Raw genomic sequence first — 56124 nt, 5'->3', positions numbered from 1 at the left:
AAACAGAAAAGAAAGAATGAAAGAAGAATACAAACACACTCAGGATAACCCTAACGCCGGGTTGCTTGAACTTAAGAGTATGAATCATTTCCGACCAGTATCGCTGGCAACAAAAATGTCAAGTTTTCTTCCTATTTGCAGTTCAACCCAAATTTCCCTTTTTAGAAAGGATGGTATGTACGATTACTATAGGCGCATTTTGCTTTTCTCTACAACAGAGTGTAAAGTTTGTACCTATGACTAGATACCTATACATAGTGAGGGCAAATCCTTTTGAGGGGGAATGACATAATTTAAAAATAGAAGTTTTTGTCGGGTTTAGCTTTGATGTTACTCCATACAGAGAATGCAAATTTACATTTGTAAAGTGGGACACACTTTCTGTCTCTTTGAAAATATCTACTTAACATTTCATGAAACTTTACATTTCCAGTGTTTTGAAGTTTAAGCCTATACACTCTAAAAAAGACCTGGTGAAAATTTCCAGTTTAATAAATTTGTTAACACTATCCTGGTTATTGTCTACGTTAGTTTACATAATATTGGTTACGCTCCATCCGTTCTGGTATAATCACATCGGGGTAAACCTCATCTAAACATAACTCTGGTGAATTAACTAAAATAGATTATTTGCATATTGCAATCCTCGCCTCTGATTGGCTCGTTTGTCGCGATTCAAGACGTTCGACTATAAGCGTTCGATATCTGGCGGCTTCCTATACGAACGACAATTGCAAGCAGGCGAAACTGTCAAATACAACGAAGAAATCTGCAAATAACCTTCTAATTATGGCACATGACGAAGTCAAATTCTTGCTAGATCAATGGGATATAAGTTAACCTTAAATCAGTGTTAAAAGGTAAAGGTGAAATACCTGGATCATGTCGATTTTGTCATTTCTGTGATACAGTCAGTATGAACGATATTGATTTCCTGGTTATTTCTAGTACCAGGATTTTGTTAACATATCATTCACCAGGAAACCTGATGCAAACAACCAGGATATGGAGGTCGGCATATAAACGCAGCTCCTGGGAAAATTTCCTTAGGTTGTTTTTAGAGTGTATATACCTATAGTGAGGGCAAAGGTTTTGAGAGGAAAAAACCGAGTTTAGCTTTGATTTTAATCTATATAGAGAATGTAAATTATATTTGTAAAGTGGGACACACATTCTGTCTCTTTGAAACTACCGTATCTTATAACTAACAATTTTTTTTAAATTTACATTTCCATTGTGTTGAAGTTAAAGCCATTTCAAAAAAAAAAAAAAAATCAATTCTCTAGCACACGAAACACTAGCCTAACATGATTTTTATTTTATTTTCACAAGCTTTTTCTAGATTCATTTTAATTCGCTCTAGTGGCTTTAATCCTGCATGCAGCGACATTTTATTAATCTGAGGTGTCTTTTTTCATCTTCTATCTCCATGTCATAAATATCCCCATACACAACAAACCTTTCTATATAGCAAAAACTTAATTTTGCGATGTTATATAGATCGATAAATAACGTTGCTATCAAATCACTTTGCTTTTTGTTTTACCTCTCTTCCCCACCCCCCCGACCCCCCCCCGTTGGTTTCTTTCTTCTCTCCATCCCTTGTCTACTAATCCTCTTACATCTTTCTCTTTTGTGTTTACCCTGCTCATTAACCTGTCTGTATTCTGTGCGTGTTTTTGTCCCTTCTGTTACTGTAACTTGTCATTCAGCCTCTGAAGAAGATCATGCTAGGATCGAAACGTCAGGCCCTCTTATACTTTTACACACTTTTTAAATTGTGAGAAATAACCCTTTAGGTATCCGAGGCTAATCTATCAGAGTGACTGGACTGTCTAGTCTAATACAGGGATCATTAGGTCGGTACACAGACCCCAATATAGGTTTTGTATAGCCTCAAATTTCACTGCGGCTTGACACACACAGTTACTAAGTATTGATAGAAAACATTGATATTAACATTAACATTTGGGCCTGCAATGAGGAGGAGTCGACGTCATCATTAATTTACACCTTAAAGGAGCATTCCGGTATTATAATGGGTATAGTCCAATGTCTTGAAAACTGGAACAGCAAGTGAAAACATTCAGACAACCAGTAATCTTTTTTTCCTGGTTTATTCTTTGGTCTGCTTTTCTTGGACTTTGACAAATCGAGACAATTCATCTGATTAAATTCACTCTCTGATATGGACCAAATTTCACTTTAAAACAAACAACAGCAATAATTCTTTTGTAACTTCTCTTGTATACGGGTATTTGCATTGCTATGTAAAACATTTATTATGTTACAAAAGTGAATATGGTCATAAAAACCGAATGAAGGTTGCTATCTAATCAATCGCGAAATTTGTGTATAGTCATCAATTGGATGAGGATATCTCATTAGATTTTTCTGATAATTTCATCGACTGCAATTTATATTTTGGACAGTGTTGCGCATTGACTGTCAAGTGTACAAACTCCTATACATCATTACATTCAATATGTTATAATGTTTCGGTACAATTATAAGTATATAGGTCTTTCCTAGCACTAAACATTCATGTAAATTGCTCTTATCTTATCCCAATGCATGAGGTTATTCAGAGTGATTTTGTGTGTAATCTATGCAGGCGTCAGGTATAAGGGACAACCGAACTCGACGTGCATATATTTATACATCAATTGCAGAGTGTTGCGGCGTAACATCATACCGGCTTTCACCCACTATACGGTACTGATCAAATTCAATAGCAACTAAAAAAAAAAACTTGCATATATAGCAAATGAGGAACTGTTTGCTACTTCATCTTCATATTCCGGCGAATTCTGTGTCTTCTGCATTTTTCTAGTTTTTATTGGACTAGAAATAACCCTACTCAGTATATCGGAATACCTTGACTCTTCCCAGTACGTAGGAACCTGCCTCAATTTATTGTGCGCATACCTTTACACGAAACGACTTTAAGCAAGTTTAATAGAGCTATTCACAACGTTCCGCTTCCTAACATCCTAGTTTTGATAAGGAGACCACTTCCTGTTTTCATCAAATCTCATAGGTCAACTGTAGAGGGAAAGTAGATTCTGAAGTGGATGTTTACCCAAAGTTCTTGTCACGAACGGGTTTTTGAAGAGGCAATCAATTAAAAGTGGAATAGGTTCACTATAATATATCACAAGAAAATTAACAGGTGGTGTTGGATAGGATGATTAGTGACAAACGGTAAACCTGTTATAACTTTAAAATGACGTAAGTTTTCATAATAGCTCAGTGGACATTAAATCTGAATGACTAGTTATAATGTCCCATTAATTCTATATATATAAGTGCATAGGGAATCGACCGACATACATACATGCCGCATGTAGTTTTAATTTCGTGCAGGCAAAACCTTTGAACATAAATTACTACTACATAGCAAAATAAAATAAAGACCAATTTTGCAACTAAGGACTTTTAATCATATAAGATGTTCTCAAAGGCTTTCCTGGGCCACATCACTGCGGCCACTAGAGGATCTCAAAGGGATGGAAATGAATATTTGTGTCCCTAAGCAAAACTGTTGTGCATGTTGAAATAAGTACGGTAATGAATATATGCTGGAGGTATCGAATATTACACATACATGTTTAGACTTGTTCTTTCCTTGCACTATTGTGGGATTGGTCCCAGATTTTTTTTTTTTACCCCATTCAAGGTTAATTGAAACTATAAAATATCATTTACCAAGGCTATATAGTGGTGTATCCCGTCCATTAACACATGATTATTTAAATTATATATCAGATCACGATCGCCGCGGATTCATACCTTTAATTTCAAAATATGGATCACAGCAGACTAAAAAAAGGTTTGTTTAACCGCAAATCCCACTCGGTGGTTAAAGACAGACAGGACCAAAAGTTCTTTCACCCTAAGTCAGTGCCTCGAAGCTTCGGCCAGTTATATATGTCAAAGTACACGAACTATACACTTTTTTATTTTTTGCTAGCAAAACTTCAGTAATTTCATTTCTGTGAAATTGAATGATTTTGAATTTCAAACCGTGTTATTATGCGACTAAAAGTAGCCCTTATATAGACGACGAGGAACAGTTAAGCAATACGAATAATTTACTATATTTTGAATAACAGTATAGCCTTTATATACGACGAGAAACAGTGAAGCAAATACGAATAATTTACTATTTTGACTAACAGTAATAGACTTTATATAAACGACGAGGATCAGTTAAGCAAATATGAATAATTTACTATAATGACTAAAAGTAGTCTTTATATAATCGACGAGAAACAGTTAAGCACATAAGAATAACGTGGTTTTTGCCTATCCTATATGGCTAATTTCTAATTTATTGAGTTGGAATTATTTATAGCTATATATAATTCGTATATTTTATTATCGATACGTTCCGAATGATATTAAATAATTTATTAGTGAAATGTAAGCAATAATTGCCTGGCCGTACATATAAGCCTAACGTCAGGTTTTCATTTTAAATAATCAATGAAGAAAACGCATAGAAATATATCAGATTGTAGATTTAGTTTCTTTGCACAGGATTACCGCACAAATGGAAATGTGAAAGGGTGAATAAAAGAAATTCCAAAATCGAATTGAAGCATAAATTAATAACACAAGCTAAATAAACCTCACTTGGTCAGTGAAGTAAAAATGAAATGTTTATACATGCGAGGTAAGTCTGTTAGTTTTGATCAACTGCGAGCTTGATTTAAAGTTATCTTTCTCGATATAGATTTGGTAGTATGGCCGGCCAATCACACGTATAGTTGTGTATATAGCCTACATGTGATAAGTTATAAAATCTCATTATTAAACTAATACTCTCTTAATTTCAATTAAGTGAGAGTGCACTTTTTGTTAAGAGTGTCCAGTATATGATCCCTCTTCATATATAAAGGAGAGAAAATCACTCTTATCTAAGTGTTTAAAATTTTAGCTCTAAAAAGAGTGAGTGTTATTCACTCTAACATAATCAAATTTATAATAGAATTCACTCTGGGGCTGAAGACTGGGTGGTCACCTCAACTTGGTAATACCCCTCGAAAAAAGATTGAATAATCACTCTTTGGAATTAAGAGTGAAGCCGTGATTTCAAAGAGGCTCGGGTCCTAGAATGTCGAGTGGGTCTGCATACGCACACACATACACACACACCCAGACCAAGAAAAGTAATGCACAACCTTTCTTGTGTACTTAATGTATTATCAGAATTCACATTTTAACGTATTCAATTTAAAGGGAACCGCCTTCACACAACCAAGACACCTCCCCCCTCTCCTCCCTTTTTTTTCATTTTAAATGGACGGTATTATAATCATGATATATATATTAATCAGCCACAACCAGATGTGAAATAAATCCAATCAAGTTTTGAGCTTTAATTCTTCATAAATTCAATTTCACGCTGATCCATATATCTTAAAAGTGTATTAAGTCTCAGCATAACTGCAAATTATTCTCAGTTCTCCTTTTATTATCAGCTACGTTTTCTTAGCTCTTTGTTAGACTTGAACCAAGAAGCTTCTTGGACTTATCCTAGAACTGCAGCAGTTTTCTTCGTCGTTCTTACAGTGTCTTCGACTCGGGATCATCCAGATGGACGGTTGTGTCGATCGAAAACTAGATCGGACCCGGGTGATAATTATCTCCTAATTTGAGGTGTTATATAGGTACATTATGAAAATGGCAGTACATTATTATTTATCCCATGTTCCTCCGGACCGAACTCAGGAATTGTAACCCCTCCCACAACCATATGTCCATCTTCTCATGTCTGGCTTCAACAGCAATCTGTCATTGGGAATGAAATCAGCTCATGTAAATGTCCAATTAAAACGGAGTATAATTCAAACTGTCCTCATGCTAAGACCAACACCATGCAACTATATCGTAACCCCCAACCACAAATTAACCCTCAACTCGCAACTTTCAACCATCAAGGACAACCATAGGCGTAGGAGGCGGGGGGGGGGGGCTGGGGGCTGCAGCCCCCCAACCAAAATTTTTGTGAAAATTCGGGCAATGTGCTGAGAATTTTTCGGGCACCTACTGAAAGAAAAATAATTTGCAATGTGTTTTTCAATGGTTAACCTGATATTATTATGATCATCATTATTGTAACGACTTCCCCAATAATTCTAACCAATATGGAAGGGTTATTACACGGCAAATGATTGTAAGTTATTGGCATGCGATGTAGTAACCGATGCATACCTATATGATATGCACATTAAGATGTTGAACGCGAGCGGAGCGGGCGAAAAATTTTGGTTATATTTTTCGGGCAAGTCGTTACAGCCCCCCAAATCAAACTAGGCTCCTACGTCTATGAGGACAACCCTCATCCTATAACTTTCACCCAAGCCTCTGTACCCTCAGCCTTCAACTCACACTCCAACCATCAACTTCAGCCCTCAACCCCAACCCTCAACCCCAACCCTTAACCCCAACCCTTAACCCCTACCCCCAACCTCAACCTCAACCCTTCACCCCAATCCTCAACCCTCAACCCCAGCCCTCAACCCAACCCTCAACCCCAATCCTCAACCCTCAACCCTTCACCCCAACCCTCAACCCCAACTCTAAACCACAAATCCATCCCCTATAAAGTAACCTCTCAACCCTCATAACCCGCCTGCCCCCAAAGAATATGCTGAATGATGAAAATTTTAAAACAAATCTCTCAAATTTTGGTTCATATGTCTAAATTTGTAAATGACATAGGCCTATCTGAAATTATATAGTCAGATATTTCGAATTGTATTTAATAAAGACTATATTATATTTTCTAATGCAGATATCAATTTTCTTGCATACATTTAACATGTCTAAATTCTAAATTTTAATACTCTTTTTCCTTCCGTATTTACAAGACATTCAAGTATGTTTTTCAGACACACCGGATTTTCACTTAGTACATTGGCCCCTTTCCGCCACAAAGCACGCACCCCATCAGCCAGTGTGTAACGAGAATAGAGAGACCGCACACACCCCTGCTGCACAGCAGTGCGCCACCGCTCTAGTCCATCGCATTATGTCACATTTAGTCATAGGTTGTCTGCTAAGAGAATGTCACCATGCAGAGAGATACAGCCGTTTATTTCCTATATGCGACATGCTTGTCTGGCCGCCCCGTAGCGTCAGAGGTCACTTGTACTTTTCGGAAGGCTATCTCGCGTTCTGGTAAAACCACGACCTGGGATTTTTCATCCTCCGCATCTCAGTTCGTGAGTGTAGTTGAGACGCAGGGCTATTTTTTCCACCTTCAAAATGATTGATTCATATTTTTCTACGAAGTCCAAATACCGTTCATAATTGCATCAGAGAATGGGTTGGCTTGTACTTTCGCTGATGTAGAGTGAACGACCATGCCCGATGTAGGTTATAATGATTAATACTATTTCCCCAAGAAACGATACTTGAATAACTGGACAAAACTTAAACTAAATAAGTGAATAAATAAATGCATTCGACTGAAATATTTAGTGTCCCATAGGGGATCGAGAAAATGTCACCTTTCCACAGCTACATTAAGCTTCTCTTTTTTTTTTGTCATTTTCTTTTAAAAACTAAAATCAAATTCCCTGTCCAGTACATATAGACACAGGATACCCACCGCGAAGAACAGTTCTTTCATTTCTTTGGTAAAGGCGCAATAAGCACAAACTCGGAGAGCGAAAAAACTGCGGTGTACCAGGTACAGTATGGTATGGGTGTAGTGCGTGGCGACTATAAGTGGGGTTGGGTATAGGAGACCAAACATCTGGAATGGAATGGGGTTAGCAAGTCTTAGAAACAGGGCTTGCCACAAGATAGCTAATTGAATAAATATGGGTGATTTCGTAAGGAATGTGTTTTGTTAAGTCTTAAAGGAGGGTTTCTCGTAAATAGTTCAACTAAATTAACTTTTACTGATCGCCCCATTTGTTTTATTGACTGCTAACCTAGACTTGATTTTGTTGTTGTTATGTTTAACTACTATCATTTATGAATTAAGGATATCATTACGGTAACAATTCATATACGCTAGACAAACTTTTCAGCCTCATTTAAGATGTCTACCCACCCTCATAATATTGGCAATAAATAACCTTGCTGAAAACATGGATCAAGTTGACTCTTCCGCGTGAAATGTTGTAAGATATCATGAAAAAGTTTTGTAACTTTTCCCCCGGAAATGGACTGATTTCAACAGTTGTTAGCCCTATAGGGTGTATACGAACCGCCCCTAATGTTAGTCACCGAATAATTTCCGATATTGTCGTATTCTGGGAAGTCATTTCCTTCAACGTGGAAACACTGTCACGAACATATTATTTACAAAAAGATCGTTGTACTTATTACTAGGGATAAACTATGCCGCCACATTTCAAAAACAAAGAAACAACGGTATATGCACTTTGTAGTTTTCATTCATGCAATAATAGAAAAAAAAAAACGTATAATAAAAAAGTCTTCATCCGCTGAAATGTTGTGGATATAACGTTTGATTTGTGATGACCCAAAATTGCTCACGAAAATTACACTCATACAATAATATAAATACCTCGAACTTCTTTACAATCGACGTACCACAGAGAAATTTCGTTATAGATCTGAAATTAGAGTCGGCTCCATCATTATATGGTAACTCTCACATGTCGTATTCCACACACAAGCTGTTAAAACTGCAAATCTGCCAAGTAGTCTTTCTACAGAGAATGACATTGAACTAGATAGGAAGCCTGAATAACAATTCCATATTTGAGTTGATCAGGTCTCTCTCGGGTGGAATTATTTCCCAAAAATGACGGGAAATTAAGGTGGAAGACATTTTGCTATATACTCACACCAAAAAACACACTGGTCATGAATACTAAAAAAGTTGAAAAACAAAGTGTTATGTCAATTTATATAACCTGTGACCTATATTTCATCATCACTGAAAACTTTACAGAAGGCCCTGTTTTGGGTCCCTCACATGACGACAATAATATTTTTCCTGAACAACTTTAGTTCACCACCATCCAAACGTTATATATCCACAACATTTCAGCAGATTTTGACCAATGCTCTAGGAGGAGTATCATTTTTCACATTTTCAGAAAATGACCTCAAATGACCTTCAAATTGATAAAATATGATCGCATGTATGTAAACTCGACTCACACAAACGACTGACGAAATTTCAACCAAATCTAATGAACATTAACGAAATGGCAGTCATTCAAACACGGTGGAATCGGCAGAATCGCACGTTCGCTACCTGCAGCTCAGCAGCAAGCTTTCGGCTAAGCTAGAAGCTAGAATATGATCGTCCTCCTTTAACGCGATAAATTGATTAATACAGGTCATGTCATGTGTCTACCATTTTGTTATTATGTGGGTGTCCTGATGCCGGGCAGAAACCACGGGAGGGGGGTGTCCTGTTGCCATGGCAGTAACCACGGGAGGGGGTGGCATGGGGGCTCGTGCCTTCAATTTTTTCAGACTTTTCCCAAATGGTTTACATTTAATATCACAGTCACGTCAAACACAACATAAATGGAAGATTGTTCGACAGAAATACTATAGAAGCACCGTGATGTCGTGTTGTTATTGACATATGAATATACGCGTAACTGCAACAACAAGCTGTGTGCTTAAAACACTTTGAACATAGGCTATATACATGAAATGGTCTACACTACTCATGATTTACGCGTGTGTCAAGCGGTGTGAGTTTAATTAACACTGGATCGCGAAGTATCCCGTCACACACCAGTATATAATACAAGCTAATCGACAGCTGTGTATTTATTTGTATAACATATTTTGATTCACTCATTGAAGTGACAACGATTAACACTATTGACGTAGCTGTATTATCCGGGGGAAGTTATACATTTTCTATATTAGAAAGATTTTCCCATCCATAAAACTAATCACCACCAATCGAAAAGCTTTAAAGCTATAGAACATCCATCAATTCCTGGAAATGTTCGAGTGGTCGGATTGTCTCCCTGAATGAACTTCCATGACGCCTACAATGTTACCCGGAGGGAGCACGCCAGAAATATCGATACACCACAGAGAAAAATGTCACCTGAATTCCAAAAAGAGAAAAGAATGAGAACAATAAAGAAGAGAAGACAGAGAGAGTTGGGGGGGGGTGGGGGAGGAGGTGGGGAGAGGTGTGGAGAGAGAGAAAGAAAGAAAAATGCCTGTCTTTTGCTTTTATAGCTTTTCCAAGAAAATCAGTCCTGCATAGAAACAGATGTCTAGAGAATAAATTAAAAATGAATCGAAAAGGGCTAAAAGATGATGGATTTTTTTTTTTTATATCTTCTTCTTCTTATTCTTCTTCTTCTTCCTCTGTTTTCCTTAAACCATTTGGTTGAGTAAGCCGTCTAGATAATGAAAGAGGCCCATTAGTTCTTATTAGAGCGGAGAAATACATTGTCAATCAAGGCACCCGCAGGCTCAAGATTTGACTTGTGCAATACGATCCCTGAGCGAATGAATGGTTATATATTTATAGCATGACATTGCCATCACAATTTTAAAATTCTAAGAAATTATAGAGGGAATAAAACTTCTTTACAAGAATTCACAGCTGATTGAGACTACTATTCGCCTAGGCGACGACGACTATACGGGAGGCACCTTTCTCACGCGACCATTCTATTAAGTAATTAAAAGGACTCGTCTTTTTCATGGAAAAGTTATTAAGTCTATATGTATGCTAGTCGTGAAAAAGATGACTGTACTTTTAATGCGCGTAACTGCACATGGTATTCTTGAGCAGGAATTATCGCATTCACCAAAGACTGTGCGGAACGCTGAAATGATGAACTTGAGATTTGAAATAATTAAAATGATTTGACAGCGCCATCTTGAATATTCAATGTGAGCAAGTTTAAGCGTAAGAAGAAGAAGAAAAAAGAAAGAAAAAAAGTCTGAAATGTCATGCCATGTTTTCAACACATTACAAAATTTGTCAAGGCCAAATAGTGTTGGATATCATCCAAGGGTTCTCAGTTGTTTATATATGAAGTTAAACGAACATGTGTTGGTTGAGTTGTTAGAAGGTTTAACGGGATGGATTAACCTTAACATTCAAACGGCCTTCACCCCAGGAGTTGACGTCACCATCAATTTAGCCTTAAAGGAGCATGCAAAAGATATATCTTGAAAATTTCAATAACTTTATATTAATATCCACTAAACATTTTTTTTTTACTTATCAAGACTAAATATTTTGCCAATAAAATCATCAGAAGGACCTAGCAAGTCAATACGAAGACTAAAACACTGTTATAATGACCTAAAATAACACATTAAAATGTAGGCTAAATATTTGACAATGACAAATGGACAAATTATTAGAATCTTTGGTACTCTGTCATTGAATATCAAGTTAAAAGGACATTTAATATCATCATTAAAACAATGTATGAAGTTAACTATAAGACATGCGACGAGGTGACGAAGGTCATAAGGTCATCGGTAAAGTTGGAATTAAAGGGACATTCAAGACATTTAATACGATACTATTTTAAAATTGATTTGAAAGAAAAGAACATTCGTTATCTACACTTATCCATAATTTTTGGGGACTGAATGATGGAGATTTAACTTGTCTCTATTATGGCATTGCTATAAAAAAAAATTCCCCCCGGAAAACCCCTAACACCCCCACCCCCCCCCCCCCCCATTGCACCACCGCTTCATAATTTCACATAAATACTGAGAGAGAAACCGAGTAGTTCCTCTCTCTGAGATGCATTTATGGATTACAACTGCAGGGGACCCTCGCAGTAAGCGAACCCCTGCATTCCCAAACAGTGTACCCCCCCCACACACACACCACCACCACCACCAAGCAGACATACCCTCCTACGCCAGATAAGCAAGGGTCACCTTGCAGTAGTAGAGATGTATAACTATAGTACTGGTCAAATTTTGGTGGCGATTAAGCCACTCTCTCATATGTCCTAATGAACTGTGTCCCATTGCGTCCCACCGTGCTCACCCATTTAACAACCCCCCGTTCAGCCTAATACTTTCATCATCTCAAAAAATTGTTACATCAATCAGGGATCGGAGCTGCTATTCAGAAGAGAGGAAAAACAACCCAAACCCAGCTCCATGCACCATTGCACCGAACGTTCCTACCGGTAATGAAATGGGGTTGTTGCTTTTGCGGAATGCAGTTGCCTTACAGTATGAATACATAAACGCATGATTGCAGCCTTCTTATTGGATATTAAACGCATGAAAATGGGTATAAGATCTTTACTCCAAACGCTACCAAGTCACACACTCCCTCCCACATCCTGCCGCCCCCACAGTCACCTGTCCATCGTGGGAAACTTCAGTTGTGTTGTAATCAGAAAATATGTTTTTGTCTGCGCTTCTGATTTTGACTCACTGTCCGTCGTTACGACATCGTCATCTGCCCATTATTACATTCCTCGTTATACCTCTGCTCTGTTCTTACTTACTGTAATTTACAGAGGGAGGTGCGATACCCTAAAGAACAGCGGCACGTTCATAGGGTAGAAAGATCGTAAAAAAAAATATAGGAATTTTATTTGTATCGGGATGTTCCTTTTTTTTCTTTCAGTAAAAATAAATAGATGGCGATGTTTCTATTCATGGTTACCGTGTCAAACAGTGTGCAATTCATGCATGGCATTATCACATCATCACTTTTTTCAATGTTAAGAAACTGAAGCTGAAAATTGGCGGGGTATGGGAAATGGGGGTAAGGTTGCCCCGGGAGTAACCTATATATAACTATAAATACTTCTAGCCTCCACCGGGATTCGATCCCGGGCCACTCGATTCATATACGGACACCCTAACCACTAGGCTATGAACGCTGATTATATGTCTAGAGGTTCGAAACCGGATTTATATATACATAATTATATATATAGATTGAAAATAGTATTATATCATGTTCCATTGTACGTTACATGTTGAAATATAGGCTATAGTCAAGTGCACAACTGTGACGCAACTACGTATAGGCCTATATATACTTCTGGGGGAGGGGGGGGGAGAGGGGCTTGCTCAGCCCCCATTGGCAGACAGAATATGATACAAAACATGCTACTTTACTTTATGTATGTACGTTACAACGTTAACAGTCGAAAATTCTTCAACATTGTTTCAATAGTTGCAAAATATAGCAAAATTTTGCATCTGGCATCTTGCAAGTTTCCTCATTTTTGCCACATATTCTCCCATATGAGAGGCTCTGCCTCTCCCCTTGACCCCTCGAAGACATAACATATTAGCCACCCCCCTCCACCACCCCCACCACCTCACCCCGTACAAAGGATCAGATTGGTTGGTATAGTAATTTCATACGGTACGTCTCAGTTAATCCAGACTGTTCGTTATAAAAGGAGAGTCAAAGCTAATTATACAAATATGATATTATATGATCATATGAAACTGTTAAGAAAATATTTGTTTTGCTTTGGATATATTTGTGGTTTAATGGTATTTTTTTTTATATATGCAAAAATCTTCGCATGTGTGTATTTGGAGTAGGGATAGGGAAAAGGAGATGTCACTTTGACGCAAACGAATGCCCTCGGGTGTTGGAGAAGATATTTTGCTTTAAGTCTCTTTCCAACATCCGGAACATGCAAATTCGAAATGGGAACGTGAGGATTCTAACGACAAATGTTTTCTTCAATGGAATAAGCTCGATAAAGATACGGGTAGGTAAGTAATCACGTTTAGGCCTATTTAGTGCTGGTAATGAGACGCATACTGAAAACAAAGAGACTATGAATGCAAACATGATCATTAACCTACTTATAACATACTCTAGATACAGCCGGCAAGTCATTGACGCAACTCAACTTTTGTTTTTTTCCCCTCCCGTTTAGGATATCATGTATTAACCTCGTGGTTCCCTCTTGCAACAGAACGGCGACTTTGAGCAAGTTCAAAAATTGTAGCATCATTATTACTTCAGTCCATGAATGTTCTTTCCTTTAAACATTTTTAAAACAATTATTAAGTATATTCTTTTACGAAACTGATATGAACAAATGTAATGAAAGAAATTCAAGTTGGTACCTATACATATTTTTTATTTTATTTAAAGATGATCCCAGGCGTAGAACATCAGTTTAATATTTTGTAGACAATTAAACAATATTGCTATTTAGTTCAGGTTGTATTCATAAAAAAGAGCTTCTAATTTTTGCGAAATGACCTTTTAAAGAAGCTGAGGTTCGCCAACTAAAGTGACTGGACTAAATAGTCTAATAAGCAGATCTGTCCGTCATGGATGGATTATCAGAACGCTGTCATTGTTATCAACAAAAAGGTGTATAAGAAATGGTATTGGAACATATCATGTCTAACGACCATAGTCGAGCCTATACAAATGTGAGGCGACAGGGGTGAATACATGTCGGTGTTACCTTAACGCCTCAATGACCCCCCCCCCCATGTCTTAAAGGCATTGCAGACTCGCCCCAAACCGCGTGCCGCGCTCTGAAAAAAAAGTTAACTTTCCGTTACTTGCAAGTGAAGTTTTCTTCTTGTCGCTACAAAATGCAGACAGTAATGAAACGTGATACCTTGTTATCTTTTATCTAGACCTGAGATGTCCATCGCTGCTATGTACACTGTGGCGTGGGTATTGACCGCAGCTGTATGTACAGTGTGTACACTAGTGTCTAATTACCGACGGTAGCAAGCTGTGTGTATACTTTCTGGGATCGATGGTGGTGTCTAACACTTCTGTTACACCTCATTCGAAACTAGGTCAGATTACCGGCATGAGACGTTTCTTTGTGCGCGAGTCTTCACACCCTTTAAATTGGGCATAATGGAACACGAAATTGTTGAAAGTTCACGCATCATATACAATACTGTCTGTTTTTAATTTCAGTACAAGTTTGAACAATGAACAATGGTATAGTTGGTGTCTGTCACTATATGCCTTGTTAATGTATAGGCCTATATAGTTACCTAACTTGTTCGTCGTTTTCTGGAGCATGTACATGTTTGACTATATACGTGCTGCAGTTACATTATTATTCGTCATGTTGGCCTCGGTCTTGTTTACTACTCTGACGATACCCGCAACATGTCAAATGAGTTCGAGTTTGAGTTTGTGTTACTAAAAATGACACAGGGATGCCCGCACGATGGCAATCCGAGGACATATTTGAATGATAATTAGCCTACTTAGACTAATCTTCAAGTTACATCAAGTAACATCTCTCTCTCTCTCCACCACTCTACTCTTTTCTCTCTTCTGGTAATGTCTCTATAAGTTTTCCGGTTTGCAAGACGTTCACCTTTAAACTATAGGTTATCTCTGGAGACTTCCCTTAATAGTTTACATGAGGATGTATTCGTATGTATTCGTAAACTATACATCAAATGGTGGGTTGCAACTATACGTCTGAAATGGTGCGTTGTAACATTGCTCGAGTTGGTGGGTTCTAACTATATTTGAAATGGTGGGTTGCAACTATAGCCTAGTTGTCACTATACTTGATATGGTGGGGTTTTCAACTATACTTGAAATGGTGGGTTGTAACTATACTTGAAATGGTGAGTTGTCACTATACTCAAGTTGAAATGGTGAGTTGTCACTATACTTGAAATGGTGGGTTGCAACTTTACGTCTAATATGGTGGGTTGTAACAATGCTTCAGTTGGTGGGTTGTAACTATATTAGAAATGGTGGGTTGTAACTATACTTAAAATGGTGGGTTGCAACTATACGTCTGGAATGGTGGGTTGTAACAATGCTTGAGTTGGTGGGTTCCCATGGTACTTGACATGGTGGGTTTAACTATACTTGAAATGATGGGTTGTAACTATATATGAAATGGTGGGTTGTGACTATATATAAATATATATATATATATATATATATCAATCAAGGTCTATAGGTCTATTTTAATTGTTGAAATTAAGAACTCATTACAGAATTCACCCTAATATACCATTGACAAACACATGGTTTATATATTGCAATGTGATATATTAATAAACTATATGTGATACTGAAAATGGGAAAGCTATGTCAAGTGTTAATCTTGACCTAATTCATTGGCAGTCGTCTTTCATATCTACAAGGCAATCACACTGTTTTTAAACAGAGGGGTAATCAACGTTTAATATCACACTTATTAAGAGGGACTATTTTGTCAATATTGGATGATGTATTTAGGTCCGTAGAGATATTTATACCATTGCCTTCGCCTACACACTGGGTATATTACGTTTATTTACTATTATACATATAAATATGGAGATTGTGAGGTTTTAGCTAGCGTAATCTCATCTTTATATCACTTCCAATAATTAAATGTAAATATTTTCTCTTGCTCTGTATGCTCTGGGATCTTGGCCTACATCTCGCCTACATCTTAGCCTACATCTCGCCTACATCTTAGCCTACATCTTAGCCTACATCTCGCCTACATCTTAGCCTACATCTCGCCTACATCTTAGCCTGAATGTCGCCTACATCTTAGCCTACATATCGCCTACATCTTAGCCTACATATCGCCTACATCTTAGCCTATATCTCGCCTACATCTTAGCCAACATCTCGCCTACATCTTAGCCTACATCTTAGCCTGTATGTCGCCTACATCTTAGCCTACATATCGCCTACATCTTAGCCTACATATCGCCTACATCTTAGCCTATATCTCGCCTACATCTTAGCCTACATCTCGCCTACATCGTAGCCTACATATCGCCTACATCTTAGCCTACATCTTCATTGCAGTTGACGCTGGCTCAAACATCGCTCGGATTGTTCCTGAACTTTATATGCAAATAATTTTCTGAAAATGCAAATTTGACAATTTTCGTCTGTCCAACCCCCCCCCCCTTCCCTCCACCTCCACCTCCCCTCCCTGAAGCAAAGAAAGACAGAAAAATGACAATTTGGATAAGCGAATTGCAATATCATTTTCTCACGTTAGGTCAAGTTGACAACACGCGTCTTTCAAAATATCAGTGCTTTAAAAATTGTTATAAGTAATTACGTTGTTATAGAATCTCATTTTCACTTTTTTGTTTGGTTAAAAAACATATTAAACAGATAGTTTGGACACATAATAAGACATTCTTTAGACACACAAAGGAAACATAAAAGAAAATAACAAAACATAAAACAGAAAGATAACACGAAAAAAAGAAACCGCTGGTAGGAAATCAAATTTAAAGGGGGAGTGAGGTTTGCAACGCGTGATGAACCGGGGTAGAGGAGCAGTTATGCATACGTTTCATACTGAAGTATTGTTATTGAAGCCCAGTTCAGAGTGAGGGCGAAATAGGTGGAGAGAAAGGGGGGGGGGAGAGAAGGGGGAGGGGTAGGGGTGGAGGGTGGAGACAACAGATACATGGTCATATTCGCCAAAACAAGCAAATAGTTAGGAAAATGTGAATTAAAAAAAAAAGCAACAAACCGATAAACCGATATGATTGTATATTATTGGCGTCGTACTAATGAAGAAACAACACATCACATTTAAGGTATGCCATGTTATCGAGTACCGTATTTATTCTTGTGTTTTTTCTTCTTGTTTTCAGTTTCAATAGTGTGTTCCTTTAAAACCAGGAAGGAAGAAGGCGTCATCATTCACTTGAAATATACCTCGGTAATAAAATCAAGTTCATGTCAAAAATGAAAAATACGAACCCTCAAGGTGATCTTCACTATCTTGACGTTATGCACGTGAAGTGAATTTTTTAAATTTTTATTTTTTTATTTTCTTGTTGGTATATATTATTAATGGTACTCAAAGAACGCTGCCAGTACTTGCGTATAGTGTTTGAAGATCCGATTCCTCCCTTCTTCAACAGCTGAGTTTGTAACCATGGTAACAGACTATCAACAATCCACTTCTCAGTGAAGAAGATACAGAAACGGGAAAAGGATAGAATCGGCGCTCCTTAGAGAGACTCACAAGACGTTGTCAAGGGGAGGAGGTGGCGTATTGGTAGTGGTATAGGTGTGTGTGGTGGTGATGTTTGCACATACAGGTCAGTGACTAAGACAAGCCAATTTAGAGCAGCAAATTGGGCAAAAATGAGGCGCGTTTGTGTGTGAGACGGGGGGGGGGGGGTGTTAAAAGGGAAGGACACGGTAACCCAGTCTGAGAAGGTTATACACAAAATGATATATAAGGGCCGTACAAGGAAAATTATGGTGGGGTATAGGGTAAAACGTGTGCGCCGACCGTCATGAAGGCTATACACCATTGCATATTTTGAATGGTATACCAAATCCCCGTATGGACCCAAAGGATAGAGGGCGTGCAATCGTGGATTAAAAGGGTAAAATGTAATGGGACCTGAGATACGATAGGTCGGTGAATAGGCAGGGTTTGGTATATAGGACAGGATACGTATGCAGTGAGAAACCGTATGAGTAATGTTCATTTTCCGGTGTGGTCAGTCTAAATTTCTTATTGTGTGCCTTGTCTGGATTTCAAAGATGGATTGACACGCATCCTGTTATCTAATAATGACATAATCTTTGTGTTATGAAATATTCATATTTCTCCTTCTCTTTCATTCACTATGGACAAAGAAATAAATGAAAGCGATGTATAGCCCGACGTAACACAATACACCGATACCAAATATATAACGTAACCAAATATGATCTGAATAACTTAACATAATATTATAAAGTTATAACAGACTTATAGTTTGGACAGCCATGCATGATTCCATGCACGATTCCATAAAGTCAGAGATTTTAACAACTTGTAGAAAAACATCCTTATCATAAGACATAGACTAAGGCAATTATATAGGCCTAACACCATATGGCTGCAGTAGCCAGGATTCCATAAACTAATAAATGTTTTCAGAAAGTCTCCACTCAATACGTTAACAACTTTTAGAAACTATAAAAAAAAAACTAAGGCAATGCCATACGGTTGTAGCCACGATTCCATAAACTAATAAATGTTTTAAGAATGTTTCCACTCCATACGTAACAACTTTTAAAAAACATACAAAACTAAGTCAATAATATTATACCATACGGTTGAACTTTGAAGCCACGATATACCATAAACTTATGAAATGTTTGCAGGAAGTATCCACGTAATAGGTATAAACAACTGTTATTAAACATGCAAAAACTAAGGCAATTACATCTCACCATACGGTCGTATAGCATCTTCACATATATAGTGAAGGATTTACAATAGTAGCCAAGTAAGTTTGTCACACACTCAAATCAAATATTAGCTACGCCGTATAATTGCATTGCATTGTGGCACGTCATAGGCGGCCATTAAAATAATGTATATATAGCACTGTAAGAAAGCATGTATTCATTAATTGCTTCAACGTCTTGCTATAGACAATGAAATATGTACCATAGTGCCGTTCATGTTATAGCAAACGAGGTTACAATATCCAGTACACTGCTTTAATATACCCCGTAATATAAATTCAACATTGTGTGATCAAATCTTACAGGTAGTTTGTAGTACAGAGCCTTATTTAAATTATGTTGCCATATGGAAGTACGCATTTTGACATATATAGTTTTGTATAACTCCATTATAAGACATAAACCGTGTGAAATTCATTTCCCTTCATGAACTAAGAACTATGTTACATTGCTTTAAAAATCTATGATGTGTATACACTTTACTCATTGTGACATTACATTACGTACGGGTGACAAGAACTCCATTTAAAGTTACATGCATTATGCTGCTTACGTTCCTGATGCATAGTATTATGTTTCACAATCATTACGTCATAGCCCGCTATCTTCCACAAGGTATTAGCCTACATCAATTTAACGTCAAGATAAATAGGCCTATATATACTGTAAAGTACTGTAATATTTCAAATTTCTACAAATGTGTGCATTTAATGAGCATGTAACATCTTCGTATTTCAAGCAACACATCGCCGGTGATTCCCTCGTTGTATTGTATTGCATTCATTTTTTTAGAAAGCGAACGTAACTAAATCCAACCCTCAACTCCTCACCCCACCCAACTCGTGTAAAGAAAGAAAGAAAAACATAAATAATGGTCTTGAATTTTAATCATCGCATAAAAAAATATAAAAAACTCCTATGCATATTTTATGATATATACCTGCCATACATGTAAATCACTTAACGTAATATTAGAAATTTAAAAAGATATACAACTTCTCTCCGTGCATTCCTAGTTTCTTTAATAACTACTTACAATTCGTTTTATTTTAGAAAGAATGTTTTTTTTTTCTTCTTCCCAGGGCAAGATGTCTACGCCTTAATCTCTCAGTCATAAACAGCATTAATGTCCACATCTGAGAGGCAGGAGATCGTTGGGGAAAATCCCGATTCTTTTACATCTAGTTGAATATTTCATTGTGTACGGTTGGCTGACTAGCATCATGTTTCATATTCTTAACGCAACGTGACAACTCGAAATTACAAAGTTTCTTTGCATGATTATAGAACTAGTGCATTTTATTTTTAATAATTTTTTTTTTAAATTGTATATTCATTATTCAACGATGATCAGTTTTTAATGTATCTACATTCATTATATCATACATAGACACCCGATTTAGAACAACGACGTAAGTCAAGAGATACAGTAGGCAAGAAAGAGGGAAGGACAGAGAGAAAATCACATCTAATTGAATCCAAATATAAGAACAGTCATGTCACAGAGCATAAAGGTATTGTATGGGATAGGCAGTATCTTGATACAGACAGTTGTGATATATGAGGGGGGTGGGAGGGTGGAGGGGGAGGCGAGGGAGGGATGAGAGGGGAGGCGAGGGAGGGAGGGAGGGATGAGAGGGGAGGCGAGGGAGGGAGGGATGAGAGGGGATGGATTATTGTAAAGTAGTGGGAGCCGTCCATTAATGAAGAGACAAAACAATAAGATACAACAAACATCGTGAGTTAAAAGCTACAAGCGGATGGATGCGCGCGCCGGAGCCCTTTCACCTCACCTGTATAGCGCCACCAGTTACGCTTGAAACTGTATATGGATTATAACCAGGCTGTAGAGTTGCGTAAGCCTACCATATGAGTCAGCACCAACACCACACAGTTTACGGAAAACACCAAGCTCATTAACGTGTTGCCGTCGATCACGAATCACGTCTGTTTCGGACGTGCAACAGGGAACACCCATAGTCCTGGACACTGATTGGTCAAATTGAGCAACATTTGGCGTGAACTAGTTGGCGAAGTTTTCGGCTCATACTACTGTGGATTAAACCATGGAGCATGCGCAGTTTAAGACATCCATTATTAATAAGCTTAATCGTGCAATATATATATGAATAATTCATATTCTTCCCTCTCTGTACACCAAGCCGTCAAAGTTGTTTTCATCTCCTCAAGACAAGTTTTAATGTGGCAAGTGTCATTGCCTCAAAAAGTACGGTATTGCATGATACTTATACATGTGATGCAGTATTTCTCGGGTTAGGTCATAGTTAATCCCCTACCCTAACCCTAGGGTTTTCCCGGTCCACAAGATATGTCATTCATTGGGCTGTATCATGCAAGATGACATTGCTCGACATATTCAACTGTGTACAAAACGGTTTTCTGGAGAATTACTGTCGTGAGAATTTGCCTGCTCTGTATTACGAACAAAATTTACAGTCCGCGTATACAGGTTGAGGTTAAAGGCATCGAAGACTCGCCCCAAACCGCTTGCCGCCCTCTAAAAAGTTAACTTACCGTTGCTTGCAAGTGACGTTTTTTCTTGTCGCTACAAAATGCAGACAGTAATGAAACGTGATACCTTGTTATCTTTATCTGGAACTGAGATGTCCATCGCTGTTATGTACGCTGTATTGTGGGTATTGAATGTAGTTGCCATGTATTGACTGTACATTAGTGTCTTTATTACCGACTGTATCAAGCTGTGTGTGTATTTTCTGGGATCGATGGTAGTGTCTAACACCTCTGTTACATGCACCTCATTCGAAACTAGGTCAGATTACCGGCATCAGACGTTTCTTTGTGCGCGAGTCTTCACTCCCTTTTATGGGGGAAGCTGGAATTTCATATAAGCTACAAGTTTTCGTTTCAACCCTTTGCCTGTCACATCAAAATAACTCATTTTCATATTGAATTTGGGCCTATATCCTACAGAATTATTGTAACCCTGAAATATAAGTCTATATACGCTCTATTTTTTGTGAGTGTTTACGGAAATGAGACTAGACACTGTTGTCGAGCTATTTGCCAAGAATCTCCTACTCGTTATCCAGGTCGTTCGATTTAACACTCTTCAATTACCATTTTCGCTATGTTTTGATTTGAAATTCAATGCCAATCATTCGTTTCTTTCCGGTTGGATTTTGGATTTTTCTTAAAGCCCTTGTTATTGTTATTCATTACAGAATGTACCCTGTTGGAGATTCCTGTCTATTCGTATAACTTTTACATTCTTTTACCAAGAACAGATGAAGAAAAGAAGATCCATTTTCATAACCGTTTTACTATTCTCCCTAATTCCTTCTTTCTATATCTTATCTATATAACGACAGCAGTGACCTCGCCAACAAACGGAAAATTTCTCAGTATTGGATGCTACAATAGAAGACATTAAAACTATGGTTGTAATTGATCAGTGTTTGATACGGTTCACATTACCCAACCAGGGGTGAATTGGCCCACCGCCATCATACAGACTCACTCAGGGATCGGTGTGCTGCTGGATTCTAGGGGCCAAAGGTCCCGACAGCTTTCGGGTGCCGTAAATTGAAGGCGCCCAGTACCTCTGGTTGGAGAACGGTGTTATAGTTCCGTTCGAAACGACAAACGTGGCGCTATAGTTAGCTCACATTACTGTCAGAGTTGGTTCATAATTTGAACACCTTTGCAAATGTATATACTTAGCGTGTATATGTCAGCAACCAATGTCAGTTTCTTTTTTTAGAACCGTGACAATGGTTAATTTATAACTATATAATGCAGGGATTTTCCGCAATGTTTTCTAGTTGGGGCTTGACCTGGGTGTAATGGGGTTTAAGTTGCTACAGTATACCCGGTCAGTGATTCAACCGGCGCCGGTTGGGACCTGAAAAAAAGGTATCGTATATCTGACGAAACTAGCACATTTCGCCACGAAGAGGAAATCTGCTATACCTCAAGTTGGCGGGACCTTTCACTACACCAGCGGTGCACCAGTTCTGAGCCGGTAAACCAATCCACACCCTATAGCCTTTGAACCGATGTAATTAACTTACGGACGGTCCTAAAGGAATGGACGATGGCCGGGGTGGGGGTGGGGGGTAGTTGGAGGGGAGGAATTATGGAAGCGCGCTTATGACAATGTCTGTACTATTTGTCACTGAATGTGTCAGAAAACACAAACTGGGAAGCCCTTTTGCAAATTTAGCTTAGATTAGGGAAAATCGCAATTTAAATTTCAACTTTAGGAAAAATACACTTATTTGGTGAGTTCGGGCAGATCATTTATCATTTTATGTTATAATTAGCTGCCTATAGACAGAATCATGTCCACAAAGCACAACTAAACTTCACTACCAATAACAAAATTAAGCTTGTACAGGCATAATTTCAGACAAACATAGGTTGCTAAAAAGTATAAAGGGATACTTTGTTTCAATGATAATTAATTTCGTTAACTTAATTTATTTCCTTGTTCCCTTAATGGATGAGTTTTTGTATTGCATTCCAATTAGTTTGACATTTGAATTGGCATTCAAGATTGCGTCCAAACCCTCTAAATAAGCTATTTCTGATATCACTTGTCAACGTGTTTTGTTGATTTTGGCAATAAATAGAATAACGTATATAAGCTATCAATAAGGGTGCTAATGACTTCTCAATTAGGATGATGAAATGTCAAATGGTCCCCGATCAAAGTAAACAACGCTATTTATCGAGGAGTTATTGCAATTGAGTTGTGACGTGTAAGTTATGACGCGGAAATCAGAGGTTTGTTAGAGCAATTATTGGCTGGGATTCCCAATGCAGAGGGCAGCCACGTAAAGGCAATTGTACATAGTTAATATAAACTATAAACAAATTGGGGGGAGGGGGAGGGGTGTTGGTAATGTAGTCATGTTAAATTCTCATTCTTTCTATTGGAGATGGATTCTTCCATGCACCAGACATAAAGCATAAGAAATAAACCATACTATCATTGTCTCAAGAATTATTACAACAGTATATAGGCTTCTAAGTAGTTGTATTTGTATGCGTGTGTGTGTTTATGAATGTGTCTATGAGGGAACATTTGCGTCGCAATCGAAGCAAGCTTTGCAGATTCTTAAACATACCCTGCTGGGAAAATGAGCAAGCTGAATAGTAAGACTATTACCCATACCCTCTCCACTCCCCTCCCCCTCCCCTCCCCCTCCCCTCCCCACCCCTCCCTCCCCACCCCTCCCCTCCGCGTCTCCTTCCCTTTTACCGCCTTCATTTAGTCTGGTCTCTCTGCATGCTTCATGCTCATCGTCAAATCGGTTACTCGCTCCATCCATTCCCTGGCTGCTCAAAGTCACCTCCCCCTCCTCCTCCGCCCGTCCCTCGTATACATCCCTTAGTCTCCGCTTTCTTGCACAACTATACAACAAAATCCATATAAGAGAAGTGTTTAAAATGATACCTCTGAGATCGGGATCCAGTTTTCAAATAATTTGTTTGTGTTTATCGAATTATTTTTTAAAGGCATCATATAGAAATACATGCATATGAGCCTGTATGCTTTTATTCATACAATTATTATTTCATCTTTTTACTCTCCTATCAGTATACGGACTCCGCTCTGCCCTCCATAAATTATTCGACTCTATATTATTTGCGTGCTCGGCATTAGCCCCTGGGGTATAATACAAGGTTGTCTCTCAACAAGCTTGACAGAGCCGAGAAGTCGCGCCACTTATAAATGCGCCCTGGCGGGGCGTGAGTAACCGGATTTGAAGTACCGTATGGAATCTTCCGACCCCGTCCAACGGTTTTTCGGTGAGAGTCGAACCATGGAGCTATTTCGTTAATAGCTCCATGGTCGCGCTGACACGTGAAGCATGACGCATGACTCACCCATATGTAGGTTTTGGGAACTCCTCCCTTATTCTTTATTCAATAATAAAGAATATATATATATGTTTATATCACATATGACTAAGTAGCATGTTACGGACCCTGGATATAAATTTAGATGATCTAAACTTCAATCAGATAAGGCGAAAAGCGATATAGTTGTATTAGACTATATATACTTGAAGGCAATTGATATGTAAAATTAATCAAGACCGTAGCAATTAACTAACTTAACACGTAAGCAGTTTGGACATAAGCCATTTAAAGAGAGGTCGCCTACGTAAGCTTCAGGGTTTGCCGTACGTAGACATGATAAGAATGACGTGCGTATGATTAGATATTGCATCAGACGAAATGTCATTTAAAACTCCGCAAAGTTTAAATCGAATCTGGAAGAGTATTTTATTATTATATCAACTGTATCAGTTATTAAACACAGATATTAGGATTGATATCTGATATCAATAAAGGATAATAAGAGGGAAATGTTTTCAGAAAACCGAGAGAGGGAGAAAGAGAGACAAGACACTAAAAAAAAAAGCAGAAAAGAAAAGAATGAAGCCTGTTAAATAATGTAATATTTCTAGGTTGGATAATCAGTTAATGAAGTGACATTTTCCCCTTTTCTTTCGACTGTTACATCAGTCAGGGGGTAGTAGCCGGGGGGGGGGGGGCACGTGCCCCCACACTTTTTTCCAAAATAGCAAATGTGTCCTACTGGCAAATAAAATGTGCCCTTTGATGAAGAACTGTCTTTCGGATATCTTAAGCCTTTGTTAATGTAATACTTAACTGTAATTATTTATTTTTAGTCTGCACATGCTATTTTTAAAATGGCACCCCATATCATTTTGTAGCACGGTTAACAATAAACAATCTCAATAAAAAAAATAATAATGTTGCAGCGCACCATAATAGTAGCCTATTGATAGCATACATAAGACATCATATATATTTAAGCGATATGGCCGGTGTGTATCGGTTTATAGTATAAGAGTGGTGTTTATGGAATGAGAAAGTGCCCCTCTGGTGTTCTGCCCCCCCCCCCACACTTTTTGGAAGCTTCTTACTCCCCTGTACACATTTACTGTGCAGAGAGTGCTACTTTAGTTCGTACACGGCCCAGCATTACCACTGGTTCCACTGGTTTGATATAGCCACAACACAACTTATATATTGATACACATAATTTGGGGCAGATCCATGATTTTATAAAGCAAAGGTGAGGCCCTGGGATAATTGAAGCCGATACCCAGGTAGTGGGGGGGGGGGCTGGATGCATCTTGTTCCAGTAAACCAAATAAAAGATCCAAATGTAAACTGGAGCATTCTTTGGCATATTAAGAACATAAATTAGGAATGTATAGTTATATAGGTCAAAGGGCAAGGTTGTGCTTATAACTATCCTTATGAAATATTGTGTGAGTTTGAAAGGAAGGAGAACGGAGGTGGGGTGGAGTGGGGGGGGGGTAGGGGTGTTGAGGCCGGGTGTGTACACCGTGGATACGTGCCGAAGGCCTATATGTCTTACTGGGGTAGAGACAGATTTATCAAAAATGATGAGAAAAATAGAATATGTTGCTACAATTTCGCTATGCAAATTTGATTAATGTTTACGATAATCTGGCTAATATTACTTTCTTGATCCGACGTTCTAAAATGAAATCAAGCAAAGACACGTATATGCCACTCACTATACACCTGTTCACGTACACCCTTCCGCAAACCTCAGTAATCGTGGCTTAAGTTCTCTCCGGTGACTTTTCTCTCTCTGACATCGACATGGAAACAGTTTGTTTGCTCATTAGATTGTATCCAGACTATAGTTATGTAGATTATTGTGAAAATCTACCAAGATTGCATTTAATGAAAAAATGGAGTTGCAGAAAGACCATCCCCTTCATAATTTATCCATACAAGGTACCCGTCCCATACACAACGGTTTTAATATATTACCCCCCCCCCCCCCCAAAAAAAAAAAAAAAAAAAAAAAAAACTGTTTAGTAACACATCGTTAAAGATTTGCTCTTTTCTACTTGTCATTGGCATGTCACTTTTCCTTGCTGAAAGGAGGACTCCCGTTGAGTGTTGTCCATTGCTGTTAATGGACTCTATATGATATGCCGCCAGAGGCCAAAATGTGGTGGAGCTATACATGAATGTTGAGTAATCGTTGTGTGTGGAACGGTCGGGCTCATTTCGTGTGTTGAGTTATATAGGTGAAACTGTTGTGCAATTGTGCGGAGTGCATGTCGCTGTTCCAATGCGGTATAGAATCAGATTCAATATAAGTTGACTGATTCTCCTTATAGTAATAAATAAAGGGCCGTATAGCTTTCGCGAAATTTTGACTGATACAGATATTAAGAATGGAACATTTTGTGATAACATTGAAATTAAATTCATTTGTGTGTTTGGTTTCATCCATGCATGCATTGGTGAAACAATTTACAAAGAGAAATTAGTCTAAAGTATTGAGGGGAGGGGGATCATTTTAAGAGATGCAGGAAGAATTTAACCTCCATGTTTGAACATATTCAAATAGACTATGTGGTATTCAGGCCATGGATTTAAAAAGGAGTGGATGTGGCCCCGGCGGGGTCGTTGAAACCGACTGCCATATTGTGAGGGTATTTGGTGGTCCTTTTCACATTAAAGGCAAATAGAAATTTGGACGTGAAATGCATTGGCTATAAATTAGGTATACATGACGTGTACAAACAAGATAATTATAATACCTATGTTTTTATTTCAATGGGGTTGGAAAGAGAGGAAGGTGTGGGGTGGGGTGGGGGGGGGGGGACGATGAACGCCGGTCCCAGATCCGTGCCTGGTAAATCCAGGAGGAAGAATTCAATTCAAGGACACCGTAGGCTGCGAAAATGAACTCACGTGACTTTCCAATTCACAACATTATTAATGAGTTATTCACAATGAGGAGTTTAAAGAAACGTCTGCACTGTATTCTGCACAATGAACCTTAAAACTATAACTTGTGTTGAGCAACGCCGTGCGAAATGTCATTGAAGTCATAGCAGTGAATTGTTATGGAACAACTCCCTGGTCATAGTCAAGTTAGTGGTACACATCATAGCAGTAAAGACCCATCATATCTAAGTTGTGCAGCCTAACTCTATAGGCTAGACCAGGGAGCTCGATAACAGCAGTAATCCCTAGCTAGATCGTGCCGATACCCACTGCGCATGTGCAGTCCGTATATATCTGTACGGTCATCAACTCTTCATTGCAGCCTATAACACTGAGCCTATAGGGATTTCAAGATATATTTATATTAATATAGTTTTATGCATGCATGGGCAGTGATACCTGAAGTTTACAATGATACATAATCCCAGGTTCTAATATTGAAATGACATAACCTGAAAGAGAAGAAGATGAAGAAGCTGAAGAAATGAAAAAAAAAAAAAAACTCAAAAAGTCCCGAAATAAACCCCCTGACGTCTGAGCATTCTCTGCGGCTCACCACAAAATTGTGCCCATGGCGACGTGACGTAACGACTTTGAACGACTGCCCTGGAGTCACGCAAGTTGATCGCGATTTATAGGTTTTCTGTTTCTTCATGAATATTGAACTTTACAACTTCTCTGTGGGATTTTCTTTTTGTTTCTTTGAGTTTTGTTAAACAAGACTATACACCCCTTGAAAAACACAAAAGTCTTTATTCTTTGAGAGTTGTGAATATAATTAGTTAAATACGCTATAATCTGCTACACGGGGTAACTGTATATGGTAACCTTTATGTGTGAAATCTAAAACCTGTTGTAACATACTTGGACTTCATCTGACAGGGAAAATACAAAAGAGTTAACATCATCGTATTACATAATTTAATTTAAATTATATTTTGATACTTTTATTCGTCGAGAGTACAACATTGCAAGACAAGACAAGACAAGACTTTACTTCAATTTCCAAGTTTTCAAATTCTGAAATGAATTGACGCCATATGTATATGGTAAATGTGCCCAATCTCTTACAGTTCTACCCATGTATGAGTCTGGGTGTGATAACATTTATCCACAGGTTAAGGATAAGTGACATATCAATATTGGATATAGGCTTACAGCATTTTAGGTACCTGATTTTATAAAGCTGTAGGTTTATTCAAAAGAGGTTTGTAAATTGAATGATATTTATAAAACATTTCTAAATATTGCATGCGCACTGTGAGAGAACAGGACAATTCTCCATTTATACACCTGGGGAAGAGAGGCAATGGAGATAAAATGCCTTGCCCAACGACACAACGCAATGATCTGGCCAGGACTCGAACCTGCAGTACTCGAACCTAACAGTAATTTGTACCACAGAAATAGCTAAATATAAGTAAAACCTTCATCAAGATGGCTATTTTGATATTTGCGAAAGTTGATGCACTACATTTTTACGATAAAGTGTTAGAAATCTAAAGTAACATAAATTTACAAATAATTATCCGGCATAAGATAATGGTTAACGCATTAAAAACACAATTGCTGTTTCATGATTGGTTCTTTTCTATGTTTACGTCATATCACAATACATACTACGTTCGGTGCATCCTTGAAGCGGAATATACGCAGCATTTATTGTCACGTGATACCATGAAACACAAAAGAGAACTTAATATACTATAAACCATGAGAAACAAGTCAAATTCAACTAATGCAAGGGTATATACACGTTATACATTTGGGGCAAAGGTTACAATTGTAATAACGTTCATTCACAAATCAGACAGTCTGTAGGCATCGAGCTACTTTTGCCCTTCTTAGAGCTGCATCATATACAGGGGCGTATCCAGGATTTTCTAACCCGGGGGGCGCGAATTACTATCTAAGCGGAGCGCCACCATCGGTTGGCGTGCAGCGTACAAGAAATTTTCTGGTTTTGATACCACCCAGATCACCGGAAATGGCACTTCTCGGGCTTGAAAATGACCAACCAGATGTACACTTTTTGCCTGAGAACCAAGAATTTCCCAATAGTTTTTTTTTCCATCCATAACCTTTTTGAAGTTTGTTACCAGTCACACATCATGTTCAACCTCATCGCATGTCCTGTGGATCATTGCTTTTGTAGGTGATTCTACGTCGCGGCCCACAATATCCGTCAGCCCCACTTTTCAAGGTTTTAAGCCCATTATTTGTTCAGAATTTGAAAATTTACGTTTCTCGTGATTAAACTCAATTCAAAAAATACCCATAATGTTGCACAAAATTTCATCTACGGACAACCAATATAGAAAAACTCAAGGGCGGCGGAAGCACTTTTAATCTGGGGGGCACCGACATCAAAGGGCACTTTGCAGATATTCGATTAGACTGATGCAGCCTTATATTTAGTACCCTTTATAAATCTTATTGTATTTATCTTATTTGCGTATACACATCATCCCATCAACGCCCCTCCCCCCCCCCCCCCTCAAGGAAAATATGCATACTAGCACTGCAATATCCAATGTGCAAATTAGGAAACATGGAACAAGTTTTCTTTTGAGACAAAATGAGGTGAAATCATGCTAGTTGCTAATGTAGGAATCTTCCGAATTAGAATTTATTTCTTGTTAATATCTTACGATTTTTTTCCATTCGAAATAGCTTTGAGTTTGACCCACAGAAATTCATTAGAAAGTCAGCGGCGTAGCCAGGATTTGCAAAGTTGTATGCACGACTATCTGAGCGGAGCGCCACCATCGGTTGGCGCGGAACGTGCAAGAAATTTTTTGGTTTTACAAACACCTCAGATGTCCGGAAACGGCCCTTCCCGAGTGTTCATTCTGGTTCCCTGGCCTCTTGCTAACTTGAGACACATACATTTTTATGTAGAAAAAGGGCACATTTTTAACCTGAGGAAAAGTGGGGGGGGGGGCACGTGCCCCCTGTGCCCCCCGGTTCCTCCGCCCTTGGAAAAACCTCCTTGAACCCCTAACAGACCGGTCAATATTGCACGAGTAGAGGGACGTGTGATGAAGAATGTGGGTCAGAAATTTTCAAAAATTCAGACACAGTTAGTTTCTTGGTGTAGAAATATTAAAACCTCTTATAACGGCTATTATAAAACTTGGTTGAAGGAAATGAAAATATAGCAGATATTTCCGAAGTCGAAAAATACACATATAGGCGTAGGAGGCGGGGGGTGGGGGCTGCAGCCCCTAATTCGCCATTACTAATGTAAAAGAGAGTTTTAACATAATTGGACTTCCATGATTTTTCTCCATCTACATAAGACATTTCGTTGTTTACATTAGCATCCCGCGGTATACTGTGCCACTTTGACGGACCGTACGGTACACGATGGCATCTGATGTAATTACCGATGCTTGCTTATATGATATTGACATTAACATGTTGGACGCGCGCGGGGCGCGCGAAAATTTTTGGTTATTTTTTTCGGGCAAGTCGGACAATTTTGAGGCTGTTCATCCTGGAACGCCATTTTCATGCTCACTGATATGATGTCATATCTGCTGTTTGCTTTACAAATTCGAACAGGCGCGTAGCGAGGAATTTGCCAAGGAAAGGGCGAAGCCTGTAGGCAAATCATCTAAGCGTAGCGCCCCCATTAGTTGGCGCGAAGCGTACAAGCAAATTTTGGCCGAAAATGCCTCCCAGATCGCTGGAAATGACACTTCCCATGCCTTGTAAGTTGCATCAAGCACTTTCTATTTTGAAATTACTAGCGATATCATTAAATAATATGCTGAAGGGGGGGGATCGGTCGCCCCCTTCCCGAAATTTGTCATGTTCCCCGACGACACGGTCGAGTTCGAGACCAGCCACAGTTGGTTTCATAGCACCGTTCTACAATTGATTAAGGCGTATATACACACACACGCGTTATGATATACCATATATAGTATATATATAGATCATGAGTAAGAGAAGAAAAAAGGAAACGTCAAAAATTCAGTTGTCGGTGTAAGGGGTAGGGTGAGGCACACGCCTCTTCCGAAATCCTTGATCCGTCACTGGCTACCCTGTGTATATAATAGGGATCAGCGCTGTAATAATGTCACTGTTCCTCTTTCTCTTCCCGGTGTCTTGGCGTTTTTCTTTAACTCCCTCCTTTCCTCCTTTTTCTCTCTTTCTTCTTTTTCTTTTCCCTTCCTTCCTCTCCTCCTCCTCTTTCCCCCCTCTTTTTTTCCTTTTTTTTTCTCTTTTTTTTCTCTCCTCTTTTTCTTACCCGGGGGGCGCGCGCCCCCAACGCCCCCCCCCCTGGATACGCACCTGATATAGTAACCTGATTGGTTGATTCATACGTGCGTTGATATGACAGAAATGTATAACTAAGCAAAATCATTTACTAGGGCATTATCATATAGAAAACTACGTGGGCGCTTGATTCAAGCTGCCTGTATAATTATATAGCTCCTGTACTTTTAGTTGTTTTATTGTTTTTGCAGATGTGTATATTTGTAATTTTAGTGACATGCAGTAGACCGCTGTTGTTATACCCATGCAGTATACTTGATAGAGTTAGACAACTCCCGACAATACGGATCCAAATGAATACCAAATTCCAGCATTTCAATGCTTTCTCAACACAAAGCATTCAAGAATGAAATAACCTCTGGCACTATTCAATAGGTACGGTATGTGTGTGCTAACTGGCACTAACGTTAGTCCTGCCAAGTCTTAAAGGCTACTCATGGCAGGATTGATGAATCACGCCTTCCATAAACTACCTTACTAAACATACCTTTCTCAGATTAAATTAAAATGGTAAAGGATTGAGGGGTGCACGGGTTAATGTACAAAGAATATATTGATTTCCTTTTATGTTGTTGTTAAAGACTATACAACTGTTATAAAAATGTACTTAAAAATGTTCTAAAACTACACTGCTTATAATAGGAGAAACTGTTAAGTACAATAATCCAAGTACCATCACAAATACCAAACGGGGAAGTGTGCCAAACCAGAGTATTGAGATAACTCCCTATAATTGAGACAACACACTTGGTGGAGTGAAACAACTCCCGACAATACGGATCTACAATACCAGCATTTCAATGCTTTCTGAAGACAAAGTATTAGACAATTAAGTAACCTCTGACACTATTCAAGAGGTGTGTGTGCTAGCTGGCAGTAAAGTTAGGCCAACCAACTTAAGCCCCTCATGGCAGCACCCCCGCCTCCCCCTCCCAACGCTTTCTTCAAGCTGGCACATCACATTGCACCTTGTACTTGTTGAAAAGGATTTAACCACAACAGTATAGTACCTATCTCTTTCTATATCGTGTTGATACTGTGACAAATATTGTTAAATAAATATTGGCGGGACGTAGCTGGCCCCGTTCGGCTACCCCCTCCACACGAAATACTGTCCTGCCTGTAAAGTGGCCTCCTAAAGGAAATCAAAATGTGTATCCCGGGGGTGGGGGTGTCTCCCGGATGAGCGGTCTTATTCTTCACCGGCTGAATGCAAAAACACCCGACGGAAACATTTCCTCCGACTGAAGCATTTACCCCGACTGACGACTGAAGGTAGTGGGGTATTATCTTCGAAAGAAAAGGAAAAGTATAACACGATCGCTTAATTGGACGAACTTTTTAATTGTTTAAATAGACGGTCTGAAATACCTCTTTACCATCGTATTTCAAAACTTCAATAGACCCCATCAGACAATAATTATAAACGGCACAACCCCGCAAAAAGACAAAGTAGAACAATCGAAAAAAGTAAAAGAATCTTGCACTGGCCGGGAATCGAACCCGGGCCTCCCGCGTGGCAGGCGAGAATTCTACCACTGAACCACCAGTGCTGTACTGAACTTATGTCGCGTTTATAAATATTTAAACTACATTTCAGCAAACTCATTGTTTCTCAAAAACGACTTTGCACAAGTGTAGCTGCTGTCCGCTAAATTTGACTTCACCTGACGTTTGGGTTGAACAACGTACAGTACTCGTGATTTTGGTAACTTAATTCGTCCAAACGTATGATTTATCGAATTTTAAATGTACGACATTTATTTAGCAAGGAAGATTTAAAACAATGTATGGGACAACTAGATCTTTTGAACGAATGTCTAGCTCGAACTAGTCTAATTCTAGGTTAGGCCTACAGGCCACAGCTAGGCTAGTTCTAACTACTATTACTATTACTATTAGTATTACACTAAACTACGTACTGTAGTCTAAGCAAGGCCTTACTGTCTAACATGACTGCTGTTACTAATACTAGTGTTACTCCTATAGGCCTAGTTAGTGTAGATTAGGCCTACTGTAATGAACTATCAGAAGTGGACTTCCATGACAATCAGCCTACCCTGCCTGTGCTGTGTGAGTAAAGACTCAAGTATTTAGTACTGTCTGTATGTACATTGGTCTGAGTGGAGGCTGCAGGTTACTAGTGTTTACACGGGTCCAAAAATCGGGAACCGGGTACCCGAGGGCCGTTACCCGTCGGGTATCCGGGTACCCGGAAAAAATTTGTTTACCCTCGTGTATCACGATTTTAAAGAAATTACATATTGGATGCTGTAATAAATGCATTATATTCTCTACTGACAATGTTTTCATGTTCAAATACCTAGGTGTAAGATAAGGTATAAAACCTCCCTCAATAATTTTTATTTGCTTCTGTTTCTTTCATTAACTTGTTAATAAATTAATTATTTAATTATAATTAGCATTACTACTAACATCACACTGCCGCCGCTGCTTATGCTAGCTCGTGCACGTCTATTGGATCAAACCATATAAATATCCAATTTAGCTCTTAAACAGTTTTTAATACTACTACTATCTATTATGCAGGCCCAGGGTTTGCATTAGCCGCGAGATTGCGCGATTCGGGCAATTTGATCGCATTTGGAATAAACGATTAGTAAAAAGCCACTTGCGATTACTATTTTTTAGTTATCCCGTCTATAATCCATAAACATCGCGTAAACTTCCAGCCTTTCCTTCTTTGAAATAAACGAATGAATAAATAATAATTTCTTCCACATGGTAGCCTAACACCACACTAAGTCAATGAGAAATCTAGCTAAGCCTAACCATCTGTTTATTTGCTGGAGTTGTGACGCAGTTACAAGATATCCATGGAATACTTTCGTTATTGCTGTTACGTTCGACCACATGGTTGCCTAACACCACACTAAGTCAATGGGGATAGTATAGCCTAGCCATCTGTTTATTAGCTGAAATTGTGACGCAGTTATAAGATATCTATGGAAAGCTTTCGTTATTGCTGTTATCTTCGAACACATGGTAGCCTAACAACACATTAAGTCAATGGGAAATCAGCCTAACCATCGGTTTGCCATTTTTTTTTAAACAATCACACTTTGCACATGATTCGGGTAATAAATTAGGAACCGGGTAGTATCGCGAATAGCGGGCCCCTTCGTTATTGCCGTTATCTTCAACCACATTGTAGCCTAACACCACACTAAGTCAATGGGAAATCTGCCTAACCGTCGGCTTGCCAATTTTTTTTTAGATCACACTTTGCTTAGGATTCGGGTAATAAATTAGGAACCGGGTAGTATCGGGTCGGGCGGGTACCCGGGTACCCGGATAACCCATGCAAACACTACAGGTTACCATTACTTTTTTCCGCCACAGTGTGTTTCCACCATCCCGCAGAAAAACACAATTTTCAACTGTAGGGCCTACTGTGCAAAGGTATGTAGGCTAGTACTTTAAAACTACAGCATGCAAAACTATTGTCAGGCCAGTCTGGGAGCCCCATCACCAGTGTGATGTGGATAAAGTAGAAGCAATTCAAAGAAGACCAACCAGATTTGTATGGCAGTCTACACTTGTAAATCCAGTGTGACAAATATGCTTGAGCTATAGCCTAGATTGGCCCCTGCTATAAACAAGAAGAAAGCACACACGTCTACAAATGCTTAATAATATCAATAACAATCTTGTATCAATTGATAAAGACAATCTAATCAGAACAAAATATAAATAATTTCTTCTTCCCCCAGACCATAAAAGATTGGATTGCTTTGCCATCAGACATTGTGCATGCACGTAGTCTAGACTGTTTCATAGATAAGCTTACTAACTCTTGTTTTGTTAATTGTTATCTAATAACTTATACTCTTACTCATACTTTGTAGCACACAGTTGGCGTTTATGTCCTCTAGTTGGATTTTTGCCGACTTAACCCATTCAGATTCAGATACTAGTTAGTGGTAGTGGCGAGTAAGTTAGGGCATGCCTAATCAGACTATAAGTTTGCCTTCTACTGTAGGCCTATTCTAACTTTGTTGGAATAGCTTAACCATAACAAAGTTGTAGAAAGCTTGCACAAGTTTCCAATTAACTTTCAGTGATAAGTTTTTAATATTTTGACATCAGTACAGTAGGCTTGGCCTATGCCAGATCAAACATTATTAATATTATTAATGTAGGCTAATTCAGCTAAGCTAGACTGTAGTTTGATGAATTTGAATTTAGGGTTACTGTAGCTACCTAGTTCGCTCAGATTTGAGGGGCCTTTTTGTACATTAATTATCATATGAAGCCATTCCTACAACAACAACAACATAAAAATGACGAAAATATTTATGCCTTGTGAAAGCTCTTGAATCAGGTCTAGCCTATTCAGAAAAAAAGTTCCTTTGTGATGACATCCCAACATTGCATCCTGATGAAAATGGTTCTGAGTCTGGGAACATCATGTTACCAACTTCATTGAGTTTTTAAATGCTGAAGGGTTGATATGAACAGAACATCCATAATTTCTTATAGTTTCAAGAAAATGCCAAACTATTATATAAATTGTGTTGTTGATGCCTCTCATTAAACCTATGCTGACAATAATACTGTACTGGTACTGTAACATTATTTGTGCTTTACAAACTATGTAACCATAGGTAGAAAATAATGCTGACGTAGAACATTGTTTTGTCTGTGTATTACATCTCCCCATCAGTTCTCTCATGGTTGCTATAGCTTTGCCAAGGGCGGTATGTATAAACATGCTCCCTCCGACCACTCCCCCTCCCCCGCCCCTCCACTTGGTGTCTACCCTTGCCAAATAAAATTTGCCATATCGTCATACAGAAAAGAAGAAATAATGGCTGTAACTTTTTGACTTCTACAGAACATAATTATATTGTAAGTTTCATAATTCATAACTATAATATATATGCATATACCTCAAAAATTCTGCTGATTTGAAGATCATACCCTGAAGGCTGGACCCCACACTGAGATCGCTTTTCAATGGTGCTGGCACCTGAGCCGCCAGTTTGCATTGCACACATTGTATGTCCCCACCCCCTTGACCTATTTATTTCTAGTGACTCTATCATTCTATACTGCAGACTTAGTAACTCATCAAGGACACCATATTATTTTCTCAGATATCATGATCTAATGGTACAGTAGTTTGCAAGAGATCGATTTGTAGATCGTCACCAGGAAAGATTGACAGGTTTCCCCTACTGTAGTTTCAAAGACTCAATGGATTTGCATGACAATGAAGTCCATTGCATCAGTGAAGATGACAAATTTGTTTTAAAAGGTAAGTAGTTTTCTTTTTAAAAATTCAAACACTTAGAAGTGTCTTTTGTTCAATTGGAATGTTAATTTCTATCATGCTTTGCATTTCTCTTTCATGTGAAGTGCTTTTCCAATGATAAGTTATAGGTACCATACTGTACTGTAAAATGAAATGAAAGTGAGACAATTTGAGAGCTGAATATAACTAAAATTAATCTGGTGGATGAAGATGATTGCTATAAAGCAAATATACTGAAATTTTTCTGTAATTTTTGATAAAAACCACATCCTCATAGCAATAAGTCTTGTGAAGATATGAATTGTTCAAATTTTATGATATTTTGTAAATTTATACATTTGGCAACAGCAGAATGGCTGATGTCACCAGGAAACTTCAGCTGAAAAATGATTTATTTTTCTTTATAATTTGTCAATCATTAATCCACAGAGGAAAAGAACATTTCTTCAAAAAAAGGGATACATTTTGATGAAATTTTAAGTATGTACAGAGGGCTTTGACAGCTAAACCAAAAATCCACACGTACAGGTTTCAAGGATAAATCAGCAAGAAAAAAATAATAGCCTAAGTAAGGCTTTGAACCAAAGCATTGTATAGAAGATAAACGTGTGTACACAGGAGGCAAATTATTTTATTTTTAAAGACAAGTGTACACATGAACCAAGTATTTTATGAAAGACAAAAGTGCATCATACTGTATTCTAAACGGCTGTACAAAATCTGAACAGTTATTTTTACATATTCCTTAAATATAAAACTAGACTATTTCGTACTCAGTAAGTATTTAGCAGTAGAATTAGAATTGCCTTTGCGCATAATATGCAATAATACTAGTCTTTAGTTGAACTGAACACAGGTATCTGAGTGTCATAAAGTGTTAAGGAACTGTACGTACAAACCAATACCCATTTGTGGAAACATACAGTACAGGCCTGTAGTGTGGGTTTGCTATCATTACTGCGGAGTATATATACAGTACAGTACTTCACTGTGAACTATAGTCAATGCATACAGAGATGAAACACTATGTTCTGGTTTTTTCTCAAAGTGTTAATCAACCCCGGTGTCCTACTGTAGCTTGCAATAATTGCAAGCATGTGGTATTAATATCGATATGTACATTTTATTGTGATTATTTACATTTTTTAATAATAAATTTCATACACTGATATTGATGCCACATGTGATTGATATTATTGCAAGTGTGCATCAGGGTCGATAAACAATATTTAAATACAGGTACTGTAAGGAATACATTGCACAGTGTGTTAGGTCAGTAACCTTCCAAATTCCATGACTTCATTAATAAATATATATACGCAGTGTATGTAATGTGTATGGCTGTACAATCCAGTATAACATTATAACCATGAGATGATATGCTGGAGCAAAATCATGAAGAGAATATAGCGTCATAAATCTAGCATATTTATTCTCATCCATAAAATTGATCCTTTTCAGATGTGGTAGCCTATGTGGAAGTCAGGACAAAGACAGAGAACAGGTCAAGAGGAGTACAATACCAGCTAGAACAGCTGGGAGCAAACGTAAGTTTGGCAGAGTTGGTGAGTGGGTGGGGAGTGGGGGGGGGGCAGAGCTTGAGGTACACTGAAAACTGTGAAGCATAGTCTGGACAGGTTAAAATCAGCCATATCTACTAAGCTGAATATTATTTAATATTATTATATATTATTTAATTTGTTCCATATCAGTGAGAAATCAGTTGTAAAAGTCTGTAAGTAAGATTTAAACCACAGCAGGATTTTCTTTTTGCAAGCTCTGTACAGTATGCACACTGTAGTACACACAACTAAATTACAGAGATTTGCCTATCGCTAGGACAGTATCTTAGCTTTTACTTGACATATTTTGAGCATGACTTTTGTCTATGGATTACATAAATGCAACTATACAGTAGATCTGTTTAATGCAGAATTTCTTGATCCTTACTTTCATGTTCTCTTCTCATTTAGGTTGTTTCTAAACTGAGCAACAATGTGACCCATCTTATCTGGAAAGATGGAAAGAAACCAACCTTAGAGAGGGCAAGAAAAAGAGGAATTCATGTGGTCTCGGTACTCTGGGTGGAGAGGTACTGTACAGTATGGTGTTCATTAAGGGGAAAAAAAACCTCTCTGTAAACCGAACCCTATTTTATCAAAAACGGCACACTGTAACGTTATGGGGAGAAGAGAGGAGAGTGCTTGAAACAAACTGATGGTCACCTTGGCAACCTTAGGGCAGTTGATGGGGAATAATGGTTCTAGCATAACATGGGAATGTGACATGCAAAATGCACAAATTTATGCAGCTCAGGTGGTATCAGCAGGGTTTGTACTCAGATATGGATAGAGCTTGGAAGTATGTTACAATTTCTTTGAATATAAAACAATATAAACTATACATACTGTAGCTTATAACGGCTGACCAATTTCAAGAGAACATTATTGCCCGGATTGAGATGTAATGATGCAACCTTGGATAACCATTGCAGAGGTCTGTGAGGTTAAGGGCACATGCATTATTTCACATGTATATTTATAAAGCAAAGAACTTTATGCAACTTCAATATCGCAACTATCATTTTTTTTACTAGAGGCAAGTTTTATTTGGTTAAAGTTTGAAAACTTTGAAGAAAATTTTCAAAGTAAATAAAAAAAAAATTCCCATTTATATTCACTAAGATACACTTTAGATATGTTCATGTACAGTTATGATAGTTCTATGATTTGCAAGAAAAACAATTCCAGAACCATTCTTGAACATGGTTCCCTTGCGATCTGGAAGCGAAACAGCAGGGAAAATAGAAAACCTCTTCTGGGTCTCAAAAGTCCTTGAATTTTTAATTTAGTCCTCAAAATGGAGGACAATCCACACTTGAACAGCTCTTATGTTTATGACTACTTATATACTGGTTTCTGTTTTGGTCAAAAAGAGTATTTTCTGTCTGGAGTGTGCAAGTTTGGATGTACTGTACTCTCCTGTGGATTTTAAATTTCCTTTAATCTTTGTAAGTTAACGATAGGTGTTAGCATATGTTTTGCAATCTGAGTTACAATTATTGTTAGACCTACCATCGATAGCCTGACATTACTGTATATCCCTCATTACTGTGCAGGTTTCATAGTAGACCATAGAGATGATTTGGTCTTGAAAAAAAATCTTGATTTTTGGGAAATAGTTTGGAAAAGTGTCGGAACCAAGCTTGAATCATAAATTGATTGGTAGTAAATGTTTGATCAAATGAAATCTTCTTTATGTGTTTATATTCAGAAGGTGGAATTTCAAACTCTTTTGATAATTCCTGCATATTTCTGTTCCCGAACAGTTGTAAACAAAACCAGGAACATGTTGCAGAAAAGATGTTTCCTGTCGTTGGTAAAGAGGAAGGAAGTCCATTGTTCGTCCCCAGAACTAGGGTAAGAAAATTGTGACTTGCCTGAAGCAGGTACTTGGTAACAGAACGTGACATGACACAATATAACATGACGTAACTTAAGGTGACATAGCACAACACCTGTGCTGTGGTAGAGTGGATAAAGGCAACAACGTTAAAGCGATGAACTATGTAACAAATCATAGCATAACATAATATAACATCACATCACACAAAACAACACCTGTGCTATGATGGTAGAGTGGATAAAGGCAATTTAGCATGAAAAGCAATGAACAATGTAACGTATCATAGCATACCATAATATAACATCACATCACATCACACAAAACAACACAACACAACACCTGTGCTATGATGGTAGAGTGGATAAACGCAACAGCTTTAATAGCAATGAACAATGTAACATCATAGCATACCATAATATAACATCACATCACATCACTTCACACAACACATCACAACACCAGTGCTATGGTAGAGTGGATAAAGGCATTGACATTAGAAGCAATGAAGTCTATTATATGTGAGGTCATATGTTTGATCCCTGGCCGGCCAAAGTACAGTAAGGTGGGTTTTTTTCATCCAGGAGAAATCCATGGTTTCCCCATCTGAAATGGCCTTCCAATGTTAAATAATCCAAAGTGGGCTAAAACTGTAAATTTGATAGCCACCGACAAGTGTAAGTAATAATCCATTCATCTCTATCACATGCACATGTGACTGCTGAGTGTCATAAAACAGCTGCCTCCCAGGCCAATAACACAACACAACATAACATCCTAAGGAAGGGTTCAACTAGCCAGTAATTATTCATCTGTTCAAGTCAATAAAAGTAACATCTTTCCCAATTGTACCATGCAGACAAGGAATTTTACATGGTATTAGGCAAGGTTTACCACATGTTATAAACGAGGTAAGCCCTAGAGTGCTTTTGGCCACTTGTGCTCGTGGAAGATGTTGTTTTGAACAAAATGATCAGCGGTTCAATCAGACATTGGAATATGTAAATAACTAAAGTTACAATTTTTTTATGTTTTTCTTTTTAATTTTTTTTTTTCCAGGCAAGAGATATTATATTGTCAGCACAGCCTTCTGCTTCAAAGCAGTAGTTACAAATTGCTTGGTTTCATGTTCAATTTGGAATGATGTGATTGTTTTATGAATGTTGAAAATAAGCCTTTCATTTTAATTTTCAAGTTAATTGTGAGCTAATTTAGTGAAGATATATCCACTTCCTGGCTTCTTAGATGTCTATATGTATTACATTTATACTATCCAACCAGTGATGTGTATGGGATGCAAAGGTTGAGAGAGAAGGTGGGGAGAGGGGGGAGAGGGGGCGGGGTAGGGGAGAATGCAAATTATAAATTTCCCCATCTGATTTAGGGAGGGGGGCATGAAACTTCATGGAAAGACTAGGAGCAGTGGTCTACTTCAATCCGACTAAATGTAAGAAATTTATCCGAGCGGAATTATTTCCTTTGACTAACAATGGCCGCTACAACCCCGTCCCCTTTTCTTTGCACATACCACTGTGTCTAACTTTTGTTTTTTTCATCAGTATTCTCGTCATATTGCTCCTCTGTCCTTGTGAATAGATGGTAGAAACTTGTTTAAAGATGTTATTTTCTGACATAGCAGGTGCCAGAACGGTGGGCGATGAATAGACCATTGGATTATTGGCTTATTTTCCTCCCCATTTCACCTGAAGTGATTTTATGATTAAGTTAAAAGTGTTTCTGAACTGCTGGAAAGCCAATGGCCAGACCATGTAGCAATTCATTCATTAAATTATTCAAGATGTAAATTTTGAAGTTCTTGTGATGATAAGTTTTGTTCAAAGGTCTTTGTGACAAACTGTATTCACCCTCGCCTCCTCCCCTTCCCCCTTCGCAGATGTCGGGAGCAAAATTTAGAGCATCGTCACACGAATCTTGCCTGAAATATGTGTGAACCTGTAGTTATTCTCTTCTTTGCAGAGAAGAAAATTCATGGAACCTAAAGATTTAGAAGAAGATCTCCAAGACAGCAGGGAGAGATTAGCCAAGAGAAGGAAAAGAGATGTCCCATCGCCAAGTAAATTTTATCGCACATTTCTGAAATTAAATACTCCTGATCAAAAAAAAAAAAAAAAAAAAAAAAAAAAAAGGTTGCTAGTATCATACTTCCCTGGGAAGTTCCAAACATCTCATAGAATTTCTGTAACTTGATAAACATCTCTCTCAGGGGGCCTAGAAAACTAAACCTAGAAAACCTACAAAATACCGTGGCGAGAGTTAAAGAAAAAGATAAATAAATTAAACGATACTCTAGGGGTACTGAGATGGAAACAGACTGAAATAATGATAAAAATTGAGTAACAATATACACCTTAACATTTGCTCACAAGCAGTCGATTTTAAAGGTCTTTTCCCAATCTGAAATTAGCATTGTCTGCTACACATGATATCTTCATGGGTTTTCCTAGCGATAGTAACTTGTTCCTTTAAAGTGTTATGGAGTATTTTCTCGTGCTCAAACATGGTTCAGTTGTAACGTTAAGAGCTGCAGCACAGAGTTTGATGCGTAATTTATGACAGATCCTAGAACATCGGCCATAAATGCGTTAGGAGCTTAGGCTTAAACATTTGTTTTTAAAAACTTATTGCAGGTATTAATGCATTTCTATTTAGAAAAACCAAACCAAGAAAGCAGACCAAAGTTAACAGTTTGATTTCTGGCCATCAAAATACAGAGACATAATTTGGATGAGCTTTTCTTATTTTTTTCAAAAACGATGAAGCCCTCAGTGTGGATCTCATATATTTATAATTATAGACTGATATATGTATAAGTATAGACTGGTATATGTTTAGACATATACATATCAATCTATACTTATAGGTCTAAACTTATACTGGTATATCAGTCTATACTTAAATACATTTATAAGTATAGACTGATTTATATAAGTATAGTTGTATAAGTGTAGACATATGTATAACTATAGACTTAACATATATATTGGTGTCTTTTGCTTCTGTTAGATGGTTAGTTGGATTAAATATGTAGCTCAGACTGGTCATCACAGGACATTATTGTAGTATGTTTGTGTAACACATTATTGATGATATCAATCCAATAGTATCAGCTTTGGCATCCTACTATGGAAATTCTGAGGTTAGTGCAAAATTTTGTGGAAATATTTCTAACAAAATGCAAATAATTCAAAAATAAAAATATATAAAAGATAAGTATAATTGGAAATGAGGTTATTAAGACTTTAGTAATATACAAATTTTACAACAAAATGGAGTGATGTTTTATGGCTCTGTACTGTCCCACAAAGTTGGGGTACCCTAATGAGAATATTAACGATGTATGGGACATTTATAATCCTATTTTGATTTTATTTCTTGTGCTGCCTTTACCAAGAATCATGAATTTGACACATGTACATTTCTAAAGGTATGCAAAATTTTTGTCATTTTTTTCTTCCGTTTTGTTTTCCACAGTTTCAATACCTGGACGAGTCTTGGTTAAAGATACACCTTATCGTCAGAGCCCAGCCTGGGTAAGTAGCATTAGTCCTGAAGATTGTCAGATTAGGTAACCTGGGTAAGCAGCATTAGTCCTGAAGATTGTCAGATTAGGTAACCTGGGTAAGCAGCATTAGTCCTGAAGATTGTCAGAGTAGGTAACCTGGGTAAGCAGTGGATTAGTCCTGAAGATTGTCAGAGTAGGTAACCTGGGTAAGTAGCATTAGTCCTGAAGATTGTCAGAGTAGGTAACCTGGGTAAGCAGTGGATTAGTCCTGAAGATTGTCAGGGTAGGTAACCTGGGTAAGTAGTGCTTTAGTCCTGAAGATTGTCAGAGTAGGTAACCTGGGTAAGTAGCATTAGTCCTGAAGATTGTCAGAGTAGGTAACCTTAGTAAGTAGCATTAGTCCTGAAGATTGTCAGAGTAGGTAACCTGGGTAAGTAGTGCTTTAGTCCTGAAGATTGTCAGGGTAGGTAACCTGGGTAAGTAGATTAAGTCTTGAAGATTGTCAGGGTAGGTAACCTGGGTAAGTAGCATTAGTCCTGAAGATTGTCAGGGTAGGTAACCTGGGTAAGTAGCATTAGTCCTGAAGATTGTCAGGGTAGGTAACCTGGGTAAGTAGCATTAGTCCTGAAGATTGTCAGAGTAGGTAACCTGGGTAAGTTGCATTAGTCCTGAAGATTGTCAGGGTAGGTAACCTGGGTAAGTAGCATTAGTCCTGAAGATTGTCAGGGTAGGTAACCTGGGTAAGCAGTGGATTAGTCCTGGTCAATAATCATTATTGTCAGTACGTAACCAGTGTGAGTAGATGGATTAGTCCTGGTCAAAGGTACACCTTATTGTCAGTGTTATTAACTGTTTTGTCTTTGTCCTTCTCTTTGTCTTTTCAATCTCCCAGTATCTCCCAGGTCTGCCATTTTCCCCGTCTCTCATTCCCAGTACTCCAGACAGTATGAGGGCATGCCTGGATAAACTCAAAGCTATTCGAACCCAATCCCCGGTGGATCATCGTGAGTATAGCCTGACTCCAGAGCAGAGACTATTTAACTGAACATAAATCAACAATGAAAAAAATATTTTATTTAGTTTAGAAGCTCAATTAATACCTTATTCATGTGATCAAATATTGCAAATAGAAGCCAGATAAATAAACTCTTCTCTGTTTGATGAGTGCTGGAATCAAGGGGCCTGCGATTAACGTTTGCACCTAATGGGTCGAGGACTGTCACTTTGTCAAACACTGAGGAATCTAAATCCACCCTATACAACATAACTGCAGTGCAAGCAATACAAAGACTTGAATGAATATAACACACAGTTTTCCTCTTCACAAACTAAAAATGTAAAATCGATCAGAAAACCCACCTAAAACCCACTGCACAGCAGCAATTTGAAATAGATGAAGATAATATGGCTCCTGGTGGTTTATGGAAACCTATTGATCATCCCATTTACATCTCCTGTTCAAAGATTACTCAGTGTTATAGTTTACAGCACTGAATTCCATAGTAAAAGACTTTAATTGATTCATTTGTTTATGTTTTTTTCAGAAAAGCCATGTCTGGGGGACTCTCCCACTTGCGCCACTTTCAACTCCTCCAGTTCCGGACACTGTTCGCCGATAGAAAAACCCGAGATCGTCAGCTCGCTGATTGACCGCCTGCTGTATTCTGATACAGATGAACCAAGCCCACTGGAGAAGGTTTGTCTGGCCTCAAAGAAGACCGTTCATCACCATGGTGATAAGACCAAGTATTCCAAGGTTCTCTTCCAGGCTAATCCATCAGTATATGGTCAAGACAAGTCAATGCCACAGGATGATATAACAGGCAATCCTTGCGAGGGGACGGAGTTACAGAAAGGTCGTGAATATTCATCTCCTGTACCAACTCACGGTGACGATAAATGCACCGGGGTAGAGGAAGTCATAGCAGCATCCGTACCGCGGAAAGGTCGAAGGTCATCGGCAAAAGTTACAAGAGAAGACAGTCCATCTGTGAAAAAGATTCAGCCATCTGGACTTTCAAGGAGGGACTTGGGAGGGGCTAAAGGGGACATTCGAAAAACAAAGAGGAGCAGTTATATTTCCAGGAAGGGTGTTGACTCTAGTCTCAATGACGTTATTAATATGAAATCCAGTAATGGAGAGGGACCTTTAAATGTAGGAAATGATTCTGTCTCTAACTTGTCTGAGAAACCAAAGGAACCTGTCGCAAGGGAACGGAAAGGGCCGGAGAATGCGGACGTCTCGATGGAGGCAACAGATTCTGAGATGAGAGCAACTCCAAGGGGATCGAAACTAGGAAGAAGGAGGAGCTCAAGACGGTCAACGATGAGTAATCCTTTCAGCCAAGGCGGGCAAGAGGAAGACCTGAGCGGTCAGAAGAAGGAAGTAAGATGTTTGACAACATCCAGGAAGGATCATTTTTGTTTCGATGTCGTCACAGAGTGTCCTGGTCGAATATCAGAATCGGTGAAACAGACCACCATGATTGACATCACAAATTCTGTGCAACTTCAGAAAGGAATTGTTTGTGGAGAGAAGGGAGCAAAGGTCAAAGGTCACTCTAAACAGTTATCAAGAAAATCAAAGATCAAGAGAGGGTCAAAGGTCAGGCCGGAATCGGAGTCCCCTACCGTCGTCCTGGACTCGCCAGAAGATCGTCTCACGAGAGAACAGGTCGACGAAGATGGATGTAACAACTCAGAGAAAGGGGACGAGGATGTGAAAGAGATGAAGAAAGACAATAAAAGGACACAATTTACTCCTAATGACGGAAGTCTTGACAGGGATGATGCAGAGAACAGCAAAGAGGAACTGAGTGAGACCCCAGGTCAGAAGAGGTCATTAACTGAGACATCTGGAGAAGATATTGCGAAGAGGAAACCCAAACGAAGGAGACTGTTGAAGATGCAACCATCGGATGAACCGCCCTCTATTCTGATCGAACCCAAATCGTCTTCCTGCGATAATGTGAAAGAGCATAAAGATGGACTCTCCATCAAAAGGTCATCTTTGGCTAAAAGGAAACAGCCAGTGGGAGGTGATGATTCTACATCAAGAGGAGAAGCCAAGAAAAATGAAGGTATCATCAGAAAATCAACTCATATTATTCATTCTCAATTAAAGTTTCGAGATGTATCAGCTAATTGAAAACTCCTTGACTGTTCACTGGTGAATGTCCCAAAATATTAACACAAATATTGTTGTGCTTTAGTTTGTGGTATATTAACCACAATCTGCTATGCATGGACACTAACACCTAGCTCGATGTGATAGTTTTCAGTTAGTATGACCAGTTTTAAAATACCAAGAGAAAGGTTATAATAAGTGCCCTAAAGCTATTGTGAACTTGATTTTTCGAGATTATGTGTGTTCCAATCATTCGTGTACGACTTTACTTTGAATTTGATTCTCTCATTTTCTGTGTTTTCAATTGCTTTGTAATATTAAGGGCACTAGTCAATAGTGACCCGTAAGTAGCTTAATTTTGATAGTCGCATCATACCAATGTGTCGTTCGTTGTGCTGTGAAATGAATGAGTGAGGGTTGACTGTATATATAAGTATATGCAATGGACAAGACCCTTAACGTGAGTTCATTTGGAGGTCTGGAGCATGCTGGCATGCAATTATTGTATCAAAGAGAGTGTTTAGTGAAATTAACAAATTTAGACTGCCACTCTGTTCAAATTAATATGTACAAATGAAGTGAGAAAGCCTCTTAAAGTGGATCAAGCTAGGGGTTTAGAAGGTTCTCTCGTGAAAATTACTCTAGTCGAGGTTGTGTACATTGAGGTGAAATTCACAAGTGACCCCCAGACAGGAGAGACTCGTAAAATGAATAGGACTAGGAGGTTAGAGCATGCAAAAAAGTAAGCTTCATGTCTGATACTCGAGTGAAAATTTACAAGTTCTGGTGGAGATTCGTAAAAGTGAATCACCTTGTAATTGAACATGCTGAAATGTGTTCGTAAATGGAATACCCAGACACTGAATTTACTATCTTACTTTGAACCATTGGTCACATGTGAACAGCATATTTTTGGCTTTAGTTGGGCTCAATTTTCTAATCATTACTAATTTTTTAAGTCTTAAATTACTAAAGCAATTTTCATTGCTTTTAGTACAGATATGGCTTTGGATAACTTTGACAAGCTGACACATAGTGCAGTATCAATGGCGACCAAATTAAATATTGTTACCAATTAACATTGTGTACCGCATGGCTATCCTTCATTTCAGCAACAGTAATAGGATCACAAACAGAATCACTTATAGAAATGATTCAGCCAAGTAGGAGAAGTGTGGAGGACTTCAAAGAGAATGGCACAAAAGCAAGAAAGGAGACAGATGTTAACAGAGGAGCAGCTGCAGCAGGGAAGAAAGGAAAGAGATTAAAGGCATCATCTCTACAGGGAGATGGTTCTGGTAAGATGCTCAGAGCCTTTATGGTAGGAGAGGGGATGAGGGGGGGAGACAAAATAGGGAGGAGGATAAGAACAGCTGCAGCAGGGAAGAAAGGAAAGAGATTAAAGTCATCATCTCTACAGGGAGATGGTTCTGATAAGATGCTCAGAGCCTGTATGGTAGGAGAGGGGATTGGGGGGGGGGGACAAAATAGGGAGGAGAATATGCAGCAAAGTTCAGCTAAAATGTAGAATTTTAGAATTTGAAACAGCTGCGATCTATACATTACTCAAAGAGAATGTTAAACAAAGCATGAGTCCATGGTGCATACACATATATTGTCTGGCCTGGATGGAGGGGGGAGGGTTTGGTGGTTTCAGAACCCACTTCTCCCCCCAAAAAGAATATAACATGTAAAGTACATCCTGAGCAGTTGAAAATTGCATACTCTTCAAAACTTGCAAAAATGTAGCAGCATTTTGTGTCTTAGCACCGTCCATTTTAACAAAATTTCTAAAAGTGTGAGGGGGGGTGGGGCAACTCCACTCAGTCTCCTCGCCTTCCCATATATGATACATGTAGCACACGCAATCACCCTGGTAACACAGATAACAAGCCAAGTCTAATCCGCTGAAACAACGTCACACACAACGTCTCTGTCATATTTGTACCTTTTGATCTTCTTTCAGCTGAAGAGGTTGGAGATGTCGAAACTCAAGAAAGGAAGAGGAAGAATGCTAGAAGTAAGAACAGAAAAGTTGCCCCTGGAAACAAGGTAAATTGAATCTACTCTTTAGGTCCTCTTTAAGTAGATCCCACTAGAGGAACCTTGAACTATCAACCCAACGCATCCGTGTGCACGTTCATCCAGCAACGTCTGCATTCTTTGGAGCGCTTTTCACGCGATCGTGTTACTTTGCTTCAGAGATCCGTAAAACAGTATAGATCATGGTCATTAGAACCAATACAACAGCACCCACTGCAGTAACGCTGGAGAGAGCCCCATTAGCTGTCCTGCCCATTTTCGTATTTTCTCAGCCTCATATGGCAAGTTATGATGCGCCCCCCGCACTGATGAATATATATTGTTTTGATTTTCAACTATCATAACACCTTAACTAAACATTGCTCAATCTCAGCTTTGTTTTGCCTTCCTCTGCAGACAAGGAAACCAACGATAGTGCTGACTAGCATGCACAGAAGGTAACCAAGTTCCTAATTTTTTTCTTTTTTTCTTGTAGTTTAGATCGTGAATCACACATTTGTAGCCCTAAATTTTGGCCTGTTAAAATTTATATCAGAGGATCAATTGGCCATTCTCAATATTTGTTCACCAACGTGGTAATTGGTGTTGACCAATATCGGACAATCTTGGGCATTTTTCTTCATCCAAAGAACATGAGTGAGCAATGTAAAGGTTTAACTTTGTCTTTTGCCACTGACCCTTTTGTGACTGACCCTTTTGTGACTGACCCTTTTGTCGATGGCTTGTTGTGAAACATATTCTTGCCCAAGCTATGACCATTCTTAGAAAGTCAATTGCAGCAAGGCATTTTGAATTTTTTTAAAAATTATTTCATATAACACATCTGATGTTTCTATCTCAGTAAAATTGTTTCTCAAACTCTACCTGTTTTAGTAAAAAAAGAAGGAAAAGAAGATAAAATATATCACAATAGTTTATTTCATTCTCTATCACAAGTATTATAAAACCAGTGATTATTCTTGTATCTTGCGATGTTCACGAGACTCTACGAAAATGATATTCCATTGCAGCGATCAGGATGTTATGGTTTCTGTTGTTCGTAATCTTGGAGGTTACAAAGTCACAGACACCGTCGGTCCTACAACCACTCACATCATCACCGGGGACCAGAGGAGGACCTTGAATGTACTATCAGCAATTGCTAATGGATGCTGGCTGCTTTCAAAAGAGTGGGTCAGTATTTATCATGTTAAATGCTATGGCACTTAATGTACTTTATGTAAAGATGAAGGTTGGAGGTATCCAGGGGATATTTATGTGCTTATTTGTTTTGTTTTTTATAGGTTTTGGTCTGTTTTATAGTCTTCTCGTGTTTTTAGATTTTTGTGTTCGTACTTTACATACTGTTTAATTTTCGTTTATGTGTTTTCTAGACTTTTATTCCTTTGATTTATCTGTCTTTTTATTTTTTTATTTGTTTTAGGTTTTGTAAAGCGCCTAGAGGCCTTTTGGTAGTTGGCGCTATATTAAGAACTTATTTATTATGATTATTATGATATTTGGGGTGGGGTTGAAGGGGGAGGGGTGGGGGTGAGGTTGGAGGGACTTAGGTTTTTGATTAGGAACTTTAGTAGGGAAGGGATGTTCAAATGGAATGGCAGGATGTCATTGGTGGTCAAAACCATCTTGCAACCGGCCTGTCAGTCTTTATGTGCCTCCGGAACCATGTTCGTTGTCTTTAGAATATGTCTGCACAACATTGGTTTGATTCATGGAGACGTAGGTGCTTGGGCTAACTGGTCTTAACTCTAGTCTACCAGTCATATTGGAAAACAATGAAATTTATATTGGGTCATTATAATAGCTATGACTACTTTTAGTGTTTTTTAAGCAGCACTTTTGTTCTTCATAATCTGGTGGTACCAAGCTGAAATTAAGGCTTCGATGACCGCAGGTCACTTTCTGTTAAAAGTTGCTCCTGGTTCACCATCATCTTACCCATAACTATCATGCAGATGTATGATGTATGTTTGCTATTTTATTTTGCCTTAAAAAGAAAGGGAAGAAAGTGGTATCTTTACTGGGCACTACTAAACATTAAAAATGACTGCTGACAATTATTCTTGCAGGAATCTAATGGGGCTGTTTGGAAATTTATGGGGTCTGGTTGCTCCCTGGCGCTCTCTTTATTTTCACCCTTGGGTGGAACCTTATACCACTCTTTTAGAGGGGTTAAGCTACCTGAATATTTCATCTATTACTTTAAATTAATTAAACAAACAAGATTGCACCAAATTCCATTGTGTATTTACTGATCTATCATCATGTTGCATTTACTTCACAGGTTCTAAACTCTTTGGAAAGTGGGTACTGGCTGCCTGAAGAACCTTTTGAAGTTCACAGTGCATTCCCAGCTGCCAAGGTAATGATAAATTTGTACATTAAATAAATAATAATCAGCAGTTGTGTTTACGACGCTAAAGCGACCACAAGTGAGGGAGAAACCCGCAAGGGCTTATGGATTACAACTTACATGTCGGGTGGCTTCCAACAACATTTAAACTCAAATTTGGAATCTTTTCAATTTAGAAAGTCATTTCAGATGGGAAAATCGTAGATTGCTCTTGGATGAAAAACCCACCATACTATATAACCTGGCCAGGTATCGAACCCGATTGTTAAGCCTCATTGTTCAAATGCCACTGCCTTTTTCCACTCGGCTACAGAACCGGTTATTTTTTTATTATTAAATAATGACAAGCAGTTATTTTTACATAACAGTGACTGTCAGTCAATAACATTGACTATCAGGCCTTGCATTTATCATCTTTCAGGGGTAAGGTATAATGTTTTTGAAATAAATACAGGGCTAGTGAGTTTTAAAAGTGATCTCACAATTTCTTCTGTACACCTCTGGTGAAGGGCACTGCTGGGTCCAGGGGCGTAGCCAGCCCCCGGAGCCTGGGTGGGCAAAGTTGTGAACATATCCACAAACTTTAATTATCAAAGCGCGCATATCCCACAATCTAAGCGAAGAGCCACCATAGGTTGGTGAGTAGCGTACAGAGATATGTTTGGTTAAAAAAACCTCCTAGATCGCCGGAAATGACACCAGACACTTCCCAGGCCTCGCAATGTTGCAGATAAAGACCCAGCCTGGGTCCATTCGATCCTGACCAGGATTTGCAGGTTCTCAAACAGTCAACCTTTTAATCCCCCCAGCTAGCCTCTCAAGAAGATGGGCACCTCGTTAATAGTCTCCTTTTCATTTCTGTAATTTCTTATGGTAGATTTCAAGAGAACTTAAATTACAGTCAGAAACAGAGGGTTGTCATCTGAATCTCTTCTCGGAATTTGAGGGTTTCTTCGTCAGTGAATCATCCTCCCCGCCTAAAGAGAGGCTGCTGGATCTCTTACAACTCTGCGGGGGTGCCATCTGTAAAAGCCCTCAGCAAGCTGACCTCTGCATAGGGGAGTGTGCCCGTCCTGCAGATGTCCATGCAGTTCAAGAGAGATGGGTATTAGGTAATTATGCAATATATATATATCTAAATCTCTCAGTAGCAGCAAATGTAGCTCATACACTCTTTGCCTTCGATCATAACAAACTTTGAACAATCAGTTTTTTTACTGTTTTTAAATGATTCACCTCAATTTAGAGCTTCATAACAATATTTCCAAAATACTGGTGGTTGTGGGTGTTTTATGCATGAGAGAATATATTGGATGCTTGCGGTCTTTGTTCGAGTTGATATATATCATCATAAGATAAGAATGAATATTCAATGCTCACTCAACAGCTGCCTATTATTCAGAGTGCATGGGGGTCATGAACCTAGGTAACACATATTGGCATGCAGGTGTGAACGATATTATATGAACGGAACAAATTTGAGCTGGAAATACATTAATGTTAAGTTTACTCTCAATATGCTAGACCTGTTACAACTCACGATGATCGATAACTGCTATAGATTAATTCACTGTTTGATATGGCATACATTACATAGCATTTTACCTCACAGAGTCGTGGATATTTGTCTGATCCGACCAACTTGAACACCAAGATTGAAATGTGAAATTGTAAAATTTGAGGCAAAATAGTATAAGAAAACTTTAAATACCGTTTTACAGAAAAAGAAAATTAAATTAAATTGGTTCTGCTCACCTTTAAGAATACCCTGAAATAGCAATGTTACATAAAATTACTAAATAGAAAAGATGCGGAAAAAAATATGGAGGTTTACTTTGTCCATGGTTGGTTTATATGCAATGTATTAAACAAAAACAAGCAAACAAACGTGCAAAAATAATAAAACCTTTGAAACAAAGTGGAACTACAAATGTAATCTGTCATAGCACACCCCCTACACTTCTTTGTCAATCAAAATATGTAAATGAAGGGAGGGGGAAGAATGATTCAATCAAAGTTTTTATCACTCGACCTACACTATTCATGATAATGAAGTGCATTGTTCTAGGATGTTCATAGTTTCACACAATATTAAAAGAAAAATGTAACCAAATTAAAGCAAAAGGCAGCAGCTTCAGGGCCCCCAAAACATTCAAATTATTAAGTGATTTATGACATGAAATATTTCTGGAGATACCTTTCTAAATGTTCATTTCTAGATTTGTAACATCATATGCAATTCATTGTGATTTATAACTGATATCTGTTTTTTTTTGTATTTTTCATTCATTCATTCAATTATTGCTTTATTTTTACATAGACTGCATCAGCGAAATGAAGACTTTGCCTATTGACAGCTACAAGATCTTGACTTGAGAGGTATTTATATCTGTAGAGAGATGGACATCCAGGAAATGGAAGAGTTCAGCGGGATGAAGCTGTTGGATGCAATCAAATGGAGGAGAATCTATGGTTGAAATGTTGATGTTTCCCGAACACCCACCTGTGCAATATATATCAGTGTTATTGTATCAATCCATATCAACAAAATTAAATGGTAAATAACACAGAATTGTGAATTTGTGTATAAAACTTGTTTATTTGACATCGTTTGAATATTTTGGGGAGTATCTAAACATAAGATCAGTCACAATGTACTATGAATGTCAATTAAAATTCTTTATTATATTCTTACTCTTCTTTTTGAAAGGGCGTGAGGGAGACAGGCAGGGAGGGGGTGCAAAATATGTGGAACAGGAAAAAGAAAATGATAATAGAATATTGGAATTTTCTAGAAAATTACGTTGAAAATGATAATTTTAATATTTTATTAAATTTCACAATGGTGCTTATGTTTAGGAATTGTTGCCATGAAGATTTAGTAATTACATTATCTTTTTGGGGGAAGGGGGGGTGGGGGGAGCTATTTGAGTATGGTCACGGTCTCTGACACACGGAGAATAATCCACACCAACAAAGTTAAAGGTTGGTTAACAAGCGTTAACTATGGTATACACTAGTGTAGGATATCTGACATATGGATCAACTTCTATGTTAAGTATATAACTACTTATTGCCTATTGGCATGCCTGATGGGGTAGGAGAGGGGGGGAGGGGCTAGGCTATAGTTCTAGGGCCTGAGTGAAGTAAGGGGCTCTGAGAAATATGGAGAGGGCCTGGTATTATATGGCAGAAAGAATTATAGGGGCCTTTATATTAGCACTGGCTTGCTTGTATGATTACCGTTGGTAACCTTGGTTGTGCTGCATACGGTATGGGTGGCCGTGTGGGATACAGTTTTGTAGGTCAAAGACTGGCCTTTTTATACCATTTCAAAGCTGAGAGTTGGCAACACCCAAATTTCAATTTTTTATGTTCCCTACACAGGAGTTCAAAGTAATTTCTTCATAATGTTTGTGCATATAGTCAGTTCACTGCCAATTAATATTCATTGCTCACCAATATCAACAAATTCAAAACATAAACCTTTGTAGAATTTTTTGTGTCCCAGATATTAAATATTATCTACCAGCATTAATCTTAGAATTTGATACTGAATGCAAATATATAACAAATTATATTAGCAAAAATCATTTACCATTTTAGAACATTTACAAAGAATATGGATGCCCCATTGAATGAATTTTCAGATATATAGTTGGAATTTATTTTATATTCGATTGTCATTCGTAGTGAGAAAAGACGGTATCCCATTTATTAAACCTCTTCTGAGTGTGGTTGTTGGTTTATGCATTTGTTTTCTTTGGAATGCAGGAACTTCATGTTATTTATTACCTTCTTTATATGTTGTGATGTCTCATTTGAATTTGGTTTTAACTCTAATTTAATGAAAATGTGTGAATTTTTTTAAACGACAAAATATAAAATATATATATATATAAAATATTTAGCTATTTACTACTTTTTTTCCTATATTCATGAGTGCATCTTATTATAGAACTCATCAGTTGTCTGATGATCGCATTGAGGGGTGAAACTTGAGTAACAACATGCTGTAAATTACAGTATAGGTATACTATATATACATATATGTAGTATACCTATACATATGCGTAGGAGCCCAATTTGATTTGGGGGGGGGGGGGGCTGTAATGACTTGCCCGAAAAATAGAACAACAATTTT

General features: G+C 38.2%; 1 protein-coding gene and 1 non-coding gene across 5 annotated transcripts; one reads left to right on the top strand and one right to left on the bottom strand.

Annotated features, from left to right (window-relative positions):
• Positions 1-33736: 33736 nt before the first annotated feature.
• On the bottom strand, positions 33737-33807 carry Trnag-gcc (transfer RNA glycine (anticodon GCC)). Its single transcript has one exon. It is a non-coding gene; the product is annotated as a tRNA-Gly (tRNA).
• A 20-nt stretch (positions 33808-33827) lies between these two features.
• Positions 33828-55886, top strand: LOC139974486 (microcephalin-like). Of its 4 annotated transcripts, none has more exons than XM_071981672.1 (16): positions 33828-33962; positions 37375-37535; positions 38994-39079; positions 39506-39624; positions 40861-40951; positions 42912-43008; positions 44427-44485; positions 45350-45461; positions 46002-47537; positions 48703-48882; positions 49551-49636; positions 50024-50064; positions 50638-50800; positions 51912-51989; positions 52858-53092; positions 54301-55886. In XM_071981672.1, the coding sequence occupies exons 2-16, from the start codon at positions 37475-37477 to the stop codon at positions 54354-54356; spliced, it is 3000 nt and encodes a 999-aa protein (XP_071837773.1). In that variant the 5' UTR covers positions 33828-33962; positions 37375-37474; the 3' UTR covers positions 54357-55886. The 4 variants fall into 4 exon arrangements, with proteins under 4 accessions (XP_071837773.1, XP_071837769.1, XP_071837770.1 ...); XM_071981668.1 differs by having other exon boundaries at positions 48697-48882; XM_071981669.1 differs by having other exon boundaries at positions 33904-34005; positions 48697-48882.
• Positions 55887-56124: the final 238 nt, after the last annotated feature.

The sequence above is a fragment of the Apostichopus japonicus genome, chromosome 9, assembly GCF_037975245.1.
Source record: "Apostichopus japonicus isolate 1M-3 chromosome 9, ASM3797524v1, whole genome shotgun sequence".
Taxonomy (NCBI): Eukaryota; Metazoa; Echinodermata; class Holothuroidea; order Aspidochirotida; family Stichopodidae; genus Apostichopus; species Apostichopus japonicus.
This window is presented reverse-complemented; position numbering and strand designations above follow the sequence as displayed.

What these genes read in the sequence shown, in the direction of transcription:
- LOC139974486 (XM_071981668.1), top strand. Translation starts at nt 37,475, where the DNA reads ATGGATTTGCATGACAATGAAGTCCATTGCATCAGTGAAGATGACAAA. An exon ending in CTGACTAGCATGCACAGAAG is followed by an intron (nt 50,065 to 50,637) that starts GTAACCAAGTTC and finishes ATTCCATTGCAG; the next exon opens with CGATCAGGATGTTATGGTTT. An exon ending in GGCTGCTTTCAAAAGAGTGG is followed by an intron (nt 50,801 to 51,911) that starts GTCAGTATTTAT and finishes TTTACTTCACAG; the next exon opens with GTTCTAAACTCTTTGGAAAG.